We start from the raw sequence: 72089 nt of genomic DNA on the forward strand, positions 1-72089 counted from the left end.
AACCCTGAATCTCTTGACCGGCTGGGCTGCAAAAGAATCAGATTGCAAAATGCATATTCTGTGTTCATGTTCATATTTTTAGCAAGCTTTCTATCCATATACCTCACAACATATAAGATGTTCTTAAAAAATAACTTTGTACAAAATAAAGGGTTATGCTCAAAAGATGAAAGTTCTACATACAGCGACCCAAAACTAAAAATGTAAATACTCAATTTGAAGGTACAAATTCCAACCTCTAACATACACTTTGAGCTACAGTGAAAACCAGAAAACTATGGAATAGGAAGACGACTTTTAGACTCAATAAATGACTATACGTTCCAATGAGCATGGGGCACAGCAATTGTACAGTGTAAACAGACCCTTTTCACCCAATCAGTGATTTATAAAGTATATTGGTAAAACATTTGATTTGTAATAACATAAACTACAATTGAGAATTGCTATAAAGTCGTCTTCCTAATTATGAGTTTTCTGGTTATCACTGTAAACAGCAATAGGCAACGCTCTGTTAGCGAAGAAGAGTTTCAAAAATACACGTTAATTTCTAATTGTCTATTACCTAATAACTATAGGAACCGTGAGTTTAAAACACAAGAATTATTAAAAAGATTGCAGGAACACTTAAATTTTGTTTGTTTTTCTCCTAAAATAAGTCATTTTTGTAATCTAACATCAGAAACCTTTCATTATATGGTGCTAAGCGAGCTGGGCTGACGGGAGTTTTTAAAAAATTTACATAAATTGCGAAGACTTTGAAATTCCACGTTTGTAGTATCAGTATTTAAAATCACATACTATTTTTTATTTCCCGAATTTATGGAATACGTTTAAACTCTTGATCTAGTGAATGTTTAAAAACAATATTGTAAGCAGGTCAACGTTTTCCAGTAGGGATTAAAGAATTTGAGAGACAAGAATTGGGAAATATGTATTACGGTTCAACTTTGTAATTTTTTGAGATACTCTTAGTATCGATCTATTTTTTGTACAACTTTAAGTTACATATATTAATTTTGCTCTGATGTAGTGGAGCCTCGAGGGGGGGGGGATGCAGAAGTCCTCAATGAGTAATCACCGCCACCCAAACATGTTTTGCGGCATGCGCGCTCCACAATTGGTAATCTCCACCACCTCAATTGGTAATCACCGTAAAATCTTGTTTTCTGAGATTTTTATTTAATGCATTTTTAGCATAATTTTCGACATCTATCAGGGTTTTATGGAATCTGTATTGACTTAAAGTAAATATTCAATTTGTTTTCAGATTGGTTTGGTCAACAAAAACTGAGAAATAAGGCATAATTTATTTAAGCCGAATCTTAGATAAAATTCCCTGATTTAATGACTGCATTTCATGATCGGAGTTAAGATACTAAAAGGTTGGGCTGCCTGTTTACTAAAACTTATCTTACCGCGCTCCATTAAAAAATATTTTCAAAAAACTTTTACGGTTTTTAGATTTTTGTATTCGCCTCCTCGAGTTCAACATCTACAACAAAACTAATTACATGCATAGATGCCATAGAAAGAACAAAATATTTAGAAAAATCGGTCTCATCGCATCCACTAGTGAAAATGATGTATTAAGTTCACTAATTATTTCAAGCGCTTCATTGCTATTTGAGGAGCGCGCTTGTGCAAAAGTTCAAAAACGTAATTTTATTTCTAGCGCTTCATGTGGCAAATTTATAGATTTATTTTCGAAACTGAGGAGCAATAAGAAAGCTTTAAGAATATTTTACACCATAGGGCCATTAACAGAGGTCAATATGGTCTTATTTAAAATAAATAAACGATTTAATGTTACGCTTTTTTTGACTGATTACAATTGAGGTGGATATTACCAATTCAGGAGCGCGCCTGCCGCAAAACACATTTGGGTGGCGTTGATTACTCATTGAGGACTTCTGCACTCACCCCCTGGGGGAGCATACCTCTACTGCGAGGAACTGGGGAGACAATAGATAATAGAGGAAGGGAGTGGGAACACTATACATATTATGAGAGGGAATTGGGATAAAGTACATAATAGAGGGAGAGAGTTGGGAGAAAATTCATAATAAAGGAAGGTAGTTTGGAGACAAAACATAATAGAGGGGCGGAGTTGGAATATAATACATATTAGAGAGAACTGAGAAGGAATTGCGTAATAGAAGTGGAGTTAGGACACAACTTTATAATAGAGTTGGAGCTGGGAGACAGTACATGAAAAAAGAGAGGGAGTTGTAAGAAAATACATAATAAAGGGAGGGAGTTGGGACACAACCCTTAAGAGGGAGGGAATCGGGAGACAGTCATAATAAAGGAAAGAGTTAGGAGAAAATACACGATAAAGGGAGGCTGTTGGGAGACAATACATTCTAGAGGGAGGGAGATGGAACACAAAACATATTAGAGAGAGAAAATTGGTAGACAAAACATAATAGAGAGAGGGAGTTGGAACACAAAACATATTAGAGAGAGAAAATTGGAAGACAATACATAATAGAGGGAGGTAGATGGTACACAATACTTCATAGAGAGAGGGAGTTGGAAGACAATATATCATAGAGTGAGGGAGTTGGGACTCAATACATCATAAAGAAAAGAGAGTTGGGACACAATTCATAAAAGAAGGAGGGAGTTGGGAGACAATACATAATGGAGGGAGGAAGTTTGGAAAGAATACATAACAGAGAGAGTAAGTTGGGACACAATACAAAATTGGGTAAAGAAGAATGGATTTTGTTTTGCTTATTCGTGTTGAATTATGAAAAATATTTTTTGTTATCTTGTAAAGAATTTCAGATTTCCGCAGATGTTTAAATAAGCAGTTATAATTAGAAGATGCCATATGTGTAAAAACTATTTCCTTTACAGTTAGAACTTCAGGCATTTAATGTTCAATTTAGCAATTTTGTATCGTATTTTTCACGATATAAACTCAAAAAACGAAACTGAAGAAAAAGTATTTTTGGCCTGATTGTAAAATTTATTTTTGATTTTTCACAAAAAATGTCATTCTATTAAATTAATTATTACATTTTGCTATAGCATGTCAGTAAATACTTACAAATTAAAGATACCTCTCAAAAAATTCCAGTGACAGTTTTATTGCCTTCAGAACATCATTTTTTACATTAGCTTCAGACATATTCCCTCTGACTGTCCATCCATGCTGCATTTCAGGGAACTCCACCACTTCCACACCAGCATTTTCTTCAAGAATATTTACATGGTCCCCTCCTGTCTTATCCTCTACTGGATCGGAAGCAGCAGGCATGATCAACTGAGGACATTGGACAGCTCTCATCAGGTCTAAAGGATCCTCTCCAAGATTTCTGGAAATTTGTGTATGGCTGGGATGCCAGGAAATTCCAGCAGAAACCTTAGGGTCAGAACTCAATCTCATAACTAGATAGGTACCCCAACATGTTCCTAAAACCCCGAACTTCTTTGCTCCATTAGACTCTGCATATGGAAAAATAATTTCTTTCCATGTCTTCTCTAAATTTGTCCAATCAGACTGTTCCTTAATAAGTTCTGTAGCGTTAGGATACCAGGGGATTATAGAACTTCCATTTCCAAAATAATCTGGAATGATGACCATATATCCAGATTCAGAGAATAGATCAGCAGTTTGTTTTGTTCTTCCACTGTTAAGTCCAAATATATCATAGTTCCAGATGATGCACTTCTCCCCCTTTCCTACCCTGTACATGTCCAGGTCTCCTACTCTTTCTATTGAGCCCTTTGGTTCATATCCCTCTTGGTCTAGTTGACCCCAAGCATCAGAAGGACAACAGCTTGTCGTTTTGGCTCCTTCTTCGTAGCTCTCCTCAGAAATGCTTTCCTGATCAGGATTGAGAGCTTTCATATACTTTTCAATCAGATTATTGGTAAGCTTTCCACACTCTTGTGTGGGATAACCTTCTATTTCTTCAGATGATTTTTCCTCTTGTGCAAAGCAGAAGAATACTCCATCCTTGCTGTAGCGGCATCCATCATTACAAGCAGATTCAACGGCAGATTCAAGTTTGTAGGAGCCAGCCATAGGTCCAGCCAGTATGTTTTTGCATGGGGGGCACATCTTACCCATTGCCATTTTCAGCATGAGACTTTCTTCGTTAATGTTTTCCAGCATGTTTCCTGACTTGCATTTTTGCATGCTATCTTTAGATAAAGCAGCCTGGATGGAGAGGTATAGGATAATGAGAGGCTTCATGATGCTTCAAGATCAAGCTTGAAGATCCAACTGATATAATCTTAAAGAAAATGTTGTATGGTTAAACATTGCATTAAGGGATACAGGTGTTCTAAAGATTTATGTAAGTTTAGCATAACAAGGTTTACATAACCAGGAAATAATAAATTAATATTTCCTCAGTTAGAAATTATTGTTTTTAATAACAGCTTCGAGATTAAACATTAATATTACAGCTGTGACCAAAATGGTTTCATAATTAATTTTCAAAATTTAAATTGAAAAATAAAATAAAGTATTTTTAGTTATTTTTGTCACAATTAGAACCAAATATTGATTTATATTAAAATCTTGCTATTGTAAACAGTGTGAGCTCAATAGCTCTGAATAGGGATAGTTCCATTGATATAACCAATTCTATTCTCAGGTTTTAGGTCACCGGACTGTACCGACTATTACACCGTTTACCTGCAATCAATCTCAAGTAGTAACTGAGTTACTCACAAACTAATTAATCGTAATAACATTCACTAATCATCAGTCCGGTCAGGTGCGCAACTGGGGGGGGGCACGCCCCCTCCATAGCCGGATTAAGGGGGGCATGCCCTTCCCTTAAGAAGGCTTGCCCCCCCCTGTAGGGGTGGGCAAGAAGTCCACCCTGTTATGCAATTTAGGGATTCATGAATTCCTGGAAAAGGGAAATGGGGTTTATTTAGTATTTTTAGTTATTTTTACAATCATTCCTTTCACTTATTATGATATTGCAAAAATGTCCTGTATTCATGCGAATATCATGAAAAAATTCTGACTTAAATTTCGTATTCATGCGAAATTTCGTGCAAAAAAACTATTTATTTCGAATGAATACGCAATTTCGTGCAAAACTGGTTTCGTATTGATCCAAAAATGATGCGGAATTTCGTGCAAACAAATTTATTTCGTGCAAAACCACGCAAGAGAATTGACTGTTTCGTGGAAACCCTAAATCTGTTACATCTTCTCCACTTTTTTTGCCCCCCTCCCCCCTAGGAGCTCCTAGAGGGGGGGGGGCAAAATTTGAACTGTAAATTCAAAACATTTGGCTTCTTGGATATCAGACATAAGTGTAAGAAACTTTAAAGGTACACATACAGTCCAATTACCTTGCAAGTACTATACTTTATTTCTCCTTCAAACAAAACTAGCAGAAAAAAAAGCATTGTTTCTAAAAAAATCGACATTTTATTTTACTGTTATGTTAGTAATAATTAGTATTTAAACTAGAGATAGTAAAAGACATTTTTGAAAATAAAAACCTCAACTTAAACTTAAATTCTATGAGATGAAAAAAAGGACTAAGGTCCAGAAAATAATAATGACTTGAAAAGTTTCTGTTATGAAAAATGTAGGAGTACAATTGTGTGTTTATGTGTTTATGTGTTTTCTATGGTTGGCCAGACGGCTGAATTAAATGGGCTGAATTTTAGTGAGGAAACTCATGGATATCATTGGGGATGACATAAGCTAAATAAATTATAATTTTTTGTTTTAATTCGATTTTTAAAATTACATGGGCAACGCCAGGCACTTCAGCTAGTGTGTAATAAAAAGAAAGATTACAAAACGTCAGTGCAATGAATGAAGTATATTACATCTAAATTAAAAACAAACAAAAAATGATCTTTTACTACCTCCAAACTCAAGCCTTCGTGGCTTGGCATTTAAAAATAATTGTTTTTCTTCGCTATCCCTGATATAGCCCCCATCCGACTAGGATGAATCATTCTAGATAGATTTTTCATTCGGACTTCTGTCATGGTGGCTCTGGTCCACGTTTACAATTTTCTTGGTGCACTGAATGAACAGCAAACTAATTTTTTTATGTTCTTCACTCTTCAGTTTAAGATTTGAAAAGTGTGAAAGCTATGAGTTCTAGACCCCCTTTGGAGGTCTAGGGAGGGGCACTGCCCCCTTGCCCCCCCTGTATACGCCCTTGATAAAGGTATTTTACATAAGTCTGAAAGGCCAATATACCAGTAACCTATTCCAGTAAAGCCTTGATACAATTCTGCAAACTCTCCCAAAAATTCCGATTGTCTAAATTTCATGGTTTTAGGTACATTTTAAAACTTTTTTTTAAAGGGACTGTAAGCGTAATTTTAAGTGACACTCCATGCAAAGATGACAAAGCCCGATTCACAACGGCAGCTTTTAAACCTTTCTCTTATCAATATTGTGGAAGATATTGTCGTTTTTCTATGCTTTAAAGTGTTAGTTGTAATGATCAAATGAAATTACTCTTATATTTTCTTTAATTTACATGCATCTGTATAAACTTATTTCTATTAAAATCAGTACAATTTGATTTAAAAATATTTAGTGATCTATACTGTATCTAATAAAAGCATGGCATGAGCTGGATATTTTTTGTATTGGATATACTGCTAAGTTCAGGAATTCAGCTGCTGAGCTTGAAATCCATTTGAGAAACATCGATTAATTCTAAGCTGTTTAAAAACTTTTTTAAAATCTAGATATTTATTTATGAATCAAGGTTATTATAGTTTACAAGATTGTTAATATGGATTTAACACAAAACTTTCTTGCGATGTTGTCATGTACATACAATTATAAATCAATCAGGTCGAAATTTAATTTTTACAGATACATTTTTTTACGTTTTTTCATGTCTGGATTGCTGGTAAATTTATATTCAAGTATTGATAAAGCAGCAGTTCGAGAGAAAAAAACTACATTATATATTAAAGGATAGCATTCTTTTATGAAATATGACTGGGAGATACTACAAACACAGTGTGTGTTATCTCATATTGGAAAATGCTACAATTAACAGTGTGCATGCTTTCACATAAACATACACGGGAGCGAGTTTCCCTTTTTACATTAAAGAAAATTATTGTTAGCTTCATAACGAGGAACATTGACCGTTCCTCGTTAATATTGAGGCTACATAGTTATGGATAAAAGAAAAGATTATTATATTTGAGAAGTATTTTTCTATCAGGGAAGATTGATTTTAGCATCATTTTAAGCGAGATTATGTTAACTCGTTAATATTGAGGCTTCATAAGCAAGGTGAAAGAAGGAACATAATAATTAAGAAATATACTAAATAGGAACATTGATGGTTCATCGTTAGTATCTACATAGACTAGGATAGAGACAAGATTTTAGTCTCTTCGTGTTCCTCATATCTTTTAAACTAAAGAGCAATTATGTTAGCTCTTTAGTCTTAAGGCAACATATCGAGAGGGACATTATATTTAAGAAATGTACTAACTAGGAACATTGAGGTTCCTCGTTAACATTTCAGCTATGTAAACATGGATGGTCGAAAGAAAGAGAGAGAGACAAGACTTCAATCTCTTCGTTGTCCCCTTATCTTGTGACATCTTGGTTCCTCGGCGTTGCAATTTGTCGCCGTTATCTGCTGGTTCCGGAGGCGTTTCAGTTCTGTTCAAACTGAATAATTAAAAGAAACTATAAGTTTATTTAAAAACTAATTAACAACAATCTTGACCGTCTTTCTTTATTTTTAATACTTTTCGTAGATTTTACCCTACCAGATATCCTCCTACCAGCTCACATTCATGTTGAGCCTCAATCAAGGATATATTTATCTTGGAGTCAAGAAACTTGTAGCGTTGCTTGTAGCACCCTAGATTTATCCAACCACCTATGGAAAGGAATTATACAGTATAACTGTATAAAATGTATTGCTTGTCCTAACCTGGAAATTCCACTGCTTCCTCAGAATTGCAAAAAGATAACAAACTAAACATGGAAAAATACTAATCAAGAAACGCTGCGAGAAAAAAACATTTATCAGAATTCCTTTCCAAGCGTTTTTACAAAAGTGAACGAGATATATTGTTTTGCAACCAAGTCCAAGAAGACGATTCCGATTCTTCATCTATACATCATATAAAAACCATTAGAATGTAAGATTACGTTTAATTAACAAACAAATTATATAAAAAATCATTTTTAGTGCTCTTAATGAACGTTATAGTGTCGTCAAATCACCATGTTTTTATCAGAATTTCCCAATTTTTGAAAATTAAAAATATGATTAAAGTGCAGAAAAAATTCAACCTAAGAAGAAAGATACAAAACCACCCAGTCATCTTGAAGGTTTAGAATAAACTGAGTACTGAAAATAAACTGAATAATTCTCACGTCAAAAAACCTTTTAATTAATATAAGAAAATATTTTTTCACCGGCAATTTGTTTAAACTTTTCCTAAATATAGAATTTTAAAACCAGGCTTTAAAGAGAGTGACCGGCTATGTAAGGTAATTGAACTGAGTATGCAGTGTTGTCGAAAACTTCTTTAGGATTCATTTGAGACATATTTCACTTTTTAAAGATCTGTAAATCCTGAGTTTGAGTGCAAATTCGACGTTCAAAACTCCTGATTTGGGGGTGGATACGCTTTCAGAATTAGTTTTTTTAAATTATTAAATAACGACAACGAAAAATAAAGTAAAAATTATACAGTAATCTAATTAGATGGCTAGGAACATATTTCACAAAAGAAATTTGTCAATAAATCCATGCTAAAATCGATTATTTCGTTTTCATTATTATATTGAATTTCTAATTTTCTTTGAATTTATTTGCAGATTTCTTCAAATTCTTTAAATGTCGTCTTTTCAATAATAATTATAGAAAATCTGCGAACATCTTTGTGAATAACGAGAAACTAGAATAATGAGATAATAGAAACTAATAATTGAACAAGATTACTTATTTTCGATGATAAGATTAATTTTTATTTTCTCAAAATGTTCCTAAACATGACGTCTGTAGTTTATTGTAGAATATTTTTACATTTTATGTCGTCGTTAATTAATAATTTAAAAAAACTAATTTTGAAAGCATATCCACCCCCAAATCATAAGTTTTGAACGTCGATTTTGCGCTCAAACTCAGGATTTACAGACTTTTTAAAAGTGAAATATGTCTCAAATGAATCCTAAAGAAGTTTTCCACAACACTGCGTCCTCAGTTCAACTACCTTACATAGCCGGTCACTCCCTTTAAACATTCCCGTGATTTATTCGAATTATCAAATAAAAATTTTAAGAAAATTGGCCAAGGAACTTATGACATCATGGACATACATAACACACAAACAAAGACTACAAAATTAAATATATAGAAAACAAAATTCTATTTACTCAAATTTTTTAACAGATTGAAAATAATCTAAAAATCGACGGATATATATAAAATATTTATATTTTATTATCTCAATATTGTCAACTGGTACTGGATGGGCCGGTTTTGTCCATCTGAACAATTTTAAGAAAAAAAGTTTTCTGTAAAATTAAATTGATATGGGTATAAAAAGATGCAACAGAAGCCGTTGAATACTGTACATTTGTTTTCGTTTTTTATATCTTGAAAATTGTTTGATGTAGGGCCAATAAACGGATACAACTATCCAACTATCCAACTATCCAACTATTCAACTATCCAGCTATCCAACTATCCAACTATCCAACTATCCAACTATCCAACTATCCAACTATCTAACTTTCCAACTATCCAACTATCCAACTATCCAACTATCCAACTATCCAACTATCTAACTATCCAACTATCCAACTATCCAACTATCCAACTATAACGTTTCTGAATTCAGTGTTACAACACGAATCTCACCCAATTCGTTGTATTTTGAAAAAAAAAATGTTGCTTTCGTTAGTGAAATTTGTCACTTAAAACTGGTTTCCGCATGGCAATTTTGATTTGCAGAAAAATCGTCTTTTCTAAATGTTGCTTGTTTATAAAGTCATTCCGAGTGACAAAAGTGCAATGGTAAAAATCGGCCCCCGTAATATATAAACACTTTTTGGACGAATTTTTCAAGCGGGAATCTGAAAAATTTACTAAAAGTCTTAATGATAACACCATATATTCATTCAGACGGTAAAAAGACCGAAAAGTACAAACATCAAACGAGACAAACCTCGTAAAGACGAATAAAAATTACGCAAATCCCAATAAATGACGTCTTTGCAACAAAACAGAATATTGATTCAACTATTAAAGAGGATCTGAAGCCATAAATATTCTTGAATAAACAATAAATTCAGATATTTCAAAAAAAAAACTCAATAAATATCTTGAAACTGCTTGAAAATAAATCTCCTGGATGTGGTGAAATAGTGAAATATAGAAATCTTGAAATTGATATATTAATGAGAAGGTGGCCCAGATAGAATGAGACTTTAATGACGACCTAAAACTCTTTAAAGGGACTGTAAAGGAAAAATTAAAGGGGGTATAGGCTGAAAGCTAATCACTTTAGCTCTTGTTCGCGACCCATGAAAGTTTTATTTTATGTTCCTGTCTCGAGAAATTGATATAAAACTGTGGTTAAATTATACGAAAATTAATATATATACAATTTTGTATAAAAGTAGTAGGTTTACACAGATCATATTCAGCAAATAAGCAACCAATCTGAAAACGATGATATCCCAGAGAAAGCTAATTGTAAATTAGGTTTACTTTTATATTTGTTATTTCTATTTTCAATAGATTTCATTCATAATATTATTTTTACGTCCGTATTACTTAACCATAAATTCCACCAATGGCAGTGCAGTAAAGTGGTCACGTGATACAGGCGGAGACACGTGACCAGTATACTGCTCTGCCATTGGTGATAGTTCTGGTCACGTGATTTAAGTTTCAGATTTTCAAAATTTTACATATATGAATTTTCGTATAATTTTCTCAATAAATATCTTGAAACTGCTTGAAAATAAATCTCCAGGATGTGGTGAAATAGTGAAATATAGAAATCTTGAAATTGCCAGATATATTAATGAGAAGGTGGCCCAGATATATTAATGAGAAGGTGGCCCAGATATATTAATGAGAAGGTGGCCCGGATATATTAATGAGAAGGTGGCCCAGATATATTAATGAGAAGGTGGCCCAGATATATTAATGAGAAGGTGGCCCAGATAGAATAAGACTTTAATGACTACATAAAACTCTTTAAATATAGAGTTATGAAAGTTTGTTGTAGTGTTTTTTCTTAAAAATAGTCTTTTAATGGTATTTAAAAATTATATAAAAATTGTAAGTAAGTAAGTATTGTAACCATGAATTAGGAAAGCACGTCTGATTAAATTCCGTACAGTCGTCTCTCAAGTCTCATCCGTAAGGTAATGAGTAACCCTGTATGAAAACAAAAGTAAACTGTGCACAGTCATTTTGTACCTTTATTAATCAATCATTTTTCTGTTTAAATCTACAGAGTTACTCACAAAGAATTAGACAGAAAAGACGATCTGTAACTCTTAAAATATGACGATTTTGAATAAAATATTCTGCCTTAGGGATGCCTTAAAATGGTTTATTAAGTAAAAGAAAGTTTACAAAATGGAATCAAGAATATACAGAAACAGTCGTCTTTTAAGAATCATTCTTTGTGGGTATACTGCTATACTACGTATAGCTTTTTGGCGCGAGATAAATATTATTTTTTTATTGTTTTAACTTTTGAAAAACAAAAGATATACATTTGTGAAATAGATACTTTATTCAAATGTAGAATGTACGTAGAATGTAGATCAATAGATGAACCTTCAATCCCTTAGAAGGTAACATAAAATAAATCAGAGAGGAGGTTAATTTATATGTTTACTTTTTATCAAGCTTTGGTGTCAAAACTATTATCTTCTATCCAAGATCATTCTTTGAAGCTCCTGAAGTGAGTTTTACAGCTATCAAAACAGCATTGTAGACTTTGAAAAACTGTGTTAAATCTTGTGCTGATGAGTCTTTATGTTGAAGTTCAGTAGAAAGTAAATTGTGCCGTTAAGTTTTGTTTAAAACTGAACAGATCTTTCCAGAGCTGAAAACTTTAGAATGGTGGATATCAGGATTAAGGCTTAAACCACTCTTTTTCTTAATATCCAGTTTAAATATTGCTTGTTCTCCACATGAATTTAAACTCCAGATAAAGGACTCGATCTGATATCTGGATATTTCATTCTAAAGTTTTCAGCTCAGGACTCTTTCTAGAAGTTTTTTTTTGCTATTCCTGAACTAGACTTCGTGTGATTTTTAAAAATAATTATTTTTGCCGATCATTAATGTAGAACAGCTTTTCACTGTCAGATAAGTTAGATCTTTCCAATAAGTTTCATTATTAGATAAAATAAAAGTTTCATCTTTTAAAGTTGTCATTAAGTCTAATCGTCCTTGAGCTCTTTGAGTCACCCTTTACGAAATCTATTTCCAGTTTCTCTCGTCAATTTCTATTTTATTTTCTCTCGTTGGTAAAGTTATATTTAGCATCCTGGTATCTGGTATCAAGCCTCATTGCCCAACATATCTATCTGTCTATTCTAACACTATCTTCACAAACCATAAATCAGTTTGATAGGCTCAGAAATATAGATACATACAAGGAATATAATAGAAACTCTCATCAAATAAATCGTCCTACAGTTTCTGGTAGGAATGTAAACACACGCAGTACTGTCCAGGCTAAGCTTTTTTTTTTACATTTCTTCCGGAAACTGCAGTACATATTATTTCATGGAAGTTCTTTTATTTTTATATTCCATGGATTAATTCATGCAAGGAATATAGAAGTATCTCTCATACCTTTGTTTACAATTTAAGTGTACTGCAGTTTCTGGAATGTAAACAAAAGAAGTGCTTTGTTTCTGTTCTTCCCATAACAAAAATTTTATTTGTAAACAAACTATGGGACTTTTTATGATATTCCTTGAATAAATGCAAAGAGATATAGCATGCCGGCCATAGACCATGAAAAGAGATATAGCATGCCAGCCATAGACCATGAAAAGAGATATAGCATGCCGGCCATAGACCATGCAAAGAGATATAGCATGCCGGCCATAGACCATGCAAAGAGATATAGCATGCCGGCCATAGACCATGAGAAGAGATATAGCATGCCGGCCATAGACCATGAAAAGAGATATAGCATGCCGGCCATAGACCATGAAAAGTCATAATCTTAAAACTAAAGAAAATCATTTTTTAAATCTATAAAAAGAAACTAAGTACTACTCCCCTCAAACACTAAATTTCTTTTTTCTTCTTTTGCAACCTAATTTTGTAGATCTTAGATATTTCAATTACTCATGAATTCTGATATAAAAGGTTTGCATCGTTTGGTTGAAAAAATAAAGCAATTTTTTTTCTTCTTTAACTTTTTTAAAATGTATTTTATTTAAAAACCCGTCCATCAAACCGTTGACAATGTACGATTACATGAATAAAAAACCTTATTACAACAATTATTCAAAGGGACTGTCACCGTAATTTCAAGTTACCCTTCATCTTAAAGGGACTGTAAAGGAAAAATGAAAGGGGTTATAGGCTGAAACGTGACCAGAACTCCAACCAATGACAGTGAAGTATTATTGTCATGTGTCTCCGTCTCTATCACGTGACCAGTATACTGCACTGCCATTGGAGGGAGTTCTGGTCACGTAATACGGACTTATACATAATATTATCAATTATATAACTATTTGAAATGAAACATTATTAAAGGGATTGTAAAGGAAAAATGAAAGGGGGTATAGAGTGAAACCTGGGAATTTCAGACCATGAACGATACATATAAGACATCTATCTGATGTTCCTGTCTCGAGAAATTGATATAAAAATGCAAAATAAAAAAAAATATTATAGGAGCAAACCTGAGATCCTCTGGCTCCTGTGGGATATCGTCGTTTTCAGATTGGTTGCGTATTTGTTGAATATGATCTGTTTTGTATCACAAATTTTATACAAAATTGCATATATATATGAATTTTCGAATAGATTTGACACAGTTTCATATCAATTTCTCGAGACAGGAAAATCAGATAGATGTCTTATATGCACCGTTAAACGCCTGAGATTCTAAGGTTTAATCCTACATCCTTTCGTTTTTCCTTTACAGTCCCTTTAAATTAAAATAATAACAGGAGCAAAGTTTTTTAGGCTTCTCAGGGATATCGTAGTTTTCAGATTGGTTGCGTATTTGCTGAATATGATCTGTTTAAAACAGGAACATCAGATAGAACTCTTAGAGTTCTACATCAACTCCTGAAATGCTCAGGTTTCAGCCCATACCCTCTTTATTTTTTCCTTTACAGTCCCTTTCAGATGGAAACTGCCGATTCACAACGGTACCTTGTAAATTTTAGTACATACAAAAATAAAGAATATATTTGTTGTTAAAATTAAACATTTCTAATTTTGATTCCGATTTGATACATTTTATGCAGCAGAGACGAAGACACTTTTTTAGAAAGACAAATAGCTTTCTCCTTGCTGAATTGTGCAAATGAAGATTTCTACAGTACCGTTGTGAATTTCGGAAATGCTACTTTGTGAAAAGAATTACGTCTACAGTAACTTTCAGTAATAGTATGATCAAATATGAGAGGGTTACAACACCTAATGATAATGATTTTTTCTTTGTGTCTTTTTTTAACTATTAGTCTCTTCATTTAGTATTTTAGCCTATGGCGAACTGAGGCTTTACATTTCTGAATAGAGCTGTGTTGAGTATCGTTAATATCGATGTTAAATTTGGGCACTTTTAAATTTGAGGATAATTGTTTGATCTCTGAATTAAAGTTTTCTTTGCAGTTTTACCAATACAGGATATCAAAGAGGAATTAAAACAATTCGTAGGTCTGCATAGGGCTGGGCACGTTCCGACTTTTTTGAAATCGTTCCGTTCTGTTCTAGAACGAGGGCCTTCAGCTAAATCGTTCTGTTTTCATTCCTTTTTTATCGTTCCGTTCCGTCCTGTTCCGTTCCGTTCTGTGTAGAAGAACGGTCTTCCCGTTCCGTTCCGTTCTTGGCGTTCTTATTTAAAGAACGGTTCCATCCCTATCGTTTCGTTCTTGGTCAAAGAACGTTTCTATCCATCCATCCATTAAAATAAGAACGCGTTAACGATTTTAACCATTCTTTTCAAGCAATTCCCGTTCCGTTCCGTTCTTTTACTAATCGTTCCAATATTTTTAAGAACTTGTTCTATGCGTTAGTTTTTTTTGTAACGATGGGATCGTTCTTGATCGTTCCGTTTGTTCTCGGGAAAGAACGATCGTTCCACCAGGAATGCGCCCAGCCCTAGGTCTGCATAAGATGGAGATAAATGCTTGACTTTGAGATTCACAACATAAAAGTTCTGACTACATATATTCTCCTGTGAGATGTTTGATATTTCCTAGTTGAAGTTCATATCTAATTTAAAAGTTAAAGAAAAGTTAGTATGCTATATAATATGAGTTTATGCATTGAATTCAACAGGAATGCATGCATACGTACTTACAATCATACTAACTTTTACACTCTTTCCACCTTTATTTTATAGTTGCAGATTAAATATTTTGAGGGACCAGTCAATGTTACAATAAGATTAGATAAATATAGAATCAAGTTTTAAATTTTTTTTGAAAATTAAATGCTTAATTACACCCTGTTGTTTAGAAACTGTTTAATAGCACGATTTTTTCTATTTGATTATTTTTTTAGAATTAAAATGTGTCTTGCTTTTTATTCTGTTTTCAGGTTAGGAAAACATTTTAAAACTATGTAAAGTTTTCTTTGTATTACTTGCTTGGATATTTCAATTTCGCTTATTCCCGCCAAGATTAATGTTTATTATAGAAAATAATATTTTATGAACAAAACTCTGGAACTAAATATTTTTACATAGAATGTAAAAAAGAATTTTAGAAATCTTTTGCATTGTCTTGAAAAAAAACATTATGAGCAATTACTAAAGTACAAAATATTTACTATTCTGCAGGATTTTCTGGGGTACAAATACAGAAATCCGTTACTTATATGGATGTCTACAAATTTGTCTTGGTTTATAATCTATAAATAACTTCTGATACAATTATTGTTTTGAGTAAGGGGATACACCCAAGTTTACATCGTGGAATCCTTTTATTCGGAACAGTTTGACTTTTTTAATATTTAGCTAAGAATAAGAAATCTTTTTAAAGTGACTGTATATGTAATCTAAAGTGACCCCATTTGTATAATGGCATGTCCTATACACAACCTTTCTAATATAGACTATGCAGATAACTTTATTTTTTAGCTGAAAATAAAGAGCCTTTGGAAACCATTCATTCACTTCGATCATTGAAAATTTTACACTCCAGTTTCCTAGCACTCATTTTAATGTTTGAAAAATAAGGACATCTCTGTCCTTGATGACCAGACGAAATTTGACACCGTAAAATTGTCTCATAGGTATCAAATGAATCCTAAAGTTTTTCTCTACAATACTGCACTTTTAGCTCAACTATCATGTTTAGCAAGCCACTCCCTTTAAGTAAGAAATAACTCTGAAGAAGAAATGCAGTATATGAATATCACCTTTAAATAATAGGTTACAGACATTCTTAAAATCATATAATTTGAAACGACTATTTGCACAGTGGTTTGCTGATATTCTTCCAGTCTGATGCATACAATTAAAGAATGTCCAGGTTGAAAACTATAAAATAATATTTATACAATTAATAAACAAGATGCACTGCATTGAACAGACATCACTATGAAATGATCCAATAGTATTTTGAATTTAAGTGACTGTAAAGGAAAAATGAAAGGGGATATAGGATGAAATGAAACCTAAGAATCTCAGGCGTTGAACGATTCATATAAGACATCTATCTGATGTTTCTGTCTCCAGAAATTGATATGAAACTGTGTCAAATTTATACGAAAATTCATATATATACAATTTTGTATAAAAGTAGTAGATATAAACAGATTATATTCAGCAAATACGCAACCAATCTGAAAATGATTATATCCCGCAGGAGTCTGAGAATCTTAGGTTTGCTCCTATTATAACTTTTTTATTTGCAGTTTGCATTTTTAATAGATATAATTGATAATATTATAACATATAGTCCGTATAGTCTGTATTACGTTTACAGAACATCAGCCAATGGCAGTGCAGTATACTGGTCATGTGATTTTTGTCTGTATTACGTGACAACAATACTGCAGTGCCATTGGCTGAAGTTCCACTGTTTCACTACCACTGTTAGCGCATTCCAAAAACTTTAAATTTAGTTTTCTGAAATTTTTAATTTGGTTTTTATATTCTAAATCTCATCACCAAATAAATTTCGGATTTAACTTTTCATTATGAAAATTGAATTTTTAGAGCTTGTTTTCATCAATACTGCATTTTAAAATGTATTAATTAGGTAGTATATAAAGAATTTAAAAAATAATTAATAGTCAGGCTGAATTTCTAAGTGAGCTTGCATTTCTGGATCAAAGGTGGAGATGGGATCTGGTTTATTGGACTTACAGACATCGGTAGGATAAGGAAATAAGAAAAAAATATGTTTTTTTTTTATTTAAAATTTCAGTTTTCAGGAGTTGAAGGTTATTGAAGCTGGATACACAACAAAAAAACATTACAGATTTTTTTCTGGGGAACTGGATTTCCAAACAATAGATCGGAAAATTTAGATGATTGTAGAATTCTTGTTCTGTAAACAGAACAATTTTTCTTGAAATGATATTGTATGTCTTGATTCAAACATTTCCAATCATTCTATTGCACCCCATGTCAGGATGATACCGGGTATCAAGGATTTAATGCAAGAAAAGTTATTTCAGAAGTGTACGCATCTTTTGTACTGCAGTGTCCTGTCACTGGGCGGAAATGTAAACACAAGACAGATGTTACAGCCTGACATGGGATCCATCTTTCACATAAAAAAATCAATGAAATATTCTGGTCATAGGAAACTATTATGTGAATTATCAAAATTATCAAAATTAAATGCTTTTATCCTCCACGGATACTAGAAGAACACTGATGCATCTATTCTTGTTTACAAATTCCGCCCAGAGAGAATTAGTTTCAATATGTACGCAGAATATACGCAACTGTAATTAACTATCCTTGCATTACATCCTTGCCGGATATAAAGAATCAAGTAGTAAAACACTGTACGGTTGCCCCTATGAATGGACTGAATATGAGAGAAGCTGATACCGCCATTTTTAGGAGGCATTGGATGAATACAGAAAATCAATTCATTCATTCATTCTATTCAGGAAAATAATTTCCTAATCTCCATTGCTGGTAATTTAAGCTTTTGGATTGGAGCTTTTTATCCTAAGTCAGAGGATTTATTTTGGTCTGACTTCTTAGAAAAGAATTTTACTAACTTATCTAACTCGGATACCGGTTGCCTGTATCAGTATAGTAGTTTTGGTTTTAGTTCTTAATCAGAGTTGACTTTTATTTGCAAGAAATTAAATAAAGTATAATTTTTCCATCAATTCCATTCAATTTAGTGTTGCATAAATTTTAGCACTGTCACGTTTATTTTTATAATCTATTATCGGCTTACTGAAAACAATGCCTTATTTTCTTTTTTTTATCTTAAGTTATCATTTGCATAGACACTATAAACTAACGGAAAAGTAAACACTATTCAGTTAAAAAAGAAAATAAATACTCGCCAAAATTCCTATATCGTTGCAACCTAATGTCGTAACAACCTTACACAAAATATTTTTTATGCAATAAAAAAACTTTCACAACCGAGCAAGAACACAAGAATAAAGATAAAACCAAGAAAATGAACCCGAAAAGGAGAATGGACAGTGCGCCCATAATAGTTTCGGTTTGTTTTATTAAAGCTTTTGATAAAACTTTCAAGATTTCAAAAATGTTTCAAGTTAAAGTTTGCTTTTATTAAACCTTTCCCGATTATTAGGCTATTTTTGTCTTATATAGATGGGGGGGGGGGGGTGTTCCCCCCATGATTTTGCCTGTAGAGCTAAGATATGGGAGTGTGGTATATGTCCCTATAGTCCAACTTTTCAAGTCCTGCACATGAAAAAATAGACCTCTAACTTTAATGGTTATGGTGCAAGGGAGAATTAAAAAAAGTTTTAAAAGTACATAACATTTTTTTTCAAAAATAATTATTTTTACTTTTGACAAATATTGTCATGTGACACATCCGCTTTTTCAAGGGCTTTTCAAATATATAAACAAAATAAAAAGTTATTAGCCATTTCTGACTTTTTTGAAACACCGATCCGTCGTTTGACTGTCCTCTACCCTACCCTATGCATAAAAAAATGGCGAAATTTGTTCACAACTTTGATGTTGAAAAAGGTATGAATCAGAGATATGTGTCAAAATGCAATTTTCCTTTGTCTACAAGGGATTAGAATGCGTAGATCTAAAAGAGAAGAATAGAAAACAGATGTGTAACCAGATAAAAAAAGATTCAATCCAGAGTTCAGAAAAAATTAAAATGCAAGAGTATACAGAGTGCAGAAAAAAAGAAAGCAAGATACTCAGCAATTTCAAATTGATGGCTCAGAAAAAAGCAAGATCATTTAAAAATAGTTCTTACTTCTAACACGGCAAACTACAAGGACATCCAACAAAATTCTTTCTTTTTATTTTCAAAATTAGCTGAAGTATGAAATATAAAAGTCTCAAATATTTCCATCTGATATCATATAAATATTTAAAAATAGTGTAAAATTTAAAAAAAATAAATCATTAAAGTTAAAATGATGTTGAAAAAGTAAAGGTCATTGGAGTTGAATAAAACAACAACAAAACAAATATTCCAGATTCTTTCTGGGGAACTGGATTTCCAAACAATAGATCAGAAAATTTTTATGATTTAAAAAAACTAACTTACTTGATTTATTTCTTTATAAGGAAGTTCAGCGTATAGGTTCATTTGACATTATGTTTACATACAAGGGAGACTTGAGTCCAGGTATTTTATATCATTAAGACGATAAAAAACGTATCAAACTAAGGTAGGACGGCTCTATACAAATTTTTCAGAAATGCTCTTTTTTTGAATAGATATATATTAAACTAAGAAAAATCCAAAAAAAATATTGCGACCAATATTTAGCCTGCTGCCAGAAAAATCGTGATTTTTTTTGCCATTTTTTTTTTTTTTTTAAACTTTCTTAAAGTCCTAAATTGTTGAGCGAGAATGATGTTTTATATCATTTGAAAATCCCAAGTTATTGGCTAAAAGACAAAACATAGATCTAAATATTTTGAAAATTTACAGTTTTATTAGCAGAGGAATTGAGTCTTTGTCACAAACTCTGATTTTTTTATCACTATATCTTTGGAACCAAATCTTGTAAACTTTAGATATTTCAAACTATGAATTCTGTAAGATCAAATAATCTGAGTTTGAAATATCAAAGGTTTACAACATCAGGTTCTAAAGATATTGTGGTTTAAATAGTTGAGTTTGTGGCCAAGACTCAATTCCTTTAGCGCCAAAATCATCGATTTTATTAATGCGCACTTGCACCTTAATAGCATACCCTTAGAAATTTTGTTTTGTTTTGGTTTCTTATGGCTATTGGCTATCCTTGTTCTAAAATGTCCTTAATTTTAGAAATAATTTCAAAATGGTTGATTTTTTAAACACTTCAAAAACTCCGTTTTTTCAAACTATCTTTAATTTTGACGTTTTAGAATAGTTTACTTTAGTTTATTACTTTAAAATTTTTAAAAATTAGTTATTTCTTATGGTGTTGAATACTAAAGCATAGAACTTATCGAAGAAAGATATTTGTTAGTGAGTGTTATTGTTAGCGCATAGTAACAAATTGTGATTGTAGTTGGTGTTATCTTTTAGCACATGGCCTGGAATTTCCAAAATGATATAAAACATTATTTTCAGTCAACAACTAAGGCTTTTACGAAAGTTTTAGGGAAAAAAATCAAAAATGATCAAAAATCACGGTTATTTTTCTGGCGGCAGGCTAAAAATTTGTCACAAAAAATTTATTTTGGATTTTTATTAGTTTCATATATAATTATTCAAAAGAAAAAGAGCACTCCAGAGCAATTTTTTAGGGACGACCTAAGCTCAGGTTGTTAATTTTTAGGGAAAAATATTTTCTGAATAATTTCAGAAATGTGATCTTTCCTTTCAGTAAGAATTTTAACTTTCCTAATTTCCAATTTCGAAATTGGACAGATGAAAAAAAGATTAAAAAGGCTGGGTGTCTGTCATTCATTTTTCATAAAGATAAAGTATTATATTCAAAACAATTCCAAACTTTTTCTGAATGAATTGTTCAATGTAGACAATTCTTATCTCAAGGTTTCTGAAAAACTAGTTAAAGGGACTGTAAACGTATTTTTAGTGACTCTCCATTTACAGTGTGGCATTTCCGATTCTGAACGATAGCCTTTCAGCCTGCATGTTTTTATTCAAAAATGAATGAAATATCCTGACTTTGTATTTATTAGCTGAATAAATGATTATTTTCAATTGTGGTTTTTTCATAATTGTGACAAGTTCCCAGAGGGAATTTAGTGAAAATATTTAGAAAAAAGTACTCTAGTTTAAAAGGTACTGTTGTGAATCGAACTTTTTTAAAAGTTGAGTGTCATTTTAAATTACACTTGCAGTCCCTTTCTAGAATATATAAATACTGAGATAGTAGTTCTTTAAATAGTTAGATTCATTCCTTCAAGATGATGCGTCTAATCTCTCTAGCTTTTCTAAGGTAAGGCTGTTCTTTCGTTCCTTTCATAAATAAAGTATTGTATTAGACAGTTTTCACATTTTTGAAAAAATGACCTAAAGCGTTTTTGCAAAGAGATAACATATTTATGGAAAACGAAACAATAGCAATTGTTTTCAAGAAAGAGTATTTCCATAGATATTATTTCCAAACATGTTTCCTTCGTTAATTAAATTATTTCGGTTTGTTAACAAAGGTTAATAAAAAGATCTGTCGATATAATTCCAAGTTTCACTGTACTGTCATGTCTAATTTAGAATAATAAATGAATTTGAAAATCGCGGCACCCAGAAAGAGAAGGACATTGTACATGTATTTTACAAAGTATTTAAAATTTTTCTAAAACAAATATATGTCATCAGACCTAGTCTCTCTTTTGAAGTGAATTCATTTGATAAATTATTAATTGATTAGAACAAAATGATATTTTAAATGCTTGTGAATAAGAATTTTTGTGTAAATTAATTTTGTAATGTCTGTCTAGCTGACAGTAAGTATCTAAAAAACCAAATTGACTATTTTCTTTTTATGGAAACACTAGGCTTTCAGGGCCTGATCGGTTCAGCCGTTTTAACGTTTATTAGATACAAACAAACAGAAAAACAGATAGACAAGAAAAGTATATATAAAGATTATATCATTAAGGCACAAATAATTATTTTCTAACAATGTTCACTATTAAGCTTGGTTTCAGTGACCAAAAGTCAGATTTCAGAGGAGTGCCCAGGCAAGGAAAAAAATTTATTTTGAAAAATATATAAATGTAAATTGTCCAAACTGGCAAAAAAAGGTTTTACTCTCACAGGTAGAAAAACTCGGGGTTGGAAATTAACTGCGATATATTTTATATCCTCTTCAGTCCTACAGAAAATGACCAAAATTATTACAAATTAAAGATAAAGATAATTTAACAAATAACTTTCTAGAAATTTATAAAAAAGTAAGCAAATTAAGGGAGGTTTTTTTTTTGAAGTGGAATAAAAAATGAAAATTTTAAAAACTATGGTCAACCTGAAAGAATGGTGGTGTTGTCAAAACTGAAAGAAATGTTCATTGAATTAAGGGTTGGCGGGTTAAAAATATTTATTTTTATTTTTATCTTGCTTACTGTAATTTTAGCTGGTTGGATTGATGGTAATTTTCTGGGATGCTACAAGTTTCTTGACGCCAAGATAAACATGTCCTGGGTTGAGGCTCAGCATGAATGTGAAGTGGTTGGAGGATATCTTGCTGAACCTGTAACAACTGGGTAATAACCTTTCTTTAACAAATTTATTGTAAGTTAATTTTACACTTTGCACTTTGCAGACAAGCTGAATTTCTAGCAGAGCTTGCAGCATTGGATCAAAGCTTTACAGGAATAGGATATTGGTTTTTGGGTCTTACAGATTTAGGTGAGAAGGAGAAAGAAAAATTATTTTTTGAGACTGATATGATTTTTCTATTAGTTTAAAACTTAAAAAAACTGTGAAATAATAGAGTTAAAATCCTTGACTTCTTGTTGGGCTTGAAATTTGTGGGAATCGCTTAATAAAATGATGTTCTGCTAATAAAATCAATTTATTGAGGATTTGAGGGGGAATGGAGCTGGATGCATAATGGTGGAGATCTAGAAGATTCCTTCTGGGCTGCAAACCATCCAAGTAACAAAACAGGAAATAAGAATGATTGCGCAGTTCTTGTTCTAAGGAATAATGGATTTACCTGGGAGGATCATGATTGTTTAGCTCCTCAGATATCAAACCATGTTGTTGCTCCAGCATGCCAATATGATACAGCAGCTCCATCTACAACAGTAGCACCTGAAACAACAACAGCTTTTAGTTGTCCTTCTGGTTGGTCTGAATTTGATGGAAGCTGCTATAGATATTTCTCACAAAGTCAAACTTGGATATTTGCTGAAAAGCTGTGCAGAGATGAAGGAGCATCTTTAGTCTCAATTCATTCCTCTGAAGAAAACAGTTTTGTTCTCGACTTAACGTCTCGTTCAAATTGTTGGATTGGTGCCTACAAAACTGGAAGTAATGATTTTTTCTGGTCAGATTTTACTGAGAATGACTTTTATGATTTTTATGATTCTGATACTGGTTGCATGTATCAGTACGGTAGTTATGGTTGGACCGGTACAAATTGCCATTCTTCAAGCTATACGTTTCCCTTTGTATGTAAAAAATGAGTAACTTTGGCTATGTATTAAATAAAAAATTTCTCTATCTGTGTTCAAATTAATTGTTGACTCAGGAGAATTAAAAGGCTTTTTTTAAAACTAAATTTCATTAAAAGTGGAGTAACTTAAAAAATATGGATAAAAAATAAATAGCTTGATTTTTTAAATTGGAAATTTTTGTAAATAATGGATTAATCATAATATCATATTTCATTCTTTATAGGGACTGTAAACAGCGTTCTGGATTTCAAAGTAAAATTGAGAAAATATAAATAATTGACTTTTAACTAGAGAAAATTGATTCTATTTTAAATTCTTTCTTTCTATTAAACCAGAACAACCTAATCACCATGATATGCTTGAAATTAGTCTAAAATTACAGATAGCAGGTAAATAACATTTTTTACACTATGCTATCCTTGTCTCTACCATAGAATATGTTGAGGGTGTTGATAAAAACTACATTGTTAACGTTTGATTAGAAAGTTTCAAAAATTTTTAATAAAAAGATAGAGATCTCATATTTGAGCCATGGGAAGAAGATCGTTTTCCACAGATACAATAGTTTTATATATCTACAGATACAATAGTTTTATATATCTGACTTTACAAAGTGACTTTACTGTTGACTATTTCAATATCTATATTTAGTGCGTTTTCATTGATCCATAAATGCATACAAATTACAGACACAGTTAACACTATATGTTTATTAAAGTCCAAAATAAATTAATTGTTTTAAAATATCTGTCGTTTAATATTCTTGCATAATAATGTATTTGTGAAAAACGCTTCCAGAAATATTCGTTAGAAAATTTTGTCACATCACATCTGATTGATCAATGTCGCATGTTGAACAGAATGAAATTAGAATGAACAAATACCGTACTGCAGTCCATACCCAATATTATAAGAATATGGACGGTAACATAAACAAACTCTTTAATTGTTCTATATTACACAGAAATAAAACAATGAGACATGCATTGAGACATCTCTTTTCCTGGTTTAAAAATATTGTGCATGTTCACTATATGTTTAATGTTTATGTGTTATACAAAAGAGACATTGGAACATTTATAGATTTATTGTTATTTATTGTTAAATTAAGTTATACTCATACTGTACAGGGGGTTTAAGCCCCTGATTTTACAGTACATAGTATGCATAAATGAGACACGACTTACGATTTTAGTGCTTTGTCAGGTGGGAAAATGCCTAAGCGGTTAAGAATGTGACAAATCCTCCCGTTTTCTGTATACAGATGAGTCCTTATAGGACGAAACACTGTGTCTCTGATAAAGAAATATTTATGCTTGTTTAGTCCGCTAAACTTGAGTACTCTGTGGTATATTGCATAGGTGTACTAATTAGCATTATGCAAGGCCCTCCGCTGAAATGGCTGAGCTCTCTGGTGCCCATTTCATTACACAATCATCAGGTGTATAAACCAAGTTCAATGATGCGTAGATGAAGCAGGAACCGAGTTTAAACCAGGAAGATTATCTGAATTGTACTTAAAGAAGGGAGTTGGAGAATATACTTCAGTCCCGCATACCATCTAGCGGGGTTCACATACACTTTATATTCAGCAATGTTTTTATCAATTGGAATAAAATATACATTAATAATAGTATTTTTAGTTGTGCTAGTCGTGCTAGTTATGCATTTAGGTACCTGCCCACCTACCAGACTTTTGTCCTATATATGGAGGTACATGTACACCGAGTATGACAATGCCAAATAGAGCAAATAAAATACTTTTAAAAAAATTAATTTTCATATATTTTGTTATTAATTGATAAATATAAATCATCAGCCATTTTCAATCTATATATAAAGTGTGTGCAGGACCTTGTATAATGTAATATGTAGAACTGTTAACACAAATTCGAAATATAAGGAAGACGATTTTACCAACTCAAATGCCGTAGCCTTTTCTCAAGATGTGTTTATCCATTTCCTCCATGTAGCACCCACATGTCAAACCCCGCTCATCCGTTTCCCGCCTCACCCCTCTATAACACATCCCAAGCTATAGATATTTCTCACAAAGTCAAACTTGGATATTTGCTGAAAAGCTGTGCAGAGATGAAGGAGCATCTTTAGTCTCAATTCATTCCTCTGAAGAAAACAGTTTTGTTCTCGACTTAACGTCTCGTTCAAATTGTTGGATTGGTGCCTACAAAACTGGAAGTAATGATTTTTTCTGGTCAGATTTTACTGAGAATGACTTTTATGATTTTTATGATTCTGATACTGGTTGCATGTATCAGTACGGTAGTTATGGTTGGACCGGTACAAATTGCCATTCTTCAAGCTATACGTTTCCCTTTGTATGTAAAAAATGAGTAACTTTGGCTATGTATTAAATAAAAAATTTCTCTATCTGTGTTCAAATTAATTGTTGACTCAGGAGAATTAAAAGGCTTTTTTTAAAACTAAATTTCATTAAAAGTGGAGTAACTTAAAAAATATGGATAAAAAATAAATAGCTTGATTTTTTAAATTGGAAATTTTTGTAAATAATGGATTAATCATAATATCATATTTCATTCTTTATAGGGACTGTAAACAGCGTTCTGGATTTCAAAGTAAAATTGAGAAAATATAAATAATTGACTTTTAACTAGAGAAAATTGATTCTATTTTAAATTCTTTCTTTCTATTAAACCAGAACAACCTAATCACCATGATATGCTTGAAATTAGTCTAAAATTACAGATAGCAGGTAAATAACATTTTTTACACTATGCTATCCTTGTCTCTACCATAGAATATGTTGAGGGTGTTGATAAAAACTACATTGTTAACGTTAGATTGTAGTTGGTGTTATTTTTTAGCCCATGGCCTGGGATTTCCAAAATTATATAAAACATCATTTTCAGTCAACAACTAAGGCTTTTACGAAAGTTTTAGGAAAAAAATCAAAAATGTATAAAAATGGCCATAAAATCACTTTTTTTTTCTGGCGGCTAAAAATTTATCACAAAAAATATATTTTGGATTTTTATTTTTCATATATAATTATTCAAAAGAAAAAGAGCACTTCAGAGCAATTTTTGTAGGGCCGCCCTAAACTCAGGTCCTTAATTTTTAGGGCAAAATATTTCTGAATAATTTCAGAAATGTGATCTTTCCTTTTAGTAAGAATTTTAACTTTCCTAATTTCTAATTTCGAAATTGGACTGATGAAAAAAAGATTACAAAGGCTGGGTGTCTGTCATAAATTTTTCAAAAAGATAAAGTATTATATTCAAAACAATTTCAAACTTTTTTTCTGGATAATAAATTGTTTAATGTAGACAATTCTTATCTCAAGGTTTGTGAAAAATTCGTTAATGGGACTGTAAGCATATCTTCAGTGATTCTCCATTTAAAGGGTAGCATTTCTGATTCTGAACAATATCCTTTCAGCCTGCATGTTTTTATTCAAAAATTAATAAAATATCCTGACTTTGTATTTATTAGCTGAATAAATGATTATTTTCAATTGTGGGGTTTTTTCATGATTGTGACAATGTCCCAGAGAGAATTTAGTGAAAATGTTTAGAAAAAAGTACTCTAGTTTAAAAGGTACTGTTGTGAATCGAACTTTTTTAAAAGTTAAGTGTCATTTTAAATAACACTTGCAGTCCCTTTCTAGAATATATAAATACTGAGATAGTAGTTCTTTAAATAGTTAGATTCATTCCTTCAAGATGATGCGTCTAATCTCTCTAGCTTTTCTAAGGTAAGGCTGTTCTTTCATTCCTTTCGTTGATAAAGTATAGATATTGTATAAGACAGTTTTCACATTTTTGAAAAAACGACCTAAAGCGCTTTTGCACAGAGATAACATATTTATGGAAAACGAAACAATAGCAATTGTTTTCAAGAAAGAGTATTTCCATAGATATTATTTCCAAACATGTTTCGTTCGTTAATTAAATTATTTCGGTTTGTTAACAAAGGTTAATAAAAAGATCTGTCGATATAATTCCAAGTTTCACTGTACTGTCATGTCTAATTTAGAATAATAAATTAATTTGAAAATCGCGGCACCCAGAAAGAGAAGGACATTGTACATGTATTTTACAAAGTATTTAAAATTTTTCTAAAACAAATATATGTTATCAGACCTAGTCTCTCTTTCGAAGTAAATTCATTTGATAAATTGTTAATTGATTAGAACAAAATGATATTTTAAATGCTTGTGAATAAGAATTTTTGTGTAAAATTTAGTTCTGTAACGTCTGTTTATAGCTGACAGTGTCTATCTAGAAAAACCAAATCGACTATTTTCTTTTTTTAGAAACCTAGGCCTTCAGGGCCTGATCGGTTCAGCCGTTTAGACATTAATTGGATAAAAACAAACAGACAGACAAGAAAAGTATATATATAGATTATATAATTAAGGCACAAATAATTATTTTCTAACTGTTGTCTACTTTTAAGCTTGGTGTCAGTGACCAAAAGTCAGATTTCAGAGGAATGCCCAGGCAAGAAAAAAAATTAGAATTTTCAAAAACATATATTTTGATTTCTATCTTGCTAACTGTAATTTTAGCTGGTTGGATTGATGGTAATTTTCTGGGATGCTACAAGTTTCTTGACGCCAAGATAAACATGTCCTGGGTTGAGGCTCAGCATGAATGTGAAGTGGTTGGAGGATACCTTGCTGAACCTGTAACAACTGGGTAATAACCTTTCTTTGACAAATTTATTGTAAGTTAATTTTATACTTTGCACTTTGCAGACAAGCTGAATTTCTAGCAGAACTTGCAGTATTGGATCAAAGCTTTACAGGAATAGGATATTGGTTTTTGGGTCTTACTGATTTAGGTGAGAAGGAAAAATAGTTTTTGAGACTGAAATGATTTGTTATATTAGTTTAAAACTAATAAAAGCTGTGAGCTAATTGAGTTAAAATCCTTGACTTCTTATTGGGCTTGTAATTTGTGGAAATCGCTTAATAAAATGATGTTCTGCTAATTAATAAAATCAATTTATTGAGGATTTGAGGGGGAATGGAGCTGGATGCATAATGGTAGAGATCTAGAAGATTCCTTCTGGGCTGCAAACCATCCAAGTAACAAAACAGGAAATAAGAATGATTGTGCAGTTCTTGTTCTAAGGAATAATGGATTTACCTGGGAGGATCATGATTGTTTAGCTCCTCAGATATCAAACCATGTTGTTGCTCCAGCATGCCAATATGATACAGCAGCTTCATCTACAACAGTAGCACCTGAAACAACAACAGCTTTTAGCTGTCCTTCTGGTTGGTCTGAATTTGATGGAAGCTGCTATCAATATTTCTCACAAAGTCAATATTGGATCACCGCTGAAAAGCTGTGCAGAGATGAAGGAGCATCTTTAGTCTCAATTCATTCCTCCGAGGAAAACAGTTTTGTTCTCAACTTAGCGTCAGCTACAAGATATTGGATTGGTGCTTACAGAACTGGAAGTAATGATTTTTTCTGGTCAGATTTTACTGAGAATGACTTTTCATCCTTTTATAATTCTGATAACGGTTGCATATTTCAGTACGATAGTTATGGTTGGACCGGTGCAAATTTCCATTCAAGCTCTACGTTTCCCTTTTTATGTAAAAAATGAGTAACTTCGGCTATGTATTAAATAAAAAATTTCTCTATCCATGGTGTTCAAATTAATAGGATGTCAAGTTTTTAATGATAAGACAAACGGCGCAATGCAAAACCTTTTAATCAATCTTGAGCAAAACAAAACATAGAAAGACTTCGATAACAAACTGGAAACAGGCTTACTGAGATCTATTGTTTTGTTTTGTTTGGGTGAGAGCTCACACATACAAGACGAGGGAAGAAAAGTGTATTCCACTGATTTATAGAATTATAATGTTGATGGGTATCATCGGGCATATGCATGATTTTACAAAGGGTCTTGATTCGTTGAATAATTTCTATATATATTTATCCATAAATACACCCTGAAACAGTACGCTGGGTATGTTTTGATGGTCCAAAATTAACGAATTGTTATAAAATAAAAATTGAGAAAAAGAACAATTGAATGCTTTCTGAAATAAATCACTTGGGAATTTTTATTTCTTCCGTCTTGTGAAATTGCAGGGTTTAAATTTGTTTTTGAACCGTCGTACAGCAAAAAGGAACATTGAGACCAAATGAAATTATATATAAAATATGGCTAGGTTTAGAAAAAGCTAATTGTACTCATCCTCAAGCTAGCAGGGGTTTATTTTTTTGAATTTTAGTTCTGTGATGACTGCAGATTTTCATACTCAACGTTTCTTGATCTCTCCCTGTATCAAAAATAAGTATTGGCTATCTGAGAGGCATTTGCTATTTTCTGTTGTGCGCAAATGCCCCGTAAAATTCCAAAACAGAGAGAGGGGGATTGAATTTTGTAGATTCAGAAAATAATATCCGTGGGATGCCTGCGTAGAGACTGGCAGCTGGTGGGGTCTTAAATGTAAGACATGTGGCCGCAGCGCTCGGCCCCCAGGCCTGTCCTAGCCACAGCGCTCGGCCCAGAAATGAGCTTAACCTAACCTAACCTTAAATATACACTAATTTTATTAAAAATNCCCCCTCTCTCTGTTTTGGAATTTTACGGGGCATTTGCGCACAACAGAAAATGGCAAATCCCTATCTAAGACTAAAAAAATTTCAGTAATACATCTGTTTATAGTTCAACTCAAATCTTGCCATCTTATTTACCTCCAGTTTTTTGGTTTTAATGCAAATAGCATTTAGGGAAAATAAAACATAAAGCAAAACAGGCAAAATATCTATCTCAATAAACTAAAATTTGCAGGAAGTTTTTATTGTTTTTAAGTCTTTAGTTACTTATTTTGAACCTTTTAAAGTTTTCCAGGTCCAAAAAAGTGGTTTATATTATATAGAAATGAGACATTCGTTGTGACACCTCTTTTCCTGGTTCAAAAATTGTACATATTGACTATGTATGCGCATGTAATATACAAATGAGATATTGGGACATTATTACATCACTATTTATTGCTAAATTAAGTTATACTCATACAAACAGGGGGTTTTAGCGCTTGATTTTATAGTACATAGTATGCATAAATGAGACGTGATTTACCATTTTAGTGCTTTGTCAGGTGGGAAAATGCCTTAGCGGTTAAAAACGTGGCAAACCCTCCTGTTTTCTATAATTTATACATATATATTCATATGCTACTATGCTATGCTGTCTATTAATATTTACTTTCTAGTCGTTGCTGAAAAAAACGTAACTTTAGCGCGTAAAATATTCAGTAAAGTTAAGTAACGCTTCAGCTGTACTGATTTCATACTGTACCATGCGTACACCTGGTTTTACAGTAATTAAAACGGCTTTCGATAGATTTACCCATACGGATCTCTGTACTCGATGAACAGAAAAAGGTTTTAAATCGTGCATTGCCCCCTGTGCGTGGAGGGTCACTAGATTAATTCTTATAGTCCCTTTCAATGCACTCATCTGAAGTATTAACGGGACACACAAAAGTAGCTCATTGGCCTAGTATTTTTTCTTTACGTTCCTTTAGCTTTTGGTGTAGAAACCTTTCTGCAGATAATCCACATAACGTTTAGTCAAAAACGATTAGCAAGCCCTGGTCAACGAATCTAGCTACCTTACTAATGAATACCGATATGTGGTTTACAATACTTTAATTGATATATTGCTACAGGTTGTACTAATAAATATGTGATTAAAGGGACTGTAAGCGTAATTTCGAGTGAGTCTGGAGGAAGAGGACAGTCTAAGAGACGGTCAGAATTAACCACGCTGTTTTGTTCGAAAAATCGAAATGTCCTCGGTAATCAAGGGCGATCAAATTTCTTGTGAAACTGCATGAGCATGAGCATGATTAAAAATGTTATGTATGAATTAAAAAAAACGTAAAAAAGGGCCTTCCATGAGTTCATTGTTTTAAACTCTGAATTTATATATTTAATAACTTTTTATTCTGTTTTAATCATTATCTACTTCACACTATTTTCTTTCTCTGTGCAGAATTCACAGTTTCTTTATGTGCGTTAAGAATTTTTTGTGATTATATCCTTTATGAAGTCCATGTTTTCCGACCTACTGTTTTTCTTTGTGAAGTCCATGTTTTCCGACCTACTGTTTTTCTTTTATCATATTGAGGATTTAAGTACACTGAACAATTCCTTAAAAACATCAGTTATGAATTGCGTAACAGACAAAAAAGGAAAAGTAAAAAAAATGATTATCAAGCATTTGCCACAGAACGATATCTGAAAACATAAAGTTTAAACCAAGACATCTGAATGACCATGTTTACTGTGTATAGGCCCAAAAACATATGCTAAACCATTTTTTCAACGCAATACTTTTTTATCAGTGCAACACCTGGAAGTAAAATCTTATTATTCAGCATTTTTCCAATGTTCTACGCACTAAGTAAATAAACAAGTAATCATCTTATCTTGTCTTTAAAGGTATAAAGTAATTGCGTTTATATTTATATTAAGTAGTATGATCATGAAGTTTAAAAGTTTCCCAACTATAAGGTTAAAGTATTCTTATTTTTTAAATGATTAAATACCCCAGATTTATTGGGTCTGCACAGATTAGCATTNAGTTTCTATTCATTCTCAGGAGGAAAATGATTTTCTTCTATATCTCAAATTTGCCCATTTTTATTAGGGTCTCTATAGAAAGGTCTCCATGCAATGCACTGATGTCCTATAAAAGGTGTCCAATTAAGGGTCTCCAATGAATGGTTTCCAATGAAGGGTATTCTTAGGGTCTCCGATTAATGGTCTCCAATAAAGGATCCCCAATGAATTTCCTCCAATCAAGGGTCTCCAGTGAAGGGTCTCCATTGAAGGGTCTGAGGTGAACAAACTCCGCTGTTATATATTATGATGACTTTATTTGTAACAGACTTTTAATCAGACTTAGCCTTGAATTGAGAGGGGTTGCACCAAGTAATGAATTGTCCGTGCAATCTTACTGATTAGATTCCCAGCTGCACTAATTACAAGTTTCAAGGTTATTTTTACCACTTGATAATTTATATTCATCGTTTTCCTTTCACTTAGATGGGTGGATAGACGGAGACTCAATGGGATGTCACAAATTTTTGAATACAAAGATAAATATTTCTTGGATTGATGCTCAGTATGAATGTGAAGTTGTCGGTGGTTATCTTGCAGAACCCACTACAGCCGGGTAATATGAAATGTTGTTATATTAATATTAACGGTAAAATGCCATTTATATTAATATTAACGGTAAAAATAATAAATTGATGTTAGAAATCAGCAAGAAGTTGACCACTCCCCCCCTTGCATACTTGTATTGGCCATATTGCTCTCATTATTACTCTTACTATACACTACAGTTCCTACAGTACGCTTTTAGAAAAATTCTTGCCAGAAAACTCGATTGGTCATTTTTCACCAATCGAAAATTCCGATTTATTACCGCTAGGATTTTCATATCAATCCTTTAACTCTTTATCCTTTGTTTAAACTTGTGTAAAATAAATTAATTATGTGACGACTATATCCATCCTATATCCATCCTATATCCATCCTATATCCATCCTATATCCATCCTATAACCATTTATGGCGGTAGACGAAAATATCACTCTAGTATATGCACATTTCATCTACACCCAATATCCCCGCTTAAATTTTACAAATTCAAGAATGTGATTGCCAGGCATTTGACCAAGGAATTACAAGAAGAAAGAGATTATAGTATATATTCTAGGGTTAGGTTAGGTTAAGACACTTTCTGGGCGGAGCACTTCGGCTAGGAAAAGCTAGGGGGCCAAGCGCCGCGGCTAGAACAGGCTCTATCTCTGTCTTGTAACTCAACGCGGCATGTGCGCGTAACTTCCTTGGGCTCTGCCTGATCGCCAATAACCAAGAAAGTTGTTAAAAGTAAAGAACCGCAAAAGTTATTCAAAAATATTGAATTTTAAGAAACAAAAAACAACAAATTAATTTTTGTAACTAAAACTTAATTTGTTTAAAACTTTGCAGAAAAGCTGAATATCTGGGAAAACTTGCAGGTGTTGGCCTAAGTTTTACAGGAATAGGATACTGGTATATTGGACTTTCAGATATAGGTAAAAAATATTAAATTATATCATATATCATAGAACTTGTAGATTACTAGAAAAATGTTTCGCTTGGTGAGATATTCAAATTTGCTATTGTACATTATTTTTAAATCAAATGGGTATTCATTTCAACTTACTATTAATTTATTCAGGAGCTTGTCCGATTCACTACAGCGCCCTGAATAGCTTTGTCTGAATAAGATTAATAAGATGTTTATCTGTAACTTAAAAAAATATTTATTATCTGCCCCTCTTAAAATGAAGCTTCCAATAAGCTTTGTTTAATAGATATTTATTAATAATCATTCTGATACAGCCCAAACGCACTTGGCACTCAATGAAAAGTGTGAACAAATAAAATCACATTTAGAGCACGTTAGGAAAAATCTCAATGCAAAAGGAAAGATATATTGTCTTCCTCGGCATTAGTATAATATATTTAGGATTTGAACGACATTGGATGTGGATGCATTCAGGAGAAGAGCTGAAGGACTCTTTCTGGGGGGTGAACCAACCATCCAATAAGACAGGAAATAGAGAGGATTGTGGGGTTCTCGTCGTGAGAAACAACACTTTTATATGGGAGGACATGGACTGCTCTGATTCCTTAAATCTAGATAATGCTGTAGCACCAGTCTGTCAGCATGACAAGGAGATTTTATCAACATCAGTTTCTCCAGAGATAACCACAACAGTTTTATCAGATACGTCGACGGAATCAATTTGTCCTTTGGGTTGGACAGAGTTCCAGGGCAACTGTTATTCCTTCTTTTCCTACGAAACCAGTTGGATAAACGCTGAAATGTATTGCAGGGAAGAGAATTCTTCTTTAGTTTCTATTCATTCTCAGGAGGAAAATGATTTTCTTCTATCGTTAGCCGGAGAAGTAAATTTCTGGATCGGTGGTTATTGGAAAGGAGACCGGATGCGCTCTTCTGGACAGACTTTTCAGAGAATGACTTCTCAGATTTTTACAGTTCATACTACACTGGTTGCCTTTATCAATACAGAGGAAATGGGTGGTCTGGGAAAAATTGTCACAGTAACACGTTTACTTCAAGCTTTATTTGTAAAAATATAAAATGATAACTCTTGAAGACAGCATTTTCATTAAATTATTGTTTAAAAATTGAGACAAGTATTACCAATTCGATTTGTAGAGAAGAGAAACCATATCTCGCTCTTTTACACGCAGTTTTACGACCCTTAATAAAAACGAGAAAAAAATAGATTTTTACTCTCATTATTTCTAATTACAACCATGGTCAGTTGAAAATTATTCAGGATTACTCAAAAAGATGATGACCGAAATATACCGATAGAAATAAGTAAATATATATATATTTGGAGAGAATCAGCTCAGGAACATTTCTCTAATTTGTAAAACAGTATAGCTACACGATTTACAAACCTTCGCCTGAGAAAAATGATGAAGATGCCCTTGTTGTTCTAAAATGGATAATTTCCATGCAACTTGCGAAAAATTCTGCAGAAGAGTCAAAGAAGAAAAACATTAGAATCTAACCTTAAATCGGAAAACTCTTTAAACTCCCTGAATGGGGTGGTGGGAGAGGAGTGAAATTGAGTCTTTGCAACCTAAATCTTTGAAACCCAATGTCGTGGACCTTAAATATTTAAAACTATAAATTTCTGTTACATCAAATAACCTAAGTTTGAAATATCAAAGGTTTACACTATTAGGTTACAAAGATATTGGGATTTGAATATTTGAGCTTGTGTTAATTCTTTTGAAGTTTTTTCGTCACGTGTATAATGTGAAAACATCGCTCTCACAATATTTTTCATTTCATAAGATTTCAGATAATTTTCCGGACGATATCCTTTTGAAAATGTTTAAAATCCAGATCTTCAATCCATCATGGTAGCTCTTGCTTGTAAGATATCCAGTATTTGATTCAAACATTTAAGAAAAGAAAAGATCTTCATAAATTTAATAAAATCAAATGATTTATTTTTGTTTCCTATTTTATTCCCCCCCCCCTCCAACAATAAAATTTAAAACATAAACCATTATTACCCTCGCCCCCTGCAATCTGCACCTATAATATATTAAATCAAAATCAAAGATTAACATTTTCAATAAAAGAAGGTTAAGAGCTTACGGAATTTGAGATACAAGAATATATTCAGTCATTCAGTCATTCATTCTTTCATCCTTTCATTCATCCTTCCATCCATCCATCTACACATTTTAGTTTTACTTCATCCTTCTTTTATATTCGTCCTTCTCATCCTTCTCACCCTTCTTATTCATACTTCCCATTCTTCTTAAATGTGCATCCTTGTCATTTCTTTATTCATTTATAATTTCCGTCATTTTTCATATATTACTTCTTCTCTTCCTTCGTTTATATATACCTCCTCCTCTTCCTATCTTCATTTTTATCTTTCTTATCCTTCTCATTCTTCTTATATATTTATCCTTCTCCATCTTCTTATATATTCATCCTTCTCATTCTTCTTATATATTCATCCTTCTCATTCTTCTTATATATGCATCCTTCTCATTCTTCTTATATATTCATTCTTCTCATTCTTCTAATATCTTCATCCTTCTCATTCTTCTTATATATTAATCCTTCTCATTCTTCTTATATATTCATCCTACATCCTACATCCTACATCCTACATCCTACATCCTACATCCTACAACATCCTCCATCCTACATCCTACACCCTACATTCTACATCCTACATCCTTCTCATTCTTCTTATATATTCATCCTTCTCATTCTTCTTATATATTCACCCTTCTCATTCTTCTTATATATTCATCCTTCTAATCTTTGGTATACATATGAATATTGTGTAGAAGAAGTGGTAGGGAAGAAGAAAGACACTTCTCGATGAATACATCGTGAAAGAGAAAATTTTATCTTTAAAACTTGAATTTTAAGCACGTTTCTAAAAACCAATTTACCCTATGTTTGCGGTGCTTTAGATTTTCTCCAGAAAATGTTCGTCTTGTTAGGTTTACATTTAACCTTTATATATACTTTGCTTGTCTGGGTGTTTGTTTGTCTGTCTGTCCGTTTGTATCCAATAATCGTCGAAACGGCAAAACTGATCAGGCCTAAATTTTTTGTGGGACCTCGCGTGACCCTAGGGAAGGTGGATGATAGAATTTTCAAAAAGTGACTCTAACAAAATTCGAATTTTGAAAATTTTGAAAATCCACAAAATATTTTTTATAAAATCCTTGAAATTTTGTTTTGTTTTTATTTAACAATGCACAAGAGAACATGTTCACAATTAAAATAGAAGATGTATTCGAAGCGCCCCAAAAGCCTAGTACACAGATTTTAGATTGAACTTTGAAAATAAATTAATAAAAATGTTGAGCGGGCACTGTTTTGTTTACTTAAATCTGCATTAATCGTTTGGGTAAAAATTTTAACACAAAAATTAAAGAATGAAATATTTATTTAAATATTATATTTTCAGTGAATTTCATTGCTTTCTCAATTTTTTAACTATATATAAGTGCAAATAATACTCTCAAAAACAAATCCAAGATTTCATTGTTTATATAAAAAATCTGAAAATGTTATAATCCTCCATCTTCAAGCTCTGAGTTTATTTACAGCTACGCGGTAAAAAGTTTCTAAAATACAACTCATTAACTTGAGACCTATTTATCCCTCTGCAGCCAGGAAATATAAAGAAGGGAAAAAGTAATGAGATAAACTTAAATAAAATAATATATAATATACCAAAACTTTTTCAGCTTTAAATAAATCATAATTGCCTAATGGAAAAAAAAAACTCCCTTTCATGGTATCTCATTGTGACCCTAATTTATTAGTTAAGATATCGAAAGTTTGTCAAAAATGGGGTTTAAAAATCCCCCCATGCGAATCAAAGGAGTAAAATGGTTTATCAACATGATTAATCCAAGTTAAAAAAGTACTAAATTGGCCTAAAATATCCTAAACAGCCTATGCCCTATTTGTCAATTTCTTTGATTAACTTGAGCTGGGAACTTTAGAATGGGATACCATTAATCCCGACTGCTTAATCCGAATATCCCATGTGGCCACTTTTGATTTCCTGCTTAATCCATTCTTTTTTTGGAAAAAGTACAGAATAATCAAAAACCGGTTTTTTAAAATTAAGAGTCCTTCCCGTTTCTGTATATTAATCTGAAATGGCGCGCAAGATTTCAAATTTATCGGCTTCTGATACGCGACTTTGATTGGTTGAATTTTATACACTTTTCAGGATACAAGTACTAGATTAAGTTAGTCTCGATATTGAGAAAAAGAGAGGATCAAGCATTAATCTCGATATCCACCATTCTAAAGTTCCCAGCTCTGATCAAAATTTTGGATTGAAATCTTCAATAACTAGTCAATTAAATCTTGTTCATTGTTAATCAATGTGTGTCGCCACTTGAAAGTTTTAATTAAATTCAGAATACACAAACTAATCAACTATTTAAATTGTTAAGAACAAAGGAACAAATTATATAAAATGACCTATAAAATTTTAAGAAAAACGTTGAAATAACTGAAAAAAAGGATTAGAAAAAACTGAAGATATTTTTTTCACAATTTTTTTTGTTATCTCAGATTTAATTCTATGTTTAAAAAAAAATTTCTTTGATATTTGTTTACTTTGGTTTGTTTCTATTTTGTATTTATTGTTGGTTAGAGTATCTACATAAAAGCCAAGTTTAGTGAATACCAATATTGGAAAACATTATTTTTACAACCTTGAAAACAGCTTAGATCACATCAAACTAGAAAAACCTTCTTTTGGAAAATGTAAAAAGTTTGATTAGTTATTGTGCATCTTAGGCATTGAGGTTTGTGGATTATTCCATTTCTTTTCTTTCTAAATTGTAATATTTATTAGAAATCAAACATTTATATGTTATGGAGTTTCGGTAAAAAGGAGGCTTGTTTTTTTCTTTCTGAAAAATTGTACTGGGTCAGACCAATAGAGAATAGAATATATATTAGAGGGTAATTTACTAGAAAAAGATGTAAAACGGCCATTTTGTTGTACTGTTTCCATACTGCAGGTGTAATTCATACCGAGAGATTCTGTAAATTCCCCTCTAATATATATTCTATTCTTTATGGACTGGCCTAAGCATCTGCATTTATCTGACCGTTTCGAATTTTTTTTTACGTTCTACAATTAGGCCATATCATTTTGATGTTTTAATTTGACATTTTTGTCAATGTTCTTCTGTGTTAAAATGTGTGTTTTAATAATCGGGGTTCTTATACGGAATATAAATGTGTATATAACGTAAAAGTTATTTCTGGTTTACGTAAAACTTGCAACAAATGAAATTAGAAAGTTTCCAATGTTAGAACAAATACAAAAGTTAAAGCTTAAGTCCGGATTTACAAGTTTGAATTCCTATAATCCAATTATAGAGATTGCTCAAAAGTGAATTTATTTAAAGAAAAAATAGAATGAACACTTAAAAAAGATGATGGATATATTTTTGGAAGAGTAGCTTTAGAAAAGTATTTTAGAAAATGGCTAATTGAAAAGCATTTATTAGATAGTTTATTATACTCCCAGTAAACTAGAGAGAAGGTTCCCTCAAAAGACCACGTCAAACTAAAGAGAATTACGCGCTAGATTGAAATCCTCCTCTTATTGAAAAGCTATTGAGAAAAACTAAATTGTCTCGCTTTTCTAATATGTCATCTGATGAATTTTATGATTGTGCAAAAAACAAAAACAAGAGGAGTTTAGAGGTCTCATATTCGAAGCAGTAATGTCGCACAAGTTTGACCAATTTAACCTTTTCCTCCTGTCTAGTTTACAGGGAGTATATTTATGAACTGCTAGATCTGTTAACGATTTTAGATATCATGAATTTAATGATAGAATTTGTTTGTTTTTTGTTTACTGACAAGTGATATTCTTTATTTACGTATGTTCCTCGTTAAAATTATGTCTTCGTCTTAATTATTCTACCATTTTTTGTGTGCGAAATAGTATTCATTTGGGATACATAAAACGTTTTGATGATGGATAATTACTGAGTTTGAGCGCTAATCCAGCGTTACAAATCATTCATTTTGAGAATTGATTCTTTTAAAATTAATAAATAACGATGACAAAAATGTAAAAAAAATTATACAGTGAACTAAAAAGATGATTAGGAACATATTTCTAAACATAAATTTATCGATAAATTCAATGTAAAAATCAATCTTTTTATCATTATAATGAAGTTTTTACTCTGTACGAATTTGTTCGCATATTTCATCAAATTCTTCAAATGTCGTCTTTTCAATAAAAATGCCGGAAAATCTACAGAAAACATTTGTGAACAATGAGACATTACAGAAACAAAAAACCGAATAAGATTACTAATATTCGATAATAAGAGTCAATTTTTTTATTTTCTCAACCTGTTCCTGAACAGCTATTTGGTTTACTGTAGAATTTTTGTTAATTTTTTGTCGTCATTATTTAATAATTTAAATAAATCGATTCTCAGGACATAACCACCCACATGAATGATTTTAAGCGTTGAATTTGCCCTTAAACTCAGTAATTATACATCATTAAAACGTTTTATATGTCTCAAATTAATCCAAAAATGTTCTCCACGGTGCTACATTCTTTGTTCAACTACCACACAATGCCGGTCACTCCCTTTAACTAAACTTTAGGTGCAGCAGTAATCTTCAGAATACTGACCCAAGTTTTGGTGGAGTCTCTTATAGATCCATATATTCATTAAACGTTCAAACTTCATCTGCTTTGTTTGTACTGTAGTAACTGAGTTACAAATCTATCTAGTTTGGAGTGACTATTACAAACGCACTTCATTATTGGAACACATTCAGGACACGCATTCAGGAAACATATTAAGGACACGAATTTAGGACACATATTTAGGACACACATTCAGGACTACTAAGAATATTATTATACAGTAATAACCAGAAAACTCTGAAATATTATTATTATATTATAAAGGTTTATTCACACACAAAGATATAAATACATATATAAATGGTGTAGTTTAAATTTGTTTAAATAAATTTTTTTTTGAAAATACAGGTTTCCAAAAGAAAAGAGAAAAAATATGCAAAATTATGAAGTCGACTTTTGAACTTAATTTATGACTTTGAATAGGCCCATGAACTTGAGACACAGAATTTGTGCAGTGGAAACAGACCCATTTCTCTTAAAAGTGAATTAAAAAATACATAGTAAAACACACAAAGATATAAATACATATATAAATGGTGTAGTTTAAATTTGTTTAAATAATTTTTTTTTGAAAATACAGGTTTCCAAAAGAAAAGAGAAAAAAATATGCAAAATTATGAAGTCGACTTTTGAACTTAATTTATGACTTTAAATAGGCCCATGAACTTGAGACACAGAATTTGTGCAGTGGAAACAGACCCATTTCTCTTAAAAGTTAATTAAAAAATACATAGTAAAGCTATTTGATTTATAACAAGATCAAATGCAATTTATTAATGCTTTAATGTCGTCTTCATATTTTACAGTTTTCTGGTTATCACTGTATTATAGATTACATTTTATATTAATAATGAGGACACGTATCAACGACGCATATTCCCAGCTTGATATGAGGACGCACATTGACTAATAGACTATTATGAACGCACTGCAATATTAAGCACGCACGTTACGGTCACACTGTAATAACGCACATTGAGATTGCACATGGTGTCTTGAAGGATTAGAAGAATAAACCTCAGTCTTAGAATTGTTTTAGCAGGTGTTTCCTTTTTATCTTTGATAAAAGGTTCAATTGAATTTTCGTTGACAATCCCTTAAACCTTTTTAATTTTTGAGAATTAATGTTTTAAAATAACGATTTTTCTTTCTTAAATTGTTTTTAAAACTTTTCAGTTTTAAATGTTTCATCCAAGAGCTGGAACTTTAAATTTGAAAATTTGAATTTTTCCGTAAAAAATCGAAAAATTTCTAGAGTTAAAAAAGAGAAAATGCTGGCATTGAAATAAAATTAGTGGGTTCCATTTGCAAACAAAACTTTTCTAGAAAGCACAACGCGAAAAAATAAGAATATTCGTATTTTCAGTGAAATTAACAGTAACATAATTATCTTTAATTAACGTACTCCACAATTCTTATATTATGTTGACATTACTTTCACTTAACTTTCTGTCGTGCTCGGGATCAAGTATTGATCTCCACTATAAATGAAGACTTTTGGATTAATGAAGTTCTTCCTTGATATCCTATGATCGTCATACCAGCAGACATGACTTTAATTTAGGGATCAAGCATTCATCCCTAAATTCAAAAGTGCCCACATTGGATATGAAGATCAAGCTTTAAAGATTAACGATACTCCACGAACAAGTTCCGAACTCTGATCATCATCAAAATTTTTTTTTATATTTAAAGATTATATCAATATGTATTATGTAATATGACCAAATGTAATTAATAAACTAATAGATTGGTATAATTACTTATATCTAATTATACATATATACTCAATATGCATCCGGAGGATTCATCTAGGGAGGGGAAGCATAGAAGAGGGGAAGCATAGAAGAGAGGAAGGGGGGGGAGAAGGGGCATAGAAGAGGGTAGGGGAGAAGCAAAGAAGAGTTATGGGGATATAAGGGGAAGAGAGGGTTATGAATGTATAACAAATATAAAAAGTTCAAAAATTTAAAATTGAAAGAGGAAAAGTAGAAGAAATACCGAAACAATATTGAAACTTTATCTATATTTAAAAAATAGTAATCTCTGTTTGTTTGTTTGTATGTATCATAACTCCTTGACCAATTGACAACAAATTTTGTTGATTGGGAAACATGGGAGAACCACGGCAATGTTCTTGGCTTGGCTTGAAGATTCCAAATTTTGAATGGGTCAACATTTTTCGGGACAAATCGTAATGTACGACCGAGCTCAAGTAAACGGCGGGAGTAACTACGAGAATCCTGGGCAATACTGGGTTCCCAAGCTAATAAAATATAATTCATATAACTTTTTTAAATGAAAATGGAATTCTTTAAAACCGTTTTAAACGTTTTAAATACTTAAATTTTTTCTGTGTACATTTTACACACATAAAACCTAAGCAAAACATTAATTTCAAATTCTTTTTACTTGCGTTTTCATTTTTGAATCCCGACCTGCCAAGCCTAACCTTGGAACCATCTCTGGTCCAACACAAGCTATTTTATGTTTTATTGCAGGGTCACAAACAAACACATGCAAACACAAACATATAAATAACCCAGTAATTAGCTCAACCTTCCCTCTTCTCTATTTTCCCCTAAACCAAAGCATTGTTGGCAGTAGCCTGAGTCTAGACTGCATTAGGCATTATAAAGTATGCATACTTAGAAGTAGGCCTGGTCTTAGAGCATTTGAAGATTTTACGTAGTGATTAAATTATCGATCTGACCACTTTCCAAATAACCTAAATATTTCCAACAGTTGCTTTAGATGGTTGAAAACTATCCAACATATTTTGGCAACGAAAACATTAAAAGTAATAATTCAAAATTGGCAACGAGAAGTTTGAACTGTATTGCCCAGCCCTACTTCTATATACACCACCAGGACGTCATTTTATTCATGCCAACATTTACCTTTTCAAGGACAACAGTAAAGTTTTATTGATAAACAATTACTCGGCTTCTATATGGAAAATAAGGAGATTTCCTCTTCATTGCAGTTTTTTGCCACAAATTCTGATCTTCTAATACCTGTTTCTTAGCAACCTAATGGTGTAAACCTTCAATATTTCAAACTATCATTATGTGATCTTAAAGAATAGTTTGAAATATCAAAGATTTCCGACATTGAATTGCAAAGAAAATTAGAAAATCAGAGTTTGTGGCAAAAACTCAGTTCCTTTACTTAAGTTAATAAAATAATCATGGGATTAAAATGTTTTCAATAAGAACTCTTCTCATTATAGAGATGTTGAGTAGAACAAACATTTTTTAAATTTTTAACATGTTACCGGATTAATATGCTTTTTTCATATTTGTGCGTAAAATGAAAATTAGAGGAATTTCGAGGTCACAATAGAGTACAAGTAATTTTGAATTCAGTTGATGTTCTCCTTTTTTATATAAATTTATAGTTTAATTCAGTTTAACTTGACAATTACAGCATTGTATGGAACATATTTTCCATTAAGAATTTTTTAATCTATTAAACAAGATTCAAATATATTTTTCAAAATAAATCAACAATTCTGAATAAAATAGATTTTAAAAAATGTCCAGTGATCACAGTAGCTTAATGGTGTTCATCTGAAGTTTTCTGAATACCGCGTAACGCATCTTCTTTGAGTAAATATTCAAAAGTTTGAAAAAATTTTGGCTCTTGAACTTTCTCCCGGAGCAAAAGAGGAGAAAGAAACTTTTTATCCACTCTCTGAAAGCAGTTTTAAAATTATTTCTATATTTTTATCATAAAAAAACGAAAGAATTAGAAAATTATAACAATCGTAATTAGAGAATTTGTGAGTGGCAAGTGAAATAAAAAGTGAATATCTTTAAAAATATATTTTCATCCACTCTCTGAAAGCATTTTTAAAAATTATTTCTATATTTTTATCATAAAAAAACGAAAAATTAGAAAATTTTAACAATCGTAATTAGAGAATTTGTGAGTGGCAAGTGAAATAAAAAGTGAATATCTTTAAAAATGTATTTGCTGAACAAGGGACTACTGATGATATCGAGCAAATTAATCTTGTTCCCGCTGGGTTGGGGTGCTTAAAAAATGTTTCTGAACTTTTTTATTAATATTGGTAATAGTTAGGTCATAACCATAAAACGGATGGGGAGGGGTGGGGAAATGTGGTGCCCCTTATAAGTTTTCCGTAAGAGAAAACAAAAATTATAGATAAAGAAAATTCGGATTGATTAGAAAACGGGATAAACTGTAAAAACTAACCTTATACATATGTCTAACTATCAGTGGAACTTCACTCGTATTACCGATAATCTCTCCGATACCAAGCTTAGTTAAATCCATTAATCTGATAAATAAGTTTAAACATTTTTCTAAATTTGATTTTTTAATTAATTTTTTTAAATATTTTTTTGATTCAATTTTAATAAAGCGTAGAAGAGTTCTTAACTTTTTGTCCTCTTATATGATTTATTTTAATTTTTGTAAATTAATTTTTTACTAGGTTTTTTCTTTACACTTCAAGGAAATGTCGATATTGGAAACTACATTTAAACCGGATCCGACAATATTTACAATTTCAACACCACTCACAGGGTGTCTCTAGAAACAGTGATTGATGCCATAACGGATTTATTTTTTTGGATGTCAAAACTCAAAATGATTTATGAAATATTTTCTGATCTAGTGGGACAAACGCAAACCTTGTATCATTTTTGTACGTCTAGATTTAGAAAAAATACATCTGATGCATTACAGCCTTACAGGTTTCATAAAATGATTGTTGACAGAGCCTCAGTTTTTTTTTTACAGAATTTCCCATGAATATTAAAAGTATCAGCTAAACTTTTTCGATCAGTTGATTCAAACAAAAACGCAAATTTTTGTTACAAATTGTTTGTTCCGCATTAATATCAAAAGAACTTCTTAAAATAAACTTTTATCATATATATTAATTGCTAGGAACAATATTCTCGCTAACTGCTGTTTTTCTTTAAAGAAACCCTGTATATTCAAAAGTCCAACTTGTATTTGTTTTAATTAGTCTACAATTTAGATTTTTACTAGATATTAAAAAATTGGGAAAATTTTGTTTTTAAAACTTAATCTGTAAAATTTCTACCTGCTAGTTACTCTTTCACCCATACTGACATTAGTAGCTGACCTTGTCTTAACTCTGAGAAGTCTAACCAGGGGTTTAATAGTAATTCCCTGAAAACATACAAATCAATATAAACAAAATATTTAATGTTATGTTAAACAATTTAGTAAAGGAATAAACAGGTTTATAGCCTTAGGAAACCATGAATGCAAGAAAGGAGACAGAATTAATTCTGTACAATCACCTTTATGGTTTCTTCCTTTATGGGTAACCAACGGGTAACCAAGTAACGGAAATTTGATATATTATATCCATGAACGAAATTATACTTCCAATTGTGAAAGCAAGTTTTTGAGGTCAACTCATCTGTGAACTGGATAAAATTATATATAAAATATAAATGTCTAAATGTGTTAATGAAACATGGTTTCTGATACCTTGTCTAAAATATCGGGTTCTGGTACTCCTGATATTACCTGGAAAAAGACTGTAAAGAAAATCATTGCCAATGTTGTTGTTACAAACAGGTTTTTGTTTGGTGAATGCAAGGATAGAACTAGAGCAAAGGCCACGCCGCCTCTCAGTCCTACCAGGTTTAATAAATCCTTTTTTATTTAAAATCTAAATTTGCCACTGCAGTAAATTAGAATTTTTGTTATTGTAGAATAGCTAGGGCTGAAAGTTTCAACCAGGAAAAATACCGTCTACACTTTTTTAATTTAACAAAGCAGTTTTTACAAGAGTAAAATATTTCTACCGGAAACGGGGTGTGAGTGTGTGAATTTATAAGTCCTAGTTGAGCGTAAGGTGATAATACATTCACATTTTACATCCATTGTCAAACCTTCTCTTCAATCTTTTAAAAGAAAGATATAAAAGAAAAATTAGATATATTTTCATAAATATTGTTTTTAATTTGATTTTGAATCTCTCTTGTGTGTGTATATCAAAGCACAGAAAACGGAAATTTTGATTTTTTTCTAATTTGTTTTCAACCTTCAAAGAAATGTTAATATTGAAAATGGAATTATTAAATGAAATTATAGAATACTTGTTACAATGAAATCAAAGCTCCCAAACTTTGGTTTGCGAGATAAATTTATCTAAATTCAAACATAAACTATGTTTACAATAATATAATTCAATCTAATCTTGCTCAAGTTAGAATTAAGGGTCGATTTTAATAAATTAAAATTTTGTAAATAAATCATTTTTTTTGCTTAAAATCTATTTTCTTATAGTTTTATGAGTTATTTTTATCCTTTTTATATTTTAAATTTTTTGTATTATCAGCCTCATTGCATATCGTGATTGCTTCAACGCAAAAAGTTTTTTTTTATGAAAAAAAAAACTTAATGCTGAAAAACCTTTAATATTTTTTAGAGCTTAAGTGGAACATACAAGAGCTTGCATTACTTTTTACTATTCTTTCAAAACTTCAAAAACTTGAAAATACAGAATGTCTTTTACTTTCCATTCATTACTATTTCTAGTGCACACGGGACACGATGTTCATCAAAAAAGATAGGACTTAAATTAGAATCTCAGAAGGTTGTAATTGGTTTTTAAAACTTGAATATAATCGTTAAGAAAAAAGCTACACGAAACTTTGAATGCATGAAAAAAAACTATTATTACGGACAAAGAAGTTGAAACTGTGACTCAGATTTTCTAATCCCTAAATCTGTAGAGTGTAGACCTTAGATATTGCAAACTATAAATTTTGGAGATCAAATAATTTCAATTTGAAATATTAAAGATTTGAACATTTTAGCGTGTGGGAAAGTGGGAAAGAATCAATTCTTTGCTGAAAAATCTATGTTCAAGGACTTTTCAAAAATGAAAGTGTTAGATCTGTAGCTCAAATGATAAAAAAGGAATGGACTACCATTATGGGTTAACTAAACTTTGTTAAATTGCACCATAAATCGCAGAAAAATCTACTGATTTCCTCCCCCTTCCCTATTTTTCTACCTCTCCCTGTCTAAAAATCTTATCTGAACTCTACGTTAAACCATCAGTTTCCAATTAATTTATATATATTTGACAAAAGTTTGAAAGAAATTCTTCCAGAGATTGGTTTCATTTCCAATATTAAAAGTTGGAGGTTATTTTTGTTCTTTTTTCCTAGAAATGAAAAGTTTTTATTTATCTCTTATCAGAAACAACAAAATGTTATTTCCCTTATTGAGAACTTTCTTTTACAAATATTTCGTCAAGAACAGAAAATATCTATTTTTTGTTGGTTATGTTTGTTAACCTAAACTAAGCTTTCGGTGTGTGTACTGCAGTACCGACGAAAAAGTGGGGTTTAGTGGAGAGTGGTTTAATGCCGATTAAATGGAAATTAGTCGCGGCAGAACTATCTCTATTTCAGAACAGGGGTACTTATAAAGGTCTAATTGATAATAGAATGCTCTTTAAAAAAAGTGGCGTTATCTATATTAAAAAAAATACTTTTAATTCTTAGGTTAAAAAAATAAAAACAAAAATATTTATTAAACTTTCCTCCATACATGCATATCACTTGTTCTATGGCATTTATCTTCTGAATCCTAAAAAGTTAGGATATGGCTTAATTACCAAAAATGATTTCTCATCTATATATTTAAGATTAAAATAAATTATAAAATTAAAAGAAAGAAAATTTAAATGATTGTTATGTTTCATAATCTTATCTCTTCCATACTTCTAACCTAATTATATTCCCATCTAACCTAATCATATTTCCATGTTCCATTTATCTAACCTAATTATACTACCATGTTCCATACATCTTACCTAATAATATTCCCATATCCATAAATCTAACTTAATCATATTCCCATATCCATATATCTAACCTAATCATATTACCATGTTCCATACATCTTACCTAATAATATTCCCATATCGATATATCTAAATTAATAATATTCCCATATCCATATATCTAACCTAATCATATTCCCATATCCATATATCTAACCTAATCATATTCCCATATCCATATATCTAACCTAATCATGTTTGCCAGTTTTGATAGAATAAAGACCCCCACAACCCTCCATAAACAGCAGCAGACAATAGTTGCAAGAACAAAGTAGGAATTCCATCTGAAAAAAGAAATGTTGGCGAACGACTCTTTTAAAATACAAAAAAACTTACTGATGAGTTTCATTCATGATGGTAACTATACCCAGGAAAAGGAATATGGTCATCTCAGATACATTTGCCAGCAGATGCATTCCCATTCGTACAGTTATACTTGAGCTCTCACTTATATTCTGCAAATTATGAATTAGATTTTTTGGAATTTTTTTTTATATTTTCAAACTAGAGAAATGTGTTGAAAATAAGAGAATGCCAAAAAGATAAATGCATCTTACATTATGGAATACGAGAAAGGAAATTGCTGAGAAATTAGAAATTTATCTATGCAAGGTCCATATGCACACTAGTTTTAAATATCTAAATAATTAGGCGTTTTTGATTCTGTTTTGAGCATTTTAAGGGAATGCCCGACAGGTATAGGGTAGTTAAGCCAAAGTAATTGAGTCTTTGACACAAACTCGGATTTTTAAATCTCAATTTCTTTAAAACCAAATGTTGTAGACCGTAGATATTTCAAACTAAGAATTCTGGTGGATCAAACAATTTAAGTTTGAAATATGAAAGGTATGCATCATCTGGCTGTTGAGATTTAGGTATTATATAATTGGGATTTGTGACAAAAAATCCATTCCTTTGTGGCGTAACGGAATGAAATTTCAGGTTTCATTTCATACCAATGACTGTTTACGTTGCATATTGCATAACTCTTATTAATTATGATTTAAATTGGCCGTAGAGTACAGAGAAAGTTAATTACATAAAAAACTGAATAATAGATAGATACAAACGAGTAGCAGTAAAATCTGAAACAAATTTTACATAAAACTTATATATAAGATAAGGAACTGAAAGGTCAGAATAATTGATATTTGCCTTAGCATTGCTAAATAACATTTTTGATTAAAGCTTTTAAAGGATCTGTAGACGTAATTTGAAGGAAAAGGATGTCAGGTAATTTACCAAGAGCTTTTTTCCCAAACGACAACTTCCCAATGGTATTTTCCCAAATGGAAACTTCCCAACTGTGCAGCCTGCAGCGCCCCAAAAGTCTTATAAACCTAACCTTTTGGAAAATTATACAATAGAGAAATTGTCACTTAGGAAGTCGTCCTTGGGAAAATTCCTTTGGAAAAATGCCTAACACCATTTGAAATGACCCTTCATAGAAAGTGTCATGTCTGATTCAAAACGGCACCTGATTAAGAATGACTGAACGATGATTTCAGTCTTAAATATTTTTTTTTTCGATTGGGGGTTCTTTATACAAGTTACTTACGGATTTCTTGCAAAGAACCACATATGGCAATTTTAAGAAATAAACATTTTTCGTGTTAGAAAACGACATTGTTGATCATATGCAAGATAAGGACACCGTTGCAAATTTGGCAGAAAAATAAGCCATTCATATTCTGTAAGAACCATGAACCATAAAACTCTGAAAGAAGACTTTCAGACTCAAATTATGACTTTTACTTATCCAATGAACATGAGACATGGCAATGATACAGTGTAACCAGACTTATTTCCCTTAATAAGAAATTTGATAAGTTACCAATAAGACTATTTACTTTGTAACACTCTTGAATATTTCCTAAATGTTGTCTTCCGATTCCGCAGTTTTCTGGTTTTTACTGTACATGTCGTCAATGAGAACCAAAGTTTATAAGGAATTTTACAATTACGCCAATATAACATAAACTAAAATATGCACTTTACACTTTCAAAATGTGCACGTAAGTCCGGAATGCATAACTCCAGTTGATTTTTTGGACCGGGCCGACTTTTAAGCAGCTAGAGCAAACTGTACAGTACAGATCTTGACTAAATAAAGCAAAATGGGACAGTACACTAAATGTATCAGCTTTTTCTAGGGATATTCTGTTGAAATTATAGTTGTATGGATTTTGGTGTAAGATAAATCTGTAAAATATATTGTCCTAAGAGAAGTACTGAATTAAAGTGTCGCTTTGATATATAACATTTCCTTTAAAAGGGGTCAAAATAATCTACCTTCTCTACATAGTTCTTCATGGTGATCCCGCAGAAGGTGATTGCTAGAATACCGGACATATGAAATACTTCAGCTGTTAGATAGGACATGTACGCCATGCTTATTACGATTAAGGCTTCCATAAGGTAAACCGGTTTCATCAGCCTGGAAAATGCTAATTAATCATTTTATGCGATGAAAATTGTCTTGGTGAAAGCCATAATAGCATCATAAATGAACTGGCTCTTTCTTGTTCTCATAAAAGTCTGATACCTACTTCACCGCAGAAAGGAGCCACGGTAAAAGATGTTATTAATGATAAAATTATGAAATCACTAACTAATTCGGTTAGCTAGGATAGCCATTATTGCAACAAGGGTGGCTATCACTTCAGTTACAGCTAGAGTGGCTATCACTTCAGTTACAGCTAGGGTGGCTATCACTTCATGGAGCTAAGAGAGCTTGCACTGCAGTTAGCTAAGGTGACTAGAACTTCAGTTACCCAGGGTGGCCAGCAATGCAGTTAGTTAGAGGGACTAGCACTTCAGGGAGCTTGCACGGCTAACACTACGGTTATCTAAGGGAGTCTTCAGTTAGCTAGTGTAGCCCTAACGGGGATACACTGCGGTTAGCTAGGTTGGCTAGCACTTCAGTTAGCCAGGATGGCTTGCACTGCAGCTATAAAAAGGGCTAGCACTGCAGTCATCTAAGTGTCTAGCACTGCGGTAAGCTAAGGGGACTTGCACTGCAGGTATATAAGGGGTCTAACACTGCAGTTATCTAAGTGTCTAGCACTGCGGTTAGCTAAGAGGCTACCACTGCAGTTATCTAAGTGTCTAGCACTGCGGTAAGCTAAGGAGACTTGCACTGCAGCTACATAAAGGGCTAGCACTGCAGTTATCTAAGTGTCTAGTACTGCGGTAAGCTAAGGGGACTTGCACTGCAGGTATATAAAGGGCTAGCACTGCAGTCATCTAAGTGTCTAGCACTGCGGTAAGTTAAGGGGACTTGCACTGCAGGTATATAGGGGGTTTAACACTGCAGTTATCTAAGTGTCTATCACTGCGGTAAGCTAAGAGGACTTGCACTGCAGATATATAGGGGGTTTAACACTGCAGTTTTCTAAGTGTCTATCACTGCGGTAAGCTAAGGGGCTAGCACTGCAGGTGTATAAGGGGTCTAACACTGCAGTTATCTTAGTGTCTAGCACTGCGGTAAGTTAAGGGGCTAGCACTGCGGTAAGCTAAGGGGACTTGCACTGCAGCTATATAAGGGGTCTAACACTGCAGTTATCTGAGGGGCTAGCACTGCGGTAAGCTAAGGGGCATAGAGTAATAAAACGCTAAGGGGGCTAGCACTGTATTTATATAAGCGGGTTAGCACTGCAGTTATCTAAGTGTCTAGCACTGCGGTAAGCTAAGGGGGCTACCAGCACTGTAGTTATATAAGGGGGATAGCACTGCAGTTATCTAAGTGTCTAGCACTGCGGTAAGTTAAGGGGGCTAGCATTGCAGTTTTATAAGGAGACTAACACTGCTGCCTATATAAGGGGGCTCGCATTGTAGTAGTAAATCCAATGCATGGAAATGGAAGCATACAAATTTTAAATGTTATCATTACCTGGTTACTAGCGCACAAACATACCCCCAGATTATTCCTGATAACAAATAAATATTTTCTTGAAGTTCATCTTAGGAATTGGGCAAATTGAATGATAGGACAGGACACCCCGGAATAGAAAGGACACTATACTATACCCAAAAGAAATTGGGCAAATTGAATGATAGGATAGAATACCCAGGAATAGAAAGGACACTATACTATACCCAAAAGGAATTGGACAAATTGAATGATAGGATAGAACACCCAGGAATAGAAAGGACACTATACTATACCCAAAAGGAATTGGGCAAATTGAATGATAGGATAGAACACCCAGGAATAGAAAGGACACTATACTATACCCTAAAAGAATTGGGCAAATTGAACTTTTTTTAGGATTAGGAAACCCTGTAGTTTTTTTACAGAAATATAAAACCCTTTCTATTAGGAAAAGGACACTCAGGATTTCCTCTTAGAAAAGAACAACATTCAATAAAAAGGCACCTTAGGGTTTCTGATAGGAATAGGAACCCTGGAGTTCCTCAAGGAAATAAACCACCCTGAAGTTCCTCATAGGAATAGGACAAACTTTCAAGTTTCTCAGTTCAATGTTACAATTCAATTATGTAAAGTGTATTCAAACAACTTTTACTCTTGACAACTGTAAGTAACTGCCCACACACCTAGAGCGCTACCTTAAAGGCTTAAAGGGAGTGTTTGTGAAAACAAAAGGGAGTATATAGGCTTATGGCGAAAAATGATAGATGGTGATCGCTACTAATCTTCGGTAAGAGTCGTTTTTAACAATTTTCTCCTTTTAGACGCAACAGACAGAAGTAAGATTGGTAGCTATCACTTTCACTAATGTTTTGCCGCGTAAGCCTATACCCCCTTTCATTTTTCTTGAACACTCCCTTTAAAGAGAATGTTCACCATTTATTTACTCACACAGTTAAGTAAATTTTTTTAATAGGATCAGAACTAAGCCCACCAATTCAGTTAATGATATCCCTGAGGACTGGAATAAACCGAAACTTGCAACGGAAATATCTCGCGTTCTACCGGAATATCCTAGGTTGTAAATTTCTCGGGTTTCATAAATATTTCCGTTTATTGCAGAAAGAAGTATAGTTATTTTTATTTATAGCACTACTAAATGAAAAAAAAAACAATGTTGTATTGCATTGAACAGAAAGTATTTTCAAGATCCGTCATATATAAAAGAAAACTGCTTTTTTTGTCAAGTACTCGACGATTCACAGAAAGTACCAAATTAATCTGAACCTCAAGCTCTGAAATTCGAAATATTTCGTCTTATTTTCAAAATTTTTGGTAATTATGTGGTTTACTTCTTAAATTGGTGAACAAAGTAATAAAACAATTAAATTAATGGGAAGGGGACAGAGCTCTTATTGGCTAAATTCTATAGTCAGTATATATCATATTCTATATATATATTTTCTTGTCTGTCTGTATGTTTCTTTAAATATACCGATTTGGCCAACATTTTGTGTAGGACCTTGCACATGACTCCACGGAAGGTTTATGAAGATGCTGAGAATTACAAAAAGTTCTCTTCAAAAATGTTTGATTTTCGTAAAGTTTTGAAAATTCACGAAATAGAAATTGTAAATCCCCGAATATCTTTTTGCATAGCTTATACATGGATTGAGAAACAATTAAAATTTGAAATAGACTAGGCTTTTAGGGCGCTTCGCACCCATCTTCTATTTAAATTGTGAACATGTTCTTTTTGTTTACATTTTAAAACGAAGAAGAAAAGAATTTTGAGGATTTTTTAAAAAAATTCGCGGATTTTCAAGAATTTAAATTTTTTTTACAAAATTAAAAACCTTTAAAACATATTTTGTTTAATTTTTATCATTAATAAACATTCCCTGTGGTCACGTGATGTCTCACAAAAAATTGGTTCCCGATCTGTTCAGCTGTTCTGACGTTTATTGGATACAAACAAACAGACAGACACCCAAACAGACAGACAAGCCAAATTTATATAACATTATTCTTGGTTTACATCTTGTAAAAAATCTTTCTTTTGTGGACAATTTTTTATTTATTTTTCTATTCCCGGAGGTGCACAAAGTGGAGTTTAATGTTTTGTAAGAAATTTTGTATTAATCTAATTTCTAAAGAAAGTATATATGATGAATAGGTACATTACGCTGCTTTGAAATTTCATTTTCTTTTCACAAAAACTAAGATTGAGCTAGAGGAGGAAGAGGGGGGATTCATATTTACAAAAAATATTATAAGGATCGAGGGAGTGGGGGGGAGGACTGTCGATAAGAAAAACACAATTTACATTTAGGATGAAGAGCGGGGGTGATTTTAGCGATAATGAAAAAGTTTACCTATTACAGTACCTCCACCAGCTACAACAATAAAACTGTTCCAAGAAAATTTCATTTCATTCATATTTATACATATTGTTGTCTGTCGGTACATATATACTATAGGTCACTTAGTAAAAGAAAGGAGTCTGTTTTATATATTATTGTCAGTCATTACATACTTTCGGTCACTTAGTAAAAGAAAGGAGTCTGTTTTATATATTATTGTCAGTCATTACATACTTTCGGTCACTTAGTAAAAGAAAGGAGTCTGTTTTATATATTATTGTCAGTCATTACACACATTCGGTCACTTAGTAAAAGAAAGGAATCTGTTTTATATATTATTGTCAGTCATTACATACTTTCGGTCACTTAGTAAAAGAAAGGAGTCTGTTTTATATCTTATTGTCAGTCATTAAATACTTTCGGTCACTTAGTAAAAGAAAGGGGTTAGTGTTACATATTGTTGTCTGTCGGTGAATGATTTCATTAACTTAGTAAAAGAAAGGGGTCAGTGTTCCACACTACACAGTGTTATCAGTTGGTACACACTTTGGTTCACTTATTAAAAAAAGGAGTCAGAATTAAACATATTGTTCTCAGCAAAGAGAAAAGAATATATATTAGAGAGGAATTTACTAGAAAAAAGTGTAAAACGGCCATTTTGTTGTACTGTTTCATACTGCAGGTGTACTTCACATATTTGTGTTATATAACATTTTGGGCCCTGGAACATCATTTTATGGAAAATCTAAAATTAATATTAAAAGAAAACCAAATTAAAAACTAGGCTGTTTTCATAATTGACCAATGACTATTTCACATAGACCCTATGATTTTCCGTTATAACTATAAATAATTCACCTAATTCATTCTATAAATTTTATTTAACAGCTTTAAAAAAATCGAAATTGAAATGGATAGTCTAGTGACCATACTGTATTAATGTACTCTACTGCATATAATTTGTGAACATTTACATGATTTGTACACTTTGAACTCACTTTCAGGCTGAAAGGGACTGACAAAATTCATACCGAGGGATTGTCTAAATTCCACTCTAATATATATTCTATTCTCTTTGGTTGTCAGTCGGATACATGATATGGGTTACTTAATGCAATGAAATATTATAAGAATGAATTGGATATTGATATGTTCAGTGTTCAATGGATTAGAATACATATGTTTTTTTTCCCTGATAAGACCATAAACAATATCTGTGGGAGTTATAGCTGATTCTCCCATCTAAAATATACAAATATATGTTAACAATATTTTATTTTAAAAAGATGTTTGAAATTTTACAAAATAGGTGGGTTAAATCTGGCCATGTTTTCTAAATAAAACTACCGGCTAAAAGTTACATGAATAAACGATCTAAAGAAACGAGGAAGTAAAAGAGAAAATCTAAAGCTAGGAACCATCAAAGAAAATAATCTTATAATATAAATATTGAAAGCTGCGAAAGAACATATTTCAGAAAATTAGAAAATGCTTAGACGATAATGTTAGCTTTATAACTAATAAAGATAAACTGCACGTAGTGACGTAATAACGTATTTTTTAATTTAGGATCAAACTAAGCCTATCTTGCTGTTCAAAGATGTTCCAGATGTGCAGAATCTTAAAAACTTTCTATTATGCAATTTTGTAAATTTAGAAATATGATTAATTTTACGATTATTTTTGATGAACTATAAAAGATAGACCCGGATCAGATTAATTTCATTGAAAATTTAAAATTCTAACATATTTTCTACCAATGTTTGTAATGTTTTAAATTTAAGAAAATTATTTATTTTTTCGTAAAATGTTAATAATTTTAAAAGTTTTGTTGTAAAATGAGACGAAAACATCATGAAGGCTTCATCTTAAAATAAAAAATGTAATATAAAACGACAAGGATGATTTATATTATCTTGAAAGGATTCAGTAAATATATTGGAGAGATTATACGGTAAAATATTTACCCTTATTCCGATAATCACGTTTCCTGTACCCAAAATACCCTTTTCCTTATTCATTATTAATTCATGACATCTTAATCATTTTTGGAAAACCCTTGGTCTGTTGGTAGTTCAATGATCTTGCAAAGGAATTGAGTCTTTGACACAAACTCTGATTTTCTAATCCCAATATCTTTGGAACCCAATGTCGTAAACCTTTGATATTTCAAACTTATATTATTTTATCTAACAAAAGTCATAGTTTGAAATGTCAAAGGTTTACGACGTTGGAATCCAAAGATATAGGGATTAAAAAATCAGAGTTTGTGGCAAAGACTCAATTCCTTTTCAAAAATCTAAATATTTATGGTGAAATTAAGTTTTTAATTGCTCGCAATATTATTAATTATGCCTTATAGAAATGCCCTCAATTTCAAGAGACACAAGTAACGGATTAGCTTTATTTAGTTGAAAAGATATACACAAGGAGCTCTATGTACTCTCTTTGAATGGAGGTTCACTTGAAATTACGCTTACAAGGAACAAGGTCCCTGTAAATAGATAAACTAATATGACCAATGAACACTCCTTAAATCGAGATAAGCGAGTTTGTCGATTATTACTTAAATCGATTAAAGGGGATCCGATTAATCATTAGTTTCCTAACTTTTTCTTTAAATCCTTGCTGACTTTTCCTTTAAACCGAACAGATCTGACTATATATTACCTCTTCAAAAGATTCGAACATATGATAAAGAACAACTGCTACTCCATCATTGAGGAGAGATTCACCAAATACGATAATGTTCAGGACTTCNTAAATGATATTCAGTACTATCAACCTAAAATACCTTCTGAATTATAAGATTTTAAATATCGAAAAGTCAATAGATAAAAATTTGCTGTTAACAATCATACGCTAACGAAATGTTCTGAATTTGATTAACAATATTTTAATTTATATATTTTATAAATATTTTGCTTAACAACGGTTAACAGATAAAATTGTTACTAAAAAAGTGACACAAACACCCGTGAAGGTCTAGTAAACAATGAATAGATATACCATATTTTTCACCCCTTGTAGATAAAGGATTAATACAAATTGGTGATTTTCGATTGTACTTGCAGGGAATTGAACTCTTCACTATTTTACGTTGTATATTCAGCATAGTATTACACATCTTTAAAAAAAGGAACAAACACTTTTAAATTCAAAATTAGATTGCTTTAATTCCTCAGTAAATCTATTCTGAGAACCATGTTTACCTTAATCTCCTGAAAAACAGCAAGAACAGCTACAGGATCAACTGCTGCTATCAAAGAACCAAATAATAAAACTTCAAGATATTCTATATTCTTCAAATCATCTCCGTAGAACCCAGCTTTACCCAAACCATACAAGGAAAATCCTAGAAAAATATTTCTTATTTTAAAATAAAAAGATTAAAATTAAACTGTTTTTAATCGGAATGAGCTTTGGTTTTATTAGACAGGATAAGTTTTTATAATGTAACAATCATGTATCTCTCTCTCTCTAAGGCTTATATCCAGACCCCACAGCCTTTTAAAGTGTGTTTAATTAATACCTATTGTGAACATGTTGAAGATTGTTCCAACAACTGCCATCAGAAGAATTGTCCCCAATTGATCAAAAAACAACCGGTTTGGCATAAAATACCCAGCCTAAGATAAATATATTATAAAGTTATTCAGAAAAACTAGAACAACATAATCTAATTTTGAAGCTAAATATAAGCCCTGCCTCCATAATTATCGGTGGGAGAAGAATAAGGAAGAATATATCTGGTGTAAGAACTACTGCCGATATGTTTACTAGAAAGAGGAAGACCCCTATCAAGAGTCCAAAGAGAATCATAATACTAGATTCAGGCAGCTTCTTGGCCAGAGGAAGGTAGTTATACCCTGCAGTATTTACAGTCTATAAATGGAATGTTTATAAATTATACTATATTTCCTTTTTGTTCTAAAGAAATATATCATGCACTGTATCTTGGAATTTTATAATGCCTAAAACATTAAGTTTAGGTCTTGTATAACTTACCCAGTTAGGCGTTCAGGCGTGTTTTACAATTTACAACTAAGCTTTTACAACTCAAATTGCATAATTTCTATACCTTTGCAACCTTGATTATATCAAACTTAAAATATTTTATCTAACTGAATCCATATTTTAAAGTTTCAGTCAAATTGGGTTGCAAATTTTTTTTCTTTTATTATCAGTCCAAAAAGCCCTATTTATACGCCACAAGGGGGTTGAGTTTCTATTTTCGGAAGTTGCATGACTGGGTCGGATTTATTTTTGTCGCTTTAAAAAAAAAACTGTGTCAAAAAGCAAATACAAAAAAAAATCCTCTCTGAATTTGGAGATATTTTACTTTTTCATTTTCATTTGTGAAAATAATGAAATTAGGCGAACACTATTTGAAATTATCGTGCATGAAGAGAAAAAATGCCCAAAATTTGTTATCCAGAAAAATAATAAAATCATAAAAATCATAAAATCAGTAGATGATTGGATTCAACTGTAAATTGTTTATGGTTCTTGTGATTTTGTTTTCAGAAAGTTGAATAAATGTAAATATTCCTAATTTAGCAAATGTTGTGATGAGAATCCACGAAAAGAAAACATAGGGCAGCTCAACCCTAGACCATTCAACGTGAAATATTTGAAAACCTTCATGGTGTCCATCGTCTTCTTTTACACCCTGAACACAAATCAATTCAAATATTTACTACATAAAGATTTCATGAAAGTTGATAACATGGTGTTTTTGTCAAAATAAAGAACTGTCTTATGACAACTTCATTTTTTAACCTAGAAATGAATAAATATATTAAAAGCTATAAAAATATTTCCTACAGGTTGGAAAGGGAAACCAATGACCAAGGCCAGGCATTGTTTGAAAGTCTATCAAACACAAACAGTTTTTGCATAATTTGTTGGGCTTGGAGATCATTATATAATTCAAAATCTTGACAAAACGACCAACCAAAACATCGTGTTGGATTTTAACCAAAACTTTAAAGTTTAGATTTTTTAATTCAAATAAATTTTTCCAAGCGTTGATTGGGCTCTGGGCAGCCTCTCATATTTCCTATCTATGGAATACATAAAACTGGAATAAAAGAACTGCACAGCAAGCATGACAAGTATCTTTCTAAAATCCAATATAAAGTTATACGTACATGTTTATGTACATTGTAAAACATACAAATATCAAATTCTGGATACAACTTGTCAAGCATAAAAAAGTTTTCAATAAAATTCTTTAAAAGTTAACAAAGGCATTTGTAGAAGTTGACTCGAATTAGACCATTATTATCCAAGATAGGGGTTGATAATAGATATGAAGAATGAAGCGGGGAATAATCATGGCTTATATATATATCCTTAAATAATTATATTTTTTTTTTTCATCATTTGATGATTCTTTGAAAATATTTGATGTCGAGAAAGTTTCAGATCTTAAGTCAAACTTTCTGATAATCTTTATCAGTCCCTTCTAGTGATATTCTAGTATGTACGCTGTTCAGTCCCTTCTAGTGATATTCTAGTATGTACGCTGTTCAGTCCCTTCCAGTGATATTCTAGTATGTACGCTGTTCAGTCCCTCTACACTGAAAAGTATTTGAATGATTGAATAATTGATTAGAAAGTGATGCATAATTGAAGATCAAACAACCAGTGATTGGAGGTAATTGATTTTCTCCCGAAAACTCATAACTCCATGAATAACTTTAAATGTTAATCAATTAATAAGGAAAAAGAGTAGAACATCTTTATCTCTTATAATTCTGTTGTCAGGTTTTGTCTGCTTAATTTTTTCTTCTCTTTCGAATTATGGTTTTGATTAAAATAAAAAAAATTTACCCTATCTTTTGCAATTTGAAAATCGGCCGAAACGTTTAAAAAGTGCATGTAATCAAAAAGTTTCTTGATTCTCAACATCATAGAAAGAAGCTGATTTTTTATCCCTTACATCCCTTTCTTGTCCCGGCGTGATTGTAAACATTAATGTTCCCAGAAGTGTATGATTTTCATTCCTATGTATAACCAAATCTTTTTTTTATTAATCATATTTTTTTACCCATTAGAGCTTACCATGAGATTTAGGGCCAGGGAACCCAGTGACATTTCGGTAAAAAATTATGTATAATTCTGAAAAAATGCAAAAGTACGATTAGTACTGTGGTCTAACACCCAGGAGCTACATTCACCTTCCCTCCATTTAAATTCTTTTGAATTAAAAACTTTTACAATTGAAAACCCTGGTTATTTAAATGCTTTATGTAAAAGTGAAAATAAAATCAATGATATTTTTTAAAGCCCAAAAAAGTTTAAGAGAATGATATCTTTCAAAAATTCTTTGCAAACTAGATAAAAAGCTCTGACAAGATAATGTTTTCCCTTGAATTCAGGGGCAAGATAATTTGAAAAACTAGTTAGTTTTTATTGTTGTAATTTTCCAATAAACTTCAAAAAGCTATAATTTTTTATTGTATTAACAGAATTACTCAATTAACCAAGTTTTACATCCTCTCCCCCCATTCTTAAACATCCCTCGCTAAATCCTACCTCCCCCCTTGTGCTGCAAACAGTCGGTTTAGAAGATAAAAGAATCCTGGTAAATTAATCTTCTGAGTAAAGAAATCTATTAAATTAAACAAACAACTGAAATGCAATCAACCCTACTTTATCTTTTTTTCGGGATTTGCTACGTAATCATTGAATTTAAATCTGTCAAACATTCTTAATAACTTCAAGTCGTTAAATTAGAAATGTTTATTGCTTTAGCTGAAACGTTACACACAGATCTTAGAATTTTATCTGACTTCTAGAATTTTTCTTATATATATCTTCTTTTGAATCAAAACTGTTATTTTGTCTAATTTAATTAGGGTTTTTGATACAGGCACTGCTGGAAGAAATCCCAATATTGAATTTACCGAAAGCATGTTTTTAATTTTTTTGACAAAACGTACGTAATTTCGGATGCTTTTGAAAGTCAGCTAAACAATACTTTTTTAAGTTAAGAGAATTTTTACAATTTTTGTTAGATAAATTGAGAAATTTTCATAATAATCCTGAAATGTCATGTCTCAAGAGTCAAGATAAGTAAATCAATCTTAAGATGATTTTTAGTGTTCCTATCTGCCATGCAGTCACTGTTTACTTAATGAAGGACAAGGAATACATCATAATTAGGTAGAAACTTTTATTATATCATAATTAAAACCTTCATTATATTATAACAAAAAGATTCATTATAAAAACAAGAAGGCAACAATTTTATGTGTTTTGAATCTTGGGATCAAGTATTGATCTCCATCACATACAAACCTACGAGTTAATTCAATCCTTTCCGATAGGGTGTACGTGAAGGTCATACCCTACAGAAATAACTTTAATTCTGAGGGACCAAGCACACATCGAGATCTAGAGTTTAAGATTAACGATACTTCACACAGATGGCAGATTCTATTCGAATAATTAAACCCGGAATTTTTTGTAATTTATAGTACTAGGGTTTTAGGGCGCTTCGCGCCCATCTTCTATTTAAATTGTGAACATGTTCTTTTTGTTTACATTTAAAAAAGAAGAAAAAAATTTTGCGGATTTTTAAAAAAAATTCGCGGATTTTCAAGAAGTTAATTTTTTTTACAAAATTAAAAACCTTTAAAACACATCTTTTAAAAATTTTTATCATTAAGAAACCTTCCCTGGGAAAACGCGAGGTGCCACAAAAAATTTTGGCCCGATAGGTTCAGTCGTTTTGACGTTTATTGGATACAAACAGACAAAAAGACAAGCCAAATTTATATATAGATAAATAGTGCCTCGCTTTCTTGATGTTATAATTATAACTTATTAATTTTTCTTATAATTGCGAAATTTTTTAAAGCAATTTAGGTTTGCAACAAACTTAAATTTTCTAATTCCCACATCTTTGAAACCTGATGGTGTAAAGTTTGCAACAAGTTTTTTCCCGCTATTTAAACAAATTGGTTATACCAAAAAGATTTTAAAAAGCGGCCTGAATTCGTAATAAATCGAATTAACCGTTTTGAATTTTCTTGGCAAATACATATAACATAGCAACTATCTACGCTACTCAGTTCTAAAAAAGTTATATCGACTTAAATTAAAATATCTGTGGCCGAATTTAAAGAATTTGAGCGGCGGTTTAAATTTAAGCCGCGGTTTAAATATGGTTGGTTCCACTTAAAATTGGATCAAATGTTTCAAAATTTAAGCCGGCGCTGAATTTAAACCGGGGTTTGGCGGATTTAAACCGCGGCTCAAATTCTTTAAATTCCATCTCAGTTTGACAAAATACAAAACAATTCTCCCGTTAGAATAGGTTTTATAGTTCACAGTAATTCCAGTAATAAAGGGACATATGGTATTTATTGATAAGTATGTTTAAATGTCAATTTTATTTTTAAGCAAAAAGGTTTTAATTTACAATTTATTCAAAGTAAAGGGATAGTTTGAAATCTATTCCTTTCACTTATAGTAATAACAAAGTTTCTGAAATATTGAACAGAAATTAAAGCGGTTCTGTTAACGATTACGAGGGGTGGAGAGCTCCCTGATTTCCTATAAACTAAGAAGTTGTTAAGACTAAAGATTGGTTTGATGAGTTTGGTTAATAATATAATGTTAGATGATTCTACATGTTTCCATAAACATTGGACTTAAGTGATGTATTGGATCAACGGGGAATTTTATTGTGAATACAATTATAGTTGTTTTGTACAATGATACTTAGTAATTTATTTATGTAATTAGTGATTTAATAAGGTACTAGTAAAGCTAATTGCTTTAATCAACAAAATCAAATGTGTAGTAAATGCCCTACTCCATAAGGGTCTCTCAAACCCGGCCGTATCAATTCAGGTACAACTCAACCCTTCTCGTTGTTCTATGAGGTATCAGTTAAACAAACTCTTCATTATAAATGGCAAACACTGGCATGATCTTGAGCTATCAATGTTAAACAAGGACACGATCTCGTAATCTATCACTGCTAAACACGGGCACGATCTTGAGCTATCAATGTCAAACATGGACATGATCTCGTAAACTATACATACACCGACACAAGCTCGTAAACTATCAACGCCAAACACGGGCACGATCTTGAGCTGTCAAACACCGACACAAGCTCGCAAACTATCTCAGTTGTCTGTCTTACAAGATACTTTACACAAAATCAATTCTCAATCTAGTTCTATATTTCAAGAGAGTGATTCAGAACGCTTCTCGGTCGCTAACCAAGAGGTAATTATCTCTCACACTCTAATCAAAGCGGAGTGTATCTTCCAACTGACGTATATTCAGATATCTATGTTACAGGTTAAGTTTATGTACATATTTGCAAGATTAGCGCGGATATAAAGAAGCGTAGTTAATCCAATCACTTAAGTAGTTATTAGCTAATTACGATACAGGTTTTGACATATTTACAGACGTAGCTAGGCTAGGTTAATCGCATTACAAGTTTTGCGTAGGTAATGGTAAGCGCATTTAGATTTAAAGACATTGTACAACGGAATATATCTAGGTATGTTCAGGTTACCAAATATGGGGATTGCCACGTTATTTGCTACAAAAAGCACTTCATTATTCCTTAAATGTCATCTTTCTTTTTAACAGTTTTCTATTTGTCTTTATATCACTTCTGTATGTCGAGTTCATTAGCGCCTTAGCCAATCAGGGTTCAGTCATGTGTTTGTTGTCTATTCTGAACCAATAGACATAGTATGGCGGTAATATCTAATCTATCTCTCCATCTATCTCATCATGTAATTAGAGATATGAATCCTTCAATCGGCGCTATCAGTAAATGGAAATATTTACTTCTACAGAAACTACAGTGGTATCTCAAAGCAGTTATTATAATCCTGGTCCTGGAGTTTCAAAAACATTGTCTTTTATTTTTTGTTTTCATTTTCGTTTTCTTATCTCTTTTTTCTCTATTATTCTGCTGCACCCTTTAAGCTTCTCTTGTGTTGAATGAAGTGGAAAAACACTTGATTGGTCCATTTACTGGTAGAGTTGAACCTTGTAACATTTATATTTCCGGGTCCAGTCCTTGCAAGGTTTTATACTAGAGCTCCTGGCATCGGATTCGGATTCTAGAATAGAATTTCCAGGAATTTTCTTGTATCATCCACAATCCTTACACCAGGAAGGATTTCTAACGTTCAAATTTTTTTTTACATGCTAAATTTTTTATTGATAAAATGTTGTCATACTCGGATTTTAGGTTTTACGAACTTTTATTAAAATAATTCTTATCTATTCAAAACGAAGTGGAGCTATGTAAATGAGTTAATGAGTAGCAAAACGCTCGTGGGATTTCCAAAATGTGTTCAGCCACACGTGAAGAATCGACTGAGAATTCGTTAAAATGTTCCATAAAAAACAAAACCGGTTCGGAATGTTTAAATATCTTAAATCTCTGACAGTTTAATTGATTCAAAGAAGGAGGCTAAATTTTACCAAGCTTAAAATATTTCCTACACTTCATTGACAATACATATAATAAAATATACTACAATCGAAAACCGGAGCTCCAATGGTATCTCTAGATAAAATAATTAAATGTTTACTGATAACATTCATGTGAACAGGCAATGCAAATATCTTCATACATTGAATATGATACGGTGGTAGGCGATTATATCAATACAATGAAGACGATTTTTTGTTTAAGTTTTTATTGTTAATAAGCCTTCTTAAATTATTATTTTACTAATAGTTAAAGAGAAGCTTTTTTAATTGACAGCTTCTCTTTGTTTCCATGTTTTTGAGTATTACATACTGTTTAAAGTTTGATATAAATTAAAATTTAAATCGAAAGTTGTCTTCATAATATTATTGATATAATCGCCTACAAACGTATGAAAAAAATATATGCTTACAAATATTACCGTAGAACTGTCTCAAGTTAATATGAAAAAAAAGTTTTTAACCATCTTAAGATCAGTCTATGTTAGTTGAGAAATCTGTAGAAGGACTTAACATTTATAACTCCAAAGTCCAAAGTCCCACTTTTCTGTTTTCATTTTGTTTTTGTTCTTTCATTATTTGATCTACCTAAGGAATGATTTAAGAACATGCCATTATTTTGAGACACCTTATATTGCGGATATAACGTTAGAACTGCAGTATGTTTTTCTAAAGGTTGAAAATAAATCCAATTCCCCATCTTTGAGTCAAAAAAAGGGATGAGAGAGTTGTACCCATAAATTAAACAATCCATTTGGTCGCAAAGCCTGCAATAAAACTGTCCCCAATGACTGGTCACGCCTTATGAAATATAACATAAAGTTTTCTAGGATAGAAAACTTGAGAACCTAAGTTCAAGACAGGCTTTAGGAAATAGACTGGATTAAAAGGGGTGGGTCTTGTACTTGGGACCGAAGGCAGTTAGACCGTTCTACATAAAAGTACTGAAAGACATTACAGACAATTATAAGAGGTGCCTTGATGCATCCATAGCCCCCCACCCCGCACCCGGGCCCCCTAGCCAAAGTGAATAAATACTAAAGTGGGCAAAACTCAAGGTTGGATGACGACATTTTGCTTCCCGCGTATTTTAGAATAATATTGCGGGGCCCTCTCAATCTGGACACCATTTGTTTACAAACTTTACATTAGAACTTACAAATTACAAAATACAAAGTTTATGTTAAAACACGAAAGTACAATTAGACTCTAATGAACAGTGCCCTGAGCTGAAAACTTTAGAATGGTGGATATCGAGATCAATGCTTGGTCCTCTCTTTTTGCTAATCTCCAGACTAATTTAGTCTAAGATTAATTTCTAGAGATTACAGATGCCCTCTTTAACTTTTAAAAAACCGGTTTTTATTCCCACCCCCTGCATTTGCGTTGTCATAACAATTGGACTAATGATAGATTGAACGAATGTAAGGTTTAGATTAATATGTTTATTAAAACTAACATTCAAAAGAACTATAGTTCTCAAATGTGATAAAATATGTTTTTTTAGTAAGTTCATATTTACATAATTTAGTTTATATTTTTTAAATGCTCTAAAAGCCGGCTTGTGTACAGCTGACTTTAGATTAATCAGATATTAGTCCAATCGATATAGCATCGTATCTGAATTTGTAATCAAACGCATCTTTATTACATGTAGTAGAAAATATGATATCCAACGAGAGCAGATTAAAAATAAAATAAAAAGTTTCCACAGTGGATATTCAGATTAAGCGATCAAGATTATAAGGATAGATTATAAGGATATCCAATTCTCAAGTTTTCAGATCAATTCATATTAATGAAATATCCTTTTAATATGCATCATGCATAATTGATAATCAAAGAATGCATATATTTTTTGATGCAAACAAGTGAAGATGTTAAAGAGAAACACGCCTCAGATAATTGGATCCAGAGTCTGCAATAAAAAGGGATTATAAATGTATTTTAAGTAATCGACCATTGGCAGCAGTTTTCTTAATTATACAGATTTCAGATGAAAACAAAGAATACATTTTTATGTTCTAAACTTATACATGACCAACAATTGTATTTAATTTTTAGTAATTTTTCCTACAGACGACTAATTTTTCAACTTTTTGATCTGAAACAAAGACATTGAAATAAATATTTATATTTTATCGATTTTTTTGTTTATTGTGCAAATCCTTGTAAGACATTTACTTGTTTGTTGTAGTAAGGGAGAAATTTTTAAATTTGTAAAGTTTTTTTGAAAGTAAATCTTCTGAAGTTGATAGTTGAATTTCAGAAGCAAATTTTTTCAATCCGTTAAATTTCAAGTTTTTGTAACGACGACATTAAAAGTTGTAAACTAATTCTAGTCCTTATACCATAAACAAATAATGATTTGAAAATTTTATCAAACCAAATAATTGCTTATGGCCCGACTAGTCGTCATAATTTTGTCTGTTCCACTTTAGTATTTATTCTTTTTGCCCACTAAAACGCTTCTGTGCAAAAATAGAAGCAAGTACATTTACAAATATATTTCATGCTGAAGTAAATAAGAAGCGTTAATTAACAAATTGTAGAACTAGGATGAAGATAGGAGAGTTTAAAACACAAGTGAACAGTGTTCTAACATGCAACCAAGGGCAGAATATTTTAGAGCTTCTTGTTTAAAGAAGGAAAGAGAAAAATGATGGATGAATGTCATTTTAAGATATTTGTTATTTTCTTCAAGAAACCCTTTCGGGGGAAACCCAGGTTTTTTAGAAATATATCATACGCATATTAAACCAAAATTATGTGAGAAAACCTTTTTTCCAATTTTTTTTTTTACTTTTATACCCTGCAATACACATTTCCTAAGAACGTTGTGCACTTAAAAATTCATACTTCTTAAATTGTTTTCCAAATCAGTTAGGCATATTTAAGAATCGTATATTCTCTGAGCTCAAAAGGATCGTTTTGAAAACAAGTTTTTGAACCCGGGTATCACGAATGGGGTTGTGCAGTTTTGTGGATATCAATATTTCATTTAGTTTCTTCAAATTCTTTATTTTCTTGAACCTTAAATGAAAATCTACACAAATGTTAAGACCCCATACAGGAAACTCGGGAGTTTCGTTCAACGCAAGGAGCATGAAATATAAGGGATATGGCGCGATCCGGCCCGCCCTACCATTATTATTGATTATACATGCTTTGCAGACGGGGTACTCCATTTGAAAAAGAGTTTTTTTACATGTACGTGGAATTTGTAAATCAGACAAATATTTCTTATTCAAATGAAGTAACGTCTGCAAAGCATGTACAATCATATGGTAAGGCGGGCCGGGTCGATTCAATCTCCCTTATATTCCATACTCTTTGGTTCAATGATGTTTTTTTAATTTATGGGGTCTGGACACCCAATGTTATTTAATTATTTGTTTATAATTGTAATAATCACAGAAATAAGTAACTATTTTCGTGTACTGCATGAACTGCATGACTGTTTTTAACTAGTTTTGAATTTGAAGGACGGAAGTTGCAATGTTAATATTAGGACAAATTCAGTCAGTGGACTATTTTATTCCGCATTATTTTGATTGCATAGTCAATAATTTTTTTGCACAGTTATTGAAACATGAAAGAAAAGGAAATTTTTAAAAAGTCTTTTATAGATGCATGTTAAGTGTAAATGTAAAATGTAACTTATCCCTTTTTACGAAATTTGAAGGCGCGCAATTGGGTAACCACGCCATTGCTGCAGTTTACGAAGTTTATATATTGAACAAATGTAGTTGTAAAAAATTAAAATTGGCCTAAAGAGGAGTTGACAAAATCTAAAATTGGTTTAATTGTAAATGAACCAAATGTAAATTGATAAAAAAGTAAATTGACCAAATCTAAACGTTGACCGCAGTTTACACCGTATATGCATGTATTTTATTTTGTTCGGAAACAAGAACGTAATCAAACACTATATTTGGTAAATGATTTAGGTGGGTGCAAAAGTTAGTGGAAGGGAAACATTTTTAATCATTCCTTTCTCACCCTCTGTACCACCTTAAACCGGAGTTCTGGTTATAAACGTAAAACATCAGTGTGGGCCTTAAATTTAGAACCGATGTTCGCTCATTTAAGATTTATTGTATTTACTTTTCTATGCTTTTTGTTGTACCATTTATTTCAAATAAGTTGTTCAAGCTATTTATGATGGATATTAAATAAGAGATAAAAATTTAACTAAAAATATTCCAATAAAGAAACTTCGGTCACATGTATCCTGCAAGCTGCAGTCTACATTTCTTTTGCAAAAAAAGCTCTGGGTCCACTACTCACCGGTTTAAAGAGACTTGCTGGTACGAGTAATTGTTTAACCCTATCCCTGCTGGGGTACTTGAAAACCAGGATATGCTGGGGGGGGGGTCAATTTGACCCCCCCCCCTAAATCCCATGTTTTATTTCCAAATATGACAAATGATACATCATTAGAAAGCTCTTGTGCTCTACTTTTAGAATCTGCAAAAAAATTTGCAAATTTGCAAAAATTGAATTTTTTATCGCAAAATCCAGTTATATAGTAAAAATGTTTGCAAAAAAAAATTTGTCCAAAAAATAAAAAATTACACATTTTTGAAAAGCCCTTGACCATGTCATTTCAAATATGCAAAAAATTTTGCAAAATTTTAAATAACCTGATTTTCAATCAAGAAAAACTAAAAATGTGCAAATTTCCTTTGACAGGTTGTTTGCAAAAAAATTGCAATTTTTTTTTCGCAAAACTTGTGCAATCCGTTTCCTTATGTCATAGGCTTTCCAAAATGCTAAATTTTATCAAAATCTGACAAGTGAAAGTGGGTCAAAACAAAGATTTAGTTTGTTACAGGCAAAAGCAGTCATTCAGGCAGTGTGCCTGAGGACTCAGGCAGTCGGTATTAAAGCCCGGGTTTATGCCTAAAGGGAGGGCTTTGGGTATGTAAGGAAAGTCAGAAAATTTCAACAGCCTCAGACCAATACTTTTTGAGTTTTGTAAAAAAAACTACAGGGGGGGGGGTCAAATTGACCCCCCCAGCAGGAATAGGGTTAAGCATAATTTGCGTAGAACGGTAAATCCTTGTAATCCTCGGATCATGCAAATATCAAACTCATGTGCGGTAAAGATACTTTTGCGTGGTATACATTACATATACGGTATAACCGTATACACTATTCTTCAGAACCTGGAGTGAAAACATGATTTAAGTGAGGGGGGGGCAAGTTTTTTTTCGGAACAAAAACAAATCATAATTAGGCACAAAAAATTGCGCCGCAAACGAAAATTTTTTTTTGACTGAAAAGACTCAAAAGAGTCAAAATTAATGACTAAAGACTAAAAAACTAGATTTTTAACTTTTCACACATAGTTTATTAAGACAGATATTTTTCCTGTTTTGCACTAGGGGTTCNTTCACAAAAATTTCGTGGATTTTCAAAATTTTCAACAATTTATTGAAGATCGAATTTTGATGGAGACGAATATTTGAAATTTTGATCATTCATAAACTTTCCCTGTGGTCACGTGATGTCCCACAAAAAATTTGGGCCCGATCGGTTCAGCCGTTTGGACGTTTATTGGATACAAACAAACAAACAGACAAACAGACAGACAAGCCAAATTTATATATAGATTTCGCTGGCGCTGGATTTTCGAACATTCCTGGAAAATATGAAAATGTCGTCTTCATTAACAAAAATCCTCGAAACAGGAATAAATGTTTTCAAAAGTAACTCTGAGATCATGAAAAATACAAAATATTATGAAATATCAACTATTTACAAATGCGTCGAAAAATAATCGATTACTATTGAATGGTGCATCTTTCTGAATTTGTATTTTCGGTATTAGTTGTTTTTGGCAATTTTCTCTATATAGACGCAACAGATAGAAGTAATATTAGTCGCAATCAAAAGCGCTTATTTTTCCCCGCAAGCCTATACCCCCTTTCATTTTTCGCGAACACTCCCTGTAAAAATGTTAGTTTTAGCTAAAGATTACCTAGCATACCCAAATTATGAAAGAACAGCATGATTATCTGAATGGTAATCATATATTAGTTTTGTTATTTTTTTCTTTTCATAGTTTTGCTTCAACTATCTATGCATCATATTCATTATTTACATTTATGTATAAAACATCATGAATCATGTTTTCATCCGTACATTATATTACAAGAACAAAAATGTACAAAACTTAATGTGAATCCCAAATATATGAAAACATAGCGAGAGTTTTTTTTAAAATGTCGTAATACTACATATTTAGATCAAATGTAGCTGAAAAATGAGTTTAATATTAATATATCAATTGCATTCATAATTCAAGGCTATTAATCTACCTTGAAATAAAGATAAAAGTTTCTTTAGGATTATCAAAAAACTTGTGACGGTCTATGTATTCATGTATATCTGGGATTCACTGTACAAAAATTATTTCTAAAAACATTTACGTTAACTTGTATTGTTTTTAACTTATCTTAAATGATTTAAAACTTTTTATGAAGATATGCCATCTTTATAAAACACAAATTTCTTCTTAAAATGGATTTCAGATTCTTGATATTTTAATCTAAACCAGGTTTTTAATTGGATTTGAATCTAATCATAATTGAATTGAATTGAATTGAATTTCAGTGTCAGATTGTCAACAGCAAAGTGTTTGTATATAAAGTCATATTAATCAAGGACCTCTCAACCCCTCTTTAATGTTCAAACCCATCAACCTGTCGCACGTTAATAATTAATTTAC

General features: G+C 31.8%; 4 protein-coding genes and 2 long non-coding RNA genes across 9 annotated transcripts; 4 read left to right on the forward strand and 2 right to left on the reverse strand.

Moving 5' to 3' along the window:
• Positions 1–6734: 6734 nt before the first annotated feature.
• Positions 6735–8450, reverse strand: LOC111713922 (uncharacterized). The gene is made up of 3 exons (XR_002767831.1): positions 7920–8450; positions 7753–7865; positions 6735–7651 (listed from the first exon to the last, which is right to left on the reverse strand). It is a non-coding gene; the product is annotated as an uncharacterized LOC111713922 (long non-coding RNA).
• A 13213-nt stretch (positions 8451–21663) lies between these two features.
• LOC111713890 (aggrecan core protein) lies at positions 21664–26352 on the forward strand. Of its 3 annotated transcripts, XM_023488877.1 has the most exons (6): positions 21664–21767; positions 22469–22512; positions 22905–23034; positions 23094–23179; positions 23354–23651; positions 25994–26352. In XM_023488877.1, exons 1-6 carry the CDS (start codon positions 21736–21738, stop codon positions 26301–26303), a joined length of 900 nt encoding a protein of 299 aa, XP_023344645.1. In that variant the 5' UTR covers positions 21664–21735; the 3' UTR covers positions 26304–26352. The 3 variants fall into 3 exon arrangements, with proteins under 3 accessions (XP_023344645.1, XP_023344644.1, XP_023344646.1); XM_023488876.1 differs by lacking the exon at positions 25994–26352 and having other exon boundaries at positions 23354–24010; XM_023488878.1 differs by lacking the exons at positions 22469–22512; positions 25994–26352 and having other exon boundaries at positions 21721–21767; positions 23354–24010.
• Positions 24154–25583, forward strand: LOC111713892 (uncharacterized). The gene is made up of 2 exons (XR_002767827.1): positions 24154–24341; positions 25338–25583. It is a non-coding gene; the product is annotated as an uncharacterized LOC111713892 (long non-coding RNA).
• A 1282-nt stretch (positions 26353–27634) lies between the features above and the next one.
• LOC111713891 (aggrecan core protein) lies at positions 27635–29594 on the forward strand. Of its 2 annotated transcripts, XM_023488879.1 has the most exons (5): positions 27635–27685; positions 28390–28433; positions 28502–28631; positions 28691–28776; positions 28949–29594. In XM_023488879.1, exons 1-5 carry the CDS (start codon positions 27654–27656, stop codon positions 29551–29553), a joined length of 897 nt encoding a protein of 298 aa, XP_023344647.1. In that variant the 5' UTR covers positions 27635–27653; the 3' UTR covers positions 29554–29594. The 2 variants fall into 2 exon arrangements, with proteins under 2 accessions (XP_023344647.1, XP_023344649.1); XM_023488881.1 differs by lacking the exon at positions 28390–28433 and having other exon boundaries at positions 27639–27685.
• Positions 29595–32649: 3055 nt separating this feature from the next.
• LOC111713944 (macrophage mannose receptor 1) lies at positions 32650–35147 on the forward strand. Its single transcript, XM_023488939.1, has 3 exons — positions 32650–33147; positions 33971–34056; positions 34494–35147. Exons 1-3 carry the CDS (start codon positions 33041–33043, stop codon positions 35129–35131), a joined length of 831 nt encoding a protein of 276 aa, XP_023344707.1. The 5' UTR covers positions 32650–33040; the 3' UTR covers positions 35132–35147.
• A 9086-nt stretch (positions 35148–44233) lies between these two features.
• LOC111713914 (sodium/hydrogen exchanger 3) lies at positions 44234–60996 on the reverse strand. Its single transcript, XM_023488903.1, has 17 exons — positions 60938–60996; positions 59420–59540; positions 58577–58737; positions 58401–58497; positions 58063–58223; positions 57539–57616; positions 56061–56110; positions 54881–54915; positions 52527–52563; positions 50927–51071; positions 48971–49089; positions 48823–48918; positions 48332–48378; positions 46300–46409; positions 45845–45933; positions 44986–45070; positions 44234–44460 (listed from the first exon to the last, which is right to left on the reverse strand). The coding sequence occupies exons 1-17, from the start codon at positions 60968–60970 to the stop codon at positions 44323–44325; spliced, it is 1602 nt and encodes a 533-aa protein (XP_023344671.1). The 5' UTR covers positions 60971–60996; the 3' UTR covers positions 44234–44322.
• Positions 60997–72089: the final 11093 nt, after the last annotated feature.

The sequence above is a fragment of the Eurytemora carolleeae genome, unplaced genomic scaffold, assembly GCF_000591075.1.
Source record: "Eurytemora carolleeae unplaced genomic scaffold, Eaff_2.0 scaffold3, whole genome shotgun sequence".
Taxonomy (NCBI): domain Eukaryota; kingdom Metazoa; phylum Arthropoda; class Copepoda; order Calanoida; family Temoridae; genus Eurytemora; species Eurytemora carolleeae.

Bases quoted from the DNA above. Each gene is read 5' to 3' on its own strand.
- LOC111713890 (XM_023488877.1), top strand. From the start codon at position 21,736: ATGATGCGTCTAATCTCTCTAGCTTTTCTAAG. The intron at 21,768-22,468 runs GTAAGGCTGTTC...TTCACTATTAAG, and splicing joins ATCTCTCTAGCTTTTCTAAG to CTTGGTTTCAGTGACCAAAA. The intron at 23,180-23,353 runs GTGAGAAGGAGA...CAATTTATTGAG, and splicing joins TTTGGGTCTTACAGATTTAG to GATTTGAGGGGGAATGGAGC.
- LOC111713891 (XM_023488879.1), top strand. From the start codon at position 27,654: ATGATGCGTCTAATCTCTCTAGCTTTTCTAAG. The intron at 27,686-28,389 runs GTAAGGCTGTTC...TCTACTTTTAAG, and splicing joins ATCTCTCTAGCTTTTCTAAG to CTTGGTGTCAGTGACCAAAA. The intron at 28,777-28,948 runs GTGAGAAGGAAA...CAATTTATTGAG, and splicing joins TTTGGGTCTTACTGATTTAG to GATTTGAGGGGGAATGGAGC.
- LOC111713944 (XM_023488939.1), top strand. From the start codon at position 33,041: ATGGGATGTCACAAATTTTTGAATACAAAGATAAATATTTCTTGGATT. The intron at 33,148-33,970 runs GTAATATGAAAT...AAAACTTTGCAG, and splicing joins GCAGAACCCACTACAGCCGG to AAAAGCTGAATATCTGGGAA. The intron at 34,057-34,493 runs GTAAAAAATATT...TAATATATTTAG, and splicing joins TATTGGACTTTCAGATATAG to GATTTGAACGACATTGGATG.
- LOC111713914 (XM_023488903.1), bottom strand. From the start codon at position 60,970: ATGTCACTGGGTTCCCTGGCCCTAAATCTCATG. The intron at 54,916-56,060 runs GGAAAAAAAACA...TTCTTGGAACAG, and splicing joins ATTGTTTATGGTCTTATCAG to TTTTATTGTTGTAGCTGGTG. The intron at 45,934-46,299 runs GTAATATCAGGA...GTATGTTTTCAG, and splicing joins TCTTTACAGTCTTTTTCCAG to GGAATTACTATTAAACCCCT.